Source organism: Hoplias malabaricus, chromosome 3 (genome assembly GCF_029633855.1).
Source record: "Hoplias malabaricus isolate fHopMal1 chromosome 3, fHopMal1.hap1, whole genome shotgun sequence".
NCBI lineage: Eukaryota > Metazoa > Chordata > Actinopteri > Characiformes > Erythrinidae > Hoplias > Hoplias malabaricus.
Window position 1 is genome coordinate 62,949,549 of NC_089802.1, and position 72,089 is coordinate 63,021,637.

Consider the following 72,089-nt stretch of genomic DNA (forward strand, 5'->3'; position numbering starts at 1 on the left):
ACTTGAATCTCACTGCACAAACATGTACTCTCTGAATCATTTCTGTTAGATAACATGTGTTCACACCAAAAACACCAAACCCTTGTGGCATTTCTTTTCATTACTTCAAGCTAAACATACAGATTATTCTGTCAGACAGCATGGCACAATAAGTTTAAAAATATCCTTTCTTATAAAACTATAATGCATAAACACTCTGGATTCAAAAGGAGACTAACCAGCCCCTTAAAATATATAAACTTTTATGAAAGAACATCTGTATCAATGATTAAAAGAAAAGTAAAAATCAACATGTACCTTCCATAATTTTCTGGTCTGTTTTCTGATCTGAGAAGGTGCGTAACTTGCAAAGAGCAGACACTGTTTTTCGAAACTTGTGCACCATACAGTCCTTTAGCAAAGAAAAAAGTTAGAGAAAAATTAAATTCCACATGAACACAAGCAATAAAATACATAAAAACAGCAGACCTGCAGACTCACATGGAGAAAGTTAATGACCCGGTCATCAAACTTGGCTTGCCGTCGAATGTAGTCTAGAGTTTCACGGTGATATGTGCTTCCAAAGTGCTTCTCAATGTCTTGGTCTTCAAATGTGCGAAACTTACAGAATGCACACGTGAAAGCCAGTCTAAATAATGATAAAACAGCAACACATTGTACTTGACAGAAAGAGATGCATGTTTTAAATGACAAAGGAAAAGAGGTTATTGATTTCACATAGTGCTGGGAGATATTAGTGCAAATCAATATTTTATTTTATTAAATGCACATTTGACCACAATTACGAATAATGAACGATTATTTTGTTTTTGACGCTCATATTTCAGTTACGAGTCCTGTACTGTAAATCTGCTCCAGTATTACAGCTGGGATTTTTTTATTCTAATGTTGCCGGGAGTTTTTCCTCTCTTGTTTTCTGAGCACTGTTTATATTCGGTGTGTGATTGTACTTTGGTCGCTGAAACAGTTTTTTCTCAGCATTTACATTTGACTTCTTTTTGTTCAGTGTTATATGAATTATAGTAAAATCCTAGCACATCCACATCACAGACACTGTTTTTCTTTGGTACAAGCTGCTCGTGTTGCTCGGTCTGCCTCTGCATTTAGGTTGCTTCCATGTGGCAGATAGGTAAAGCTTGGTAGCATGGTTTTAAAGTGACAGTACATGAACACAGTGGGGACAAAAATTGTTATTGTTACAAAAGAAAATTTGATATAACATCAAATAGAAGTTCTGAAAGTCAATTTCGACTAGTTAATTAATTGCCCAGCCCTATTTTCACATATATTCACCTGTTCATAGTTTAAAAAAAAATTAATAAATAAAAAACAAATCTGCAAACAAATCTTTATTCTACCATGTTAAAAACATCTTTGGTACAATATCCCTCTCAGAACTGTGAGTTCATTGGACAATTACAACTAACAGCAGGAGTATGCAGTCAACCAAGTCATATGATAAATATCAGCAGAAACTTCTAACTCTAAAGAAATGTCACTAAAAAAGTGACACTACTATTCTCCATTCTCTTATTTTGACTCTATCCTAAGTAAATAGGTCAATCCAAAAGGAAAAATAGATAAAATGACACAAACACAGGAGAGAGAAAAGAAAAAATGAATGTAGTTGGCAGCCCGAAGGTCTGATTTTGTGTGAATTACTCACTAGTGTGTGTTTGTGTGTTCACTACAATGGATGGATTAAAATGAGTGGCAATTTCTTCACAATGATTAATAAAAGGTGATTCTTCTTCATTAGGACTCAGCCAATTCATAACAAAAGACTGTTTGAGTATTTAGCAAACTGAAACCATTTCTAACTAACTGTCCCACTAGGGTCCATCCAGTATTACCTGTGCTTGTCTCCATATTTCTCACGATTTTTCTCCCGTCTGCGTCTTCGCTTCTCTCTGACACGAACCTTCTCAACCTCAACTAAGAAGAAATGCATACAAACTTTCAAATTAAATATTCCTAAACAAAAGTAGGACACCATTTATAAACTATATAGTGTACTCAACATTTAAATAACTGTTGCACATGAGGCATGGTAAGCAACCCAGTTCTTAAATGAAGGATCTGTACTTGACTACTAGCATAAGCAGGAGAATATGGCTCATTTGTAAATACATACCATCTTGTGTGCTAAGGTGATTTCCATCAGACGTAATATGACTCTGCTTTTAATAAAAAGAAAGCGATTTATTATTACACAATATGTATTGGGCCTGTTGAAATAAACACAGAACTACATAAAAGGGAACTCTAACACCTTATACGCACATAAAACAAGCACAATAATAAATATGGCGTCTCACCTGTGTGAAATTCAGAGCTGTGACAAAAGGAATATTAAAATTAATATGGTAACAATTTTTACAGAGATAAGCAATAAATAAAACATATATAAAGAATAAACAAAAGTATTACTGCATTGAGTATTAACATTGAGAGTATTACACATTCATCTCTTCCAAAAATACCTTCACCAAATCCTGTTTTTGGGATAGTTCTGACAACCCTCGGCTTCTTGACAAACGCGTTTGGAGACACTGGAGCCATCATCTTGCGCTTGGTCCCACGGAACACTGGTATTGCCACACAGGAGTGAACATTCTGAGTGCTTACCGCACCCCGCAGCCCACAAAACTGATACAGAAAAGAATAATAGATCAAGCTTTGGTGTGTATGTGTCAAACATATGCAAGCAGCAACAGCAAAGAGTGACAAACTTACCCCTCTAATTTTAGCTCTGCATTCTGTTGCTGTATCCCCTCCTCTCTGTCCATGCAGGTGTTCAAAATGCACAGACATTGCCCTGCCACGAGACCCAATGGGTGCTGGCCTTGTATATGTGGTGGCAAATGATGTGGGAGACACTGAGAGATCATTATAGGAGGAGTATCGGCTTCCTCTCCTCCGCCCACTGTCTGATAGAGGTGACCTGGACCTTCTTGAAGATTCACGATAAGGCATTCGCCAGCTTAACGGCATATCATCTGTCCAGGCAGTAGAGCGTGTGTGACCATATTCTCCACATTCATGTTCATTATTTGAGGGCTCAAGATCAAAAGATTCATAGGCACTATATCTGGTGAAAATTTACAAGGAAAACTGATTATAAAAAAAGATTTAATCCAGAACTCAGACACATTTAGAATAAGTCTCTCACCCATTAGAGCTGTCTGTCTCGAAGGTTTCAAAGGACTCTGAAGATCCAAATGGAAACAACCTAAACTCTTGCCAACTAAAGTTCTGCTCTAAGAGAAGGAAAAGGGAGGGAAATAAACGGCAGGTATATCAACCGTAAGACTGACCTTTAAAAAAAGATGTCCAAAGGGACATGTAATGCCACAGAAGAACAGTTTTTGGTTCCCTAAAAGGACTTGCAAAATTATTCACTCCAATATCCACATACGGTGGTGGTGGGGGGGTTGTTAACGACTACTGACGTGCAGACTGACCAATTAAATGTTTACAGAGAAGGTTATCGACCAATAACGGTAGCTCTACAGTCAGACCGTCCAATCAGAAAATTTACACGCCCCTTTCTCACTCAAGCGAACCAATCAGAGTAGGGGAGGGCGGGACTAGTTTGTGAACGAAACGCTTCTCGAAATTCTATGTAAGCTCCAGAAAAACAAAATCCCGGACGTTTGTGAAATTCCGCCTGGACATTTTTTTTAGGTCTAAAAAAGAGGACGTCTGGTCACCCTAACATACGGTATTTAGTAGCAATCCATGGCCAAGTCTGAGGGCCTTTTAAACAAGGCAACACAAAAGCTCAGTTCTCAAGAAACCTTAACATTGATCACATTTAATTTCTATTATTATGAAAAGCTTTGTTGTAACCACTAAAATGTTCATTAGAAACTCGCATCTCCGTTCCTTAGAGAACTAAAATGGTTCCTCAATAGCATTCATCTCAAACACTGTATTGTAGCACCATATTTCTTAAAAGTGTTAAAGTTAGCCCCATTAACTGTTCCCTGTTTGGGAGGGAAATGTTTTTACCTGCATTCTCAGATGCTGACATCAATGGCCGATCTTCAGCTGCAAAACTAAGCGCCAAAGCATTACTGAGCATTCAAAATATTACAATTCATCAAAAAAAAAAAAAAAAAAGCCTGGGATCAAAACATGGTTTTAGATATTTTTAAACCACAAAGTACTTACTTTGAGCCACAGGACTCTTCTAATGTTCTTGGAGCACATTCAGAGAATAGTCCTCTTGAATCTCCAGATGACATTGTCCTAAACCTCGGCTTGAAAGTGGGGAAACGTAACTAAAAAATGCGCTGATTCAGACTCTCTTTCTCAAAAGAATAGGTCCCAAAGTGTTTCACGGTCTAGTCATTATTAACGAAGGACTGGTAGGACAACATCGATGAAACTAGAAAACGAGCAGGCACGATCATCACCCAAACAGTGTCTGGAGTAGAACTCGGCTAAACTTAAGACCGCGTTCAATCAAACGTGAAAAACTTAGTAAATTTTGAGCTTAGTCTACCACAAAGGGACTATTTTTTTCTTTCCTTTTTTCCCACACACCTGGGTTAAATGTCGGAGGGGTCTCTGATCAGTTGGTGACTTATATCAGGTGTGTTCCAGAAGAAAGCAAAAGAATCTAGAGCGGAGATCCAGATTCTGACCCTACGATACCAGCACCTAATATTTAATGTGGTTCATGCGCAGTTTCCCCAGTAATTTTCACTTAACCCTCGTCCTTGAGTGGAAACATTATAGGACTTTTTAAATACTGAAACGTGTCGTATAATATTAACTGTTGTTTTTTTGTCAACGATCCGTGTACATTTTATTAACGTGTTTCTTGGACTGAATGAAAAACGGCTCGTATATATCTTCAAAACAAATATACAGTTCGTTATTTTGATTGGGAAGTGTGGGCGCGCTTAAAGCACTCTTGCACCTCATTGGTCAGTCTGAGTGATCACCTGTTTTTAGCGGCTCAGGGGCTCTCGGCTGTATAATAAAAGTCCCAAACTGTTAGAGGTCAGGGGCTTCGTGACACAAGTGTTTTCAGTTTGTGTGAGATTAAAGACTTGTAGGTGTATTGGGTTTTTGTATTAGAATTTAACATGGTGGGATATTTTATTGGAATATTAAATCGTCAATAAATTACGCTTCGTGAAATTAAATAAGCATTATTATTATTATTATTATTATTATTATTATTATTATTATTATTATCCAGGCAAGTAAAGTATAAACAATAACAAATACATTGACTTTAAACTATGTGTTTGCATAAAATATAACAAATCATATTGCACAAGCAGGAACAATTAAAACAAAAAGAAAATACAGATAAAAAAAAATAATGACCAAAATAAATTAAAATAAAACTGATATCATATTCAATCTTTTAATAAATGTGTCTACAAACCACTGATGCTTCCAGACTCGCATCCTTCAAATTATTCACTTCATAAATTTCATATGCTATAAGGCAGATAGTAATGCTGGAAATGTCCTCTTTCCATTGGAGTAGTGTAATTTATATAAATATGAAGACAATGAATGGAGGAGAAGCTGGCTTCAAATATAAAGTGGCTAAATGAAATGCAGAAATATAAAAGGGAATATGGAAATTAATAATCTGTACAAAAATGTGATCCAAAAGGTATAAATCATGCATCAAAGGGCTGGTTCTCAGGATTATGAATTGATGGGGTATTATTCAGTCAAGTGTTCAGATTTCTATTTTCTATTATAGGAAGTTCGTCATTTGTGCTATGTATAAACCTGGCATCACCGAATTCCTGAAGTTATCCTGAAACTAACAAACTCTCATTTATCTACAAATGTGCTATCAAATATTATCCACTTTATTTATAAATTACCACATGAAAACTAAAAAAGAAATGGGGCTCTAATAGGCAAACACACTTCAACCCAGGTTGAAGACCATGGCCAGGGGCACCATAAGTTTTAATCTGACACATCCTTCAAGGTACTGGAGTGTTTTTGAACGTTTAGAGATTTATGACCATAAATGTGCAGAGCCTAATATTGCCCAATAAGGCCTGTCATTATCAAAACACAAGCCATTTAATGTTTATTTGTATTTATTCAATAAATATAGTATTTTTACATAAAGGACACTTTGGAGATGCCCAAAAAGACACATAGAGATGCCATGTGATTATGATTTCAGACTTGAGTAAATCCATATACATAAAATTATACACTCAAATCTTTTTTCTGGTAAAGGTTTACATATAGGAATCAACATCTGAGTCAGATGAAGGACCTCAGACGATGCCTTCACAGTGATAGAAGAATGATTGTGAGCATCTAAATTATTTGTCATTTAGCAGTAAATTGAAAGCATATGGAAACATTCTTATCGTCAAAAAACACCATGAGTCAGAGGACCTAAGACCTTTGTGCTGTTTTAGTTGTAGTTTGGACACATTTTGCCCGCATCTTATGCCTTACAAATGTGATGCCTCTGACTAAATACAGCTTTAATTTCCCTCACTTTAGTTCCTGTGGAAAGGAAAAATAAAAATCTTCTCTGGATCAACATGTCAGATAATTTAGAAGTGATTAAAAAGTACTTGATAAAATTTGGATACATTTTATTTATATAAGGGCACTGCAGGTAGTGTCGTTTCCAGCTCCAGGGTCCTGGGGTTGTGGGTTCAAGCCCCGCTCCAGTAACTGTCTGTGAGGAGTTTGATGTGTTCCAATTTCTCCCTTCTCCTTTCAGTCAAAGAATCAAATGAATAAAATGTACACGGACTGTCAAGCATTACATAAACGTTTCTCTCTACAGATATGTCTCTCTATTAGCCACATGACATCCAGGCTGTTAGAAGAGAAGAGGAAGATACAAGGAATGAACATTTTTTTAGTAAAGGAAAACGACTTAGGCTACATGTTGAGTACTGTAGTTATTTTCTGACAACGTTAAGAGAAACGTTGACACTGAAATACACACCCCAATGTTCACCCCAAGATGGCGCCAGTGCATTACAATTCTGTGAAGATGACTGATACTATGCGACGAAATGGAGCGACATATAAATAGCAGGCTGTTCCTTCCAAGCCTGCAATAGTATTGAAAGAGAAATTCAAAACCCTGAGAGGGTACTTGGACTTAAATTGAGGATAGGACTTTTACTGCTGTATGCCCATTCAAATATACAAAAATACAGTGCCTTAATACAGCCATCGAGTATTTTAGAAGGTATACCATACTTTAGTAATTAATATTGTTCAGAATCCACAATGTAATTAAAAAATATTCAAATGAAGAAGGAGATATTTAACAGAACATTGCAAAGAGTGCAAGCACTTATAATATAAACTTTATCCCACACTCTTTCAACAGGAAATATAATAGGGCAACAGGAAGTGTGGCTTACAGCTCCAAGGCCCTGAAATCATGCATTTGTTCCTGAAATGGACACTTAACAAGTTAAGGTCAGTGTGAAGAATTTTAATTTTACGTTTAATTAAATAGTGGCCTTGAAGGTCAATGCTGAAAGATGAGATAAACAGGAGATATTAAACACCCAGTCAGTAACACTTTCTGAATCAAAGATAAAAAAAAAAGGTTGGAATATCAGTGTTGCCATGGCAGCAGACATGATGGCCTGTACTTTGTCAAAAATCACAAGCACAGGTTTTTCAAACTGACCACTTGCATTTCAAAATATTTTTATTAAGTTTTCTTAATTCAATTAACTGTTCATTCATATTTTCAAGAATAAAGTCTTTGTGTAGTGGAATTGGATGAGGACAGGCCTGTTCACACTCGTGTTATATCTGGCCTTGATATTAATAGTTAGATGGAGGATGATTTCACAAATGTTTTCACATAAATGGTAATAGTAGTAGGTAAAGAAAATATACCACAACAACAAGAATTACAAAATTGGTCTAGACCTCGGTCTCCCAGAAATCCAGGCAGACTACTGATTGTTCACTGGAGCTATTTTACCTGAATACTTCTGAGCAAGTGCGGCACGGTCATGCAACACATGGTGTCACTGTAACACAGATCCAGGGTTCTTGAGTTGTGGGTTCAAACCTCACTTCTGGTCACTCCAGGTGTTTCATCTCACAGTCCAAAAATGCATGTTAGTTGGTGGAAAGGTTATTCAAAATTGTCTACAGGCAAGAGCGTGTTCTGAAAGGGAGTGTGTTGTGGCCTGTGATAGACTGTCACCCCATCCAGGGTGTGTTTCTTCATTGCAACCCACTGAGTCCGGGTAAGCTCCAGACCCACACTGAACAGGATGAAGGGTTACAGTAAATGAATGAATGCTATTGGATGATCTATTTTTTATGTTTAAATCAATAAAAAGAGCAGCTGAAAACTTCCATTTTCATTAAAAACAGGGCCATTTAAAGGATATTTATTGAGCTTTAGGTACATACACTACATGGCCTAAAGTTTGTGGACATCTGTTCATAGATTTCTATAGAAATCTTCATAGGGAGTTTCACCTCTATGATTTCAGTTATTGACAGGATGTTTTTATGACCTTTTATGACCTTTATAACCTTCTGGTTGAGGGAGATAATTTGTCCTGACAGTAATAAAATGAAGGAGTGGTCACTGTAAAAACAATTGTTATTTTATTTAAATTAATAAAAAAACATTAATATTTAAAATTACTTTTTACAGAGCTTCTGAATGAAAGCATGATGCCCTGAAGCACACGTGCAGCTGCACACATGTGTCACAAGGTTTTTTATGGAGAGGAAACAGGCTGTTTGAACATCTGTGTGACTTTAACATAGGGGAATTCACTTCAATCTTTGAATATGTAGTGTACATTTAAGTGAGCCTTTGATAATATTACTTTCTGGTGGTATTTGAGGCAGCTTTATTGCAACAATCAAGTCCCTGGAAAAGACGCCTTGTTGGTACGACAGGGTCACAGATCATTTTCTTGAAAAGGAACGGGGGGTTGAATTTACGTATAAATAAACCGACACATTTTATGATGTAGGCCGAAATTGAGCTTCCCCTCCTTGAAAGACCAGCATCCGCCACTGGTGGGAACACACCCTGGAGATTCTGTTTGTATTATCCCACATAGAACATAAACAACATTTTATCCTGCTCCTGTAAACTTACATTTAACGACCAGCTTTTGTGTCAACTGTTTATTCCTTTGTAGCTGACTTCTCAAGGAATATTAAGAAGCCCAGTTTACTGTCCAGTCTTCCATGGTTCTGCAGTTTTACAGCAGTGAGAGGATGGGGACACTCTTAGTTCCATTAGAAGTGGAGACATGCCCTTGGCAGCAAAGACTTTTTACATCGAGGAGAAGCTCAGCCACCGGCACATCTCTGTGATAACAGGAGTGGATGATTGACTTTATGATGGAGCATGGAGAGTGGGCGATATGGCTCTAAAATAATATCATGATATTATTGGCTGCCTTGCGCCCAATGATTTCAGGTAGGCTGAATAGATAATGAATGAATGAATGAATGAATGTATTAAATGGTTTTTTTATTAAAATGTTTTATTTTATTATAAATGTAATTTCAATCATTCAGAGACACTTTCCACCGTACTTCACTGTGTCTAATCGACTCATGTAAAGAACGTATGCCAAATTGTGGCTAATCGCATGATGTCAATAGGTAAACATGTTAGAATATCACGATATCATGATATTTACTTTTTTAAATCATTTTAAAAATGATGACGATATTATTGCGAACAATATATGGCACAGCCCTAATGGAGAGCACTGGAAACTGCTCTGGAAAATACCAGAAATAACTGAAAACATAATACCACCACAACAAACATTTAGTGCATATAAACAGAAGAAGAAATTTCCTTTATTGGAAAAAATCACCTTTATTGATCCCCTTAAGGAATTTAGTTCTCTGCATTTGACCCATCCATGGCAGTGAACACACAAACAAACACTAGTGAGCAAGTCTTCACAAACACTATGGGCAGTGAACATACACACAACCAGAGCAGGTGGCTGCCAAACACCTCAGCGCCCGGGGAGCAGTTTGGGGGTTAGGTGACTTGCCCAAATTAAACCATTGACCCTCCGTCCTCAAGCTCTCTTCTCTAACCTCAAAGCCACAGCTTCCCCCCAAAAGTCAAGAGTCTTAATAATGCAGTAAATGAACAAATGTTGACTCATCATTAGGAAAATTGGAGGCGGCGAGTCTTGAGCTGAACCTCCTGAAGACCTTATCTTTCCAGTTATTCATTATACTGGAAGCGCCATGTCACTTCATCTCAGAGCTGGCCTTTATATAGCTGCTTTACTTGCCAAAGGGTCTGCACTTGAAGTGTAGTAATTTAACGAACACCAGGATGTGATGGAAGATTGGAACGTTTTAATAACAAACTGCCATTTCTGCCTCAAACATAAAACCTTTGGAAATATTGGAAAAGTATTAGAAAAGCTTGTGGATGTGCAATCATTGACAGTGACTTCTGGAGGTTGTATGAAATCAGGTTCTTTACGATTACCGAGTACCACATGACGTGGAGTTACATTGGCGGGAGTAAATAGAGCATTTAGCACATTCCAGACACAAATGGTGTAAAGAAACCCAACACACAAGCAAAAGATATGTATGTTGTAGCCACATTGTAAAGACAATACAATATATGTCTACATTGCAGTCCTGTCTTCATGGCAGATCCTCTTGATTATGATAACTCCATGAGAGCCTTTGAGCATGGTATAAAAGCCAGCCCTAGTAGCCTTAATGGCCCTCTATTTCTTAGCAAAGTTCACAAGTAGACAGCTTAAAGAGTTGGTTCAATTTTATGGGGAGGAGCTGGACAAAGCTGTGTATGTGAAGGCTGTTGTGGCAGATCTTTCCACCAAGTTAAGAGAATGGTAAAGAGCAGGGATTGTACATGGAACACAAAGCAGAAAAAGAGTGCAGTAAGCTAAATGACAAGACTCAAGTCACCTTTAATTACTATTCTTACAATACAACATATCTCCCTCACAAGAGAAAAAAAAGATAAAAAAAAATATATATATATATATATATTTTATTCAAAATTATTTTGAAGCATTTCTACTAGTTTTCATTCATCTTCTATAACAACTTCATCTTCATCAGGTGTGCTGTAGATCCAGATCCTAGTTGCAAACATTATGTGCTAGTCAGCAACACACCCTCGACAAGACATCATACTCATAAAAGTGGATAAGACTGCTCAGCTATTCCACCTATTAATATGTTATGGACAATGGGAAGGGCCCAGAGGAAAGCCAAGCAAACATGGGACGTCTAAGTTACAATGGGTATTTATTAATTTATTATTTTATTAAGAGAAAATAAATAATACAAGACAGAGTTTGTATTAAGAATGTGCAGTTTATTGGACCAAAACACTACTGTAGCAATAAGGATAGATTTTCACAAAGCGATGTAATGGGTTTTTCATATTTAATCAAATATTTGATCTTTTTCCCATTTTGAAATCCGTAGAAATTTGTTACCAGGTTCTATAGTTTTTCATTTCCAGAGGGTCAATCTACAGGAAATTTAAGCATAAATGTAGTTGTTTCAATGTTTCTTGCAGCATTCAGCAATGACATAAGAAAACACACTGGGCCCGGTTTCCCAAAAACACCATAGTGTTAACATCTTATCAGGAAAGTGTTCAGTGTGATGCTCATTCAACCATTTAAGAACCTTCTTTGTTCTAACATGCTTTAGGGAAACCCAGCCCAGGCCTTTATTGTGCATAGAGAGGAGCTGAATGAGTAATAGCATGCAAATAACAGTATACTTGATTTTCAAAGTGATACTTCAGTTGATTCCCTCTCCTTCCCTGATGTGGTTTACTAAAAGGAGTTAGTGGTCTTGTGCAATGTTGGGCAATATGTTTTATATCTGTTTTGTGATAACACCTTAACACTAATCTTCAGTTTTATTGAAAATGAGCATTATACAGTATAATGCCAACTAAATAAAACACAAATTTTGCAAGGTGATATTTTTCAACCTTCGTTTATTTAATTAAAATTATCTTTTGTCCTTTAAGCTTAGTATCCAGTGTCTGGCGGTTAACTACATTAATCATAACTTAATGACTGTTTTTAGATTATTTGAAAAAACTTAAATATATACAACATAATAAGCTCCAGAAATCTGCTTTCTGTGTTAATATTTAAAATTACACACTGCAATAAATCATCGCTGTCCTATTAAAAACATGTCAACTTGTGTCAACTGTTAGTTTACTACATCATTTGAACCAATAGAAATGCTCCAGAATTATTTGGAATAAAACCATTTTATATAGGTTTTTTCCTTCTCCTGTAAAAGTACTATTTTGGGAGATGGAAAATTTTAATTGGACAGCGACAATATTCAAAAAATATCATGATATCGAAATGTATCAACACTGGCCAGCACTAGTCTAAACTTTTAGGTGGCTTTCAGATATCTATATTCTGCCTATAGTTACTTTCTATAAAATCCATCCTGTCTAACACTAACAAAAAAGTGTCTAATTCTAACAATCTTCAATAACAAAAACAGAGACATGGAAACTATTAATAATCAGGAGTTCTGATACATTAAGGCATCTGATGTGAAAGTATTACATCACTGACATAGTTATTATATTTAAAGGGGTGTCAACTCAGCAGTAAATATTAAACTCTGAATTACGGCAAAAAATATGTAACTTTATCCTTTAGCCAACACTGGATTTGAATGTGTGTGTGTGTGTGTATCTGGGGTGTGTGGGCTGTTTGTCCATTCTGTCCACTTCTAAACAAAATGTGATGGACATAGCAAACTTTATACTTTTTAATCAAATTACCCTAGCAAATAGAATGTTTAATTTATATTATTATATAAGGCATTTACTGCAGTTGTGGTTTAGTGGTAGAAATACTACCAAGTTAGCTCACTAAAGTTAACATTAGTTTGTTTCCATGTAGTCCCATCTCCCAAATCAAATTAAACAAAAAACAAAACAAAAAAAGTGCAAGAATGTCTCAAATGAATCAACCAGCAATTGTTTTTTATTTGAAAGTTCATAGTAAATTCATGCAGTCTACAGCTAAGAGCATAAACAGAATTAAAGAAATAAGTTGACAACCCCTTTAAAATACCATTTTACGTAGTTGAAAATAATTTTGGGTGTTCGGATATGAAGTGAATGCAGCCTAACAGGTTTTACTAGTTTAAAGCAAATCTGATTAACAGGACAACACAAATGTACAAAGTGGCACAGAAAGAAACGGAGCTACCAAAAATGAATGACAGATGCAAATCCCAAAAAAAAATAATTACTTAACAATGGTGGGCACCTGGAACAACGGTTTGAGTAGATATTAAATGGGAAATTGATAAGGAAAGTATTTTATATCCAGTGTTACAACCTAAATAACTTTAAAAAGACTGGAGAATTTTGTCAATTTCTTCAATCTTCCTCAAGAAAGGATTGCATAGGCCCTCTTGCATTTCAAACACTACGTGTGGTGTCCATCAAACACCAGGTCACTGAAAATTACGTGTTTATAAAGCAAAGAATTTATAAAGCACATGTATTTGCATTCCGATTAATAGGAATGGTACAGTGTTTAGCAACAGAAACTCTGTTGAATTTTCATACAACTCTACTGGCTAACTATTGTGGCAGTAGAAGAATAAATATTAGGAGGTTTTTAAAGCAGCATGCTTTTATACATAAATAACTGTCAAATCAGGTTATCAAGCACAACATAGCTTCCCTGGTTTGGGACTTACATTTTATGAATCAATACAATCATAACTGCACCACAGTGTGGGATGTAATGTGCGGACATTGCCTAACGAATACAAAAAGGGAATACAAAAAATAAAATGACAGGATAGATAAATAGAGGAATTAGTAAGTCTGTGCAGCAAAATGCTGCTGAGAGTCAAGAAAACACAAATATTTTAGCACTGTGGAAAGAAACTCTACTGAATTATCTAAAAAAAATACACAAACAAGGAAACATACACAAATAAAACAATTTACATGAAGATATTGCGGGTTGGAAACATATGAGTAATTTCCTCGCTCCCTGGTATCTTTCCATCTTTCAAAATTTATATTTTTTAAAGAACCAACATCTTGTACCAAATCAATAAGCATATTCAGTCAAACAAATATTTCTTACTGGCAAATTTGTTCAGCTGAATTAAAAAACGGCAGCATTAAACCTAATTAAATAAATATGCTTATTAACTCTAAAATAATAAAGCATATTTCCATTTGGGTACTAGACCACATTATCTGACCAGCTGACAAAACCATATGAAAAATAAAACAAAACAAACAAAAAAAACCTTTATGCAAAGTACTGTGCCCTCTTTTTTTTAGTCCCCATGTTAATAACAAGAGACTGGGCAAAAGAGGATTAAGGAGGTGGTTAAATCATTCTGTTATCCACACTTACATTCCATTAGCAAAGGTAGCATTTGTTTCCTGATTTATGCTCTCTTTGACCTCAATGGGCAAGGAGTCAAACAGGTGGTCTTCTACGATGAGACAGTTTCGCCGCAGGAGTCGGCACTGGCCGAGCTGAGCTGGAAGGCGGTCCAGGCAGTTTCCCTTCAATTCCAGATGTGTTAGCTGCACCAACTGGCTGATTTTCTCTGGCAAATTAGAGATACAGTTGTGCCCAAGACACAGGGTACGAAGCTTTGTGCATTTGAACAGCTGCTTGGGCACCACCTCCACTTTGTTTCCTGTGATCGCAAAATGCTGGAGGTTCTGGAGGAATCCTATCTCTAATGGAATCACCACAACGGAGTTGTGACTTAAGTCCAAGTATCTTAGCTTAAGCAGATTAAACAAAGGGAGGGGCAAGGACTCTAATTTGTTGTGTGAAAGATATAAGGACTCAAGGTTCTTTACATGGCTTATAGACAAGGGAATGGTAATTATATTATTGTGCCACAGTTTGAGACACGTAAGCCTTTTGAGGTGTTGAAAGCTGATGACCTCCTCAATGGTGCGGATATTGTTGGACTTCAGGTCTAACTCCTGTAGGTTGGTCAAACTAAAAATGGCATGCGGTATCCTTTCCAGTTCACAATTATGCAGCTCGAGATCTGAAAGGTTTGTCATCTTTTTCAAGCTATTCAAAACCAGCAGCTTTGTACCATCATTGTGTACCACAAGTTTGATGAGGTGAGGAGCTAAATCTGTTATGTTCGTCGGGATCTTGGTAAGGTTGCTCTTCAAATGTAGAACTTTCAGGTGCCTCAAGTCCCTGAGGGATTCTAAACCTATCATTTTGTTATTTTCAGAGTTCAGGTTTCCTACCAAGTAGAGCTCCCTCAGGTTCTTTAACAAGTAAACCCACGTGGGGATCTCTGCAACGTCCGTGAACTTGACATGAAGGCACCGTAGGTGGTCTCGGAGGAAGCTGAATGCTGTCTGCTCAACTTTGGCAGGGCAATGATAAAAATGCAACTCCTGGAGGTTGATCATCTGGGAAATTTTGGCTGTTATCCGTGCTTCAGGGATTAGCTCCAGTTTTAAAATCTCCAGGTCAGTGAGCTCAAACACAGCATCAGGAACACCTGAGAGCATAAACAGATGGAGCTCTAACTTGTCCTGCGAATTGCGAGTCACATGCTGCCGTAGTTTTTCAAATGTCCACTCATGATTCAGGCTAATTTCTCGCAGCTTGTTCTCACTGACCTCCGAGAGAAAGACACCAAATCGTTTTGAGTACAGCTGATCATACTGATCGACCATGTGCAAGAGGAAAGCAAAGTCGTTCTTTACATCAGGAATATCACTAAAGCTGCTCTCTTCTCTTACTTTCTCAAAGGAGTACTCCTTGAGGGGCCGCCTGAACAGCCAGAAAAGTGTGTGAATGCACACCAGTCCATAAATACATATAAGAGCAATGTAGCTAATAAGCAGCTTTTTCAACATGAAAGCCATGTTATGAGTGCAACTGAATTTGGTGTAACCAGTTAAATGCTTAATTTTTGGTTCACACTCATGGTCGAAATCAATGGAGGCAACAAATGTCGAGGTGTAACACAGAATCAGAATGAACTTAAATGTCTTTATCACTGTTTGTGTCACATAAAGTTTGTAAATCAAGTCACTGTCCTCAACATGTACCCGAAACTTCCTCACTTTCTCAAAAAGGGCCTTGGCCTGCTCACCATCCTTCTTATCCAGTATCGTCATACTTGGGACTTCAATTACAGGTTTCTCTGCAGAGAACTTTAAGCTGGACTTTGCGAGCATTGGTGTGGATTGGTTTGGACTTCCTTCTTCGCTGCTGGTGGAAAAATGCTTTGGTAACGATGGAGCTCCTGTCAGTCTTTGTTTGTTCTCTTCTGAATCTTCACAAGCTGTTTCAGACAATGCTTTTGTGGTCCAAGGGGACTCAAAACATTTCCCCAAAATGGAAACAAAATGCTCTATCTTTGAACTCGTCTTTGGGTACTTGAACCAAAAGTTGCTGCTGACCATGAGCACAATAGTGTGAATAAGAGCAAGATATGGAAAGTATTTTGAATACCAAGGGAGGGCAACATGGTAGCACATCTGGTTAACAAAGACATACTGCTGAAAGTCCAAGTTTGTTTTCACCCCTGTCGGCTGAGGCTGTCCAGCAGTGGCTGGGTCAGGGAAGGGCACAGCTGTTTCAGCTCTGTCAGTGCTTGCAGACACAGCTGCTGAAGTTACTGGATTTCCTCCTGTCCAAATGCCAGAAGTTGTTTCTGGTGGCTTTTGTGTTGTGAAGGAGTCCAGAACAGGCAAGCAAACTACCTGGTCTTTGGTCAACTGCATTGTTCCAGCAAATATTGCCACCATGAGCATGACAATGCCCAAATAATCCATAAAAACATCCCACCATGGTTTCAGTATTCGATAGGTTGGCTGGATATCGTTCAGAGAGGCAACTTCTGTGAGGGTAAACATTCCTAAGGGCAAGAAGAAAAAGAACAATTTATTAGCATAATGTATTATCATAGTCACTGATTAACTTTAAAATGTGTTTGGTAATTGTGCATATGCATATATTAACGTGTACAAATATGTCTTAAGGCATTTTTGTGTAACTTAGGATTGTTATTCAAAATTCAATCATTCTCTCACTCACTTGTCATTTTATGGTGACTGTGGTGTAGTATGACAAATGACCATTGTCATTTTATTTTAAAATATTAACCTAAAATCTAAGAATTAATACCCCACATTCACGATCGCCAACATCGAAATCACCATCCTTAAATGTTCTAAATCAAAACTCACACATATTATCCCAAAACAGAACAAATCCATGCACATGATTCTGCAGTGCTTTTACCTCGATGTAACTCATAATAAATGCAGTGATGAATAAATTCTTCTCATTTCATTATTTCTTGAGTAAAATGACAATTGTCATGTTTAATAATACACAACACTTACCATAAAATGACACAATAGTCGAAAAATATTTTAATTTTTAATTACATTTATATGTTACCAATACAGATAATCTGAAATTATCGGTTGTTAGTGCTAATAACTGTAAAGCAAAGCCTTCAGTGGTCAGTAGCTGAAAATCAGTTAATTAAATAAGGCCTTTATTTAGGCCTATTTGCTCTGTGTGACTTGCTGATCTAGTCAAGCTAATAATTAATATTTAGTTAACAGTTATTAGCTGTACTTGCTGTAACAAGGATAACAGCTTGTATTAAGTAAAGATTGATCTTACACAATGCAACGATTTTAGGCTTCCTCTAGAGGCCACTAAAGATTTTGGTTTCAAACCTTGGTCTCCACAATCACCACTAAACTGTTTGGTGCAAATCAAAGCAATCCTTAAAGCAAGCCTGTATTTCAAATATGGAAGCTGATGCTAACAGCAGTATTGACACAGAAGGCAAAAAGTGAAAAATGTAATGTTTCCAGATGAATACAATACTTTAACACAAATTCTTATTTTGGCAGCTGTGGTTTTCAAGTAATATATTTTACACGTGAAAATTATGCACATACATAATCATAGCAGACAGGGGCTTGCTATGCAGTTTATGCAATAATTCTTTATTTATTGCCTATTACTGTATTCTATGACCAACACCCAGCTGCCCAGCCCACTACTCCAACTGTAATGATTACAAATGGTTACAATGAAATGGTCGCAAAGGAAAAAACAGGCTAACAGATCTCTGGCTAATGTCAGTTACCATGAGAGGATTTTCCTTCTTCCAAGTGCTTGACCATTAGACCAGCAGAAACATATTACATGCATCTTCTAGGTTACATTTTCAGTATGATAATAGATAAAAGAACAACAGTGCTGCAGTGGTGGACCATGGCCAAAACTAAGATTTTTCTCAAATACAGAGTTACAGGAATTACTGTGACATTCTTTCATATTCTGCAAAGGCACTTGCGCAAGCAGTGCATTTTTAACACCCAGGTCTTCAATATTAAAACCACAAGAAACGTGTGAACAATGGCTGTGCCTCTTATGTAAAACCCACTGAATCGTAAGGTTAATATATAATTTTTCTTTGTCTGAACAGGTAAATGTACAATATATGTTCAAAATATTTACTGGAGAAAGTATAATTAAATGTCTGATTTGTGATCCAAGTTATAATAATCACTGTAGATTTGATGAACAAAAACTCTGCATACCTGTCTTGATGGGTCCTGCAGATTTTCCACTTACTAAACTCTACTGAAGTATATGTTGAGACTTGCTTTACCTTAGGGGCCTCATTCTTTCCCTTCGCTGCACTAACTGTTCAAGTCATAACTTTGTTCTGTGCTTCCTTGTCTTGCAGATCCTATTCTCAAGCCTTATCCTTCCTTTGAAATGACTGTTAAGTAGGCTTTGATATTAGCATAGCCACTGTAAAGACAGGGAGCAGTATCCCAGATAACAGACAACCCTAGAGACATGGGAATATTTTGAATTAAATTACAGTTGTTAATTGGCAAATGCTACATAAGCATCACAATGCAAAAAAAGTTTTGGCCAAGAGGACAACCTAGCAAGTTCAGCACATATAACAGAATGGTGTGTGTGTGTGTGTGAGTGTGCCACCAGAGAATTTTAATTGAAGAGGGGGTTAGACAGCAATTGTCCCCTAATGCTGCATTAACCAATATGTAATTTACTTAAATTACATTGATTACTACACATAAGGCATGTTATCTACACTGTATAAATAACAGCAATTAGAATCCCCATCGAGGTATCATCATTAATACTGTAATAGATTAATTAAAGACAGAACTGTGTCCTCGGTGACAGGGTGAAGGACATTTTTCAACAAAATCCTCCAAATATAAAACAAAGGAAAAATAATTCCGTTTGGAAACAAAGCGCAGTCTGACTCATATCTGGAGGCATCATCACCTCTCTGTCACTAGACTGCTAATAAAAGCCAAAGCCTTTAAAGTTTATTTAAAAAACAAAGGCTATCATAAAAATCTTGATAGAAATACAGAACAAAACAGCTTCTCAGACAGTGTAAAATTCAGTTACGTCATTCTGAGACAAGCAAAGCAGGCTTTGGAATGTGGCTTTAGAGACTCGTCTGATTTCCTATGTTTTACCACTGTTTGCACAACACTGAAACTCGTTATTGTTCCCCATCTACTGCGAGACACATAGTGGGCATAAACTGACCGAAAAGAAAGGTCAAAAAAGCTTGTTAAAATTGTGATGGAATGCTCCAAATGCCTTTAATACTGTGACATACATTGTTGCACTGAAAGACATTTCAGCAAAAAGGCTGCACAGGAATAAAAGAAGCATTCTTATAGGACATTAGTAAACACCAAGTGCTACTATTAAACTATAATAGTGATATTTAGTGAGATATGAATACAATTTAAGTCATGCTTAAATTGTAAAAAAAAAAGTCATGTCGCCAATATTTAAAAGAGCATTCCACATTAAATTGAATTGTAATTTAAAATGGTTTTCATAGTTTATAGTTTAGTTTATCAATTCTCCCTCACTACAGCATGCATAAAACAGTGAGAACATAAGACATGTACAATGCCCAGGACATTTTGGAGGGCCTTGTGTGAACAAGCAAAATGCTAAGATGATTAAAACTGGCACGTTTCTGTATTTTTATTTTTCATAGGAGTGTATTTTTCTACAAAAAACAAAGAACAACAATCAGAAATCTCCCGTGCTTGGCCAAATTGGTGTAAATGCACAACCTGGCCAGAAAAGCAGAGTTGTGTCTTTAAAGGTTAGGTTTTAATAAGTTTTGTACCTAGTAAATAAAAGATGTATACTATTCAAGCACAGGCTATTCATTAATGGAAATTTTTATAGCAGGCATGCACGCAAGAACACATACATCGTTGTCCTGTTCATCTAATATGATAGAGTCATTACAAATTAAGTAAACTTAATTTGCAGCAAAAGTGGGAAAAAACACCTTTAAATTCTACTCATAATCTAAACTGTATGCCTTTATTGTTTTTTTAGACCAGAAAATCTCACACTTCCATCTTACTGTACTCACTGTTATCAACATAATGGTAATTTCTTGATTTCTTGACCCTTTCACCATTCAAAAGAGAGGCACATACATTTTCAGTTGTAAGAATACATTCAAATGCCTTTCCCCAAGCACAAAACCTCACATTCATTAATATGTAGCACTTACTGGATCCCAGATTGTACCTGTTGTATTAGTGAATACTTATGCCTACACAGAGAGCTGTAATATGCCTGTGGTCAGTGTACCCAGATCAGTCATGTGAAAAATGACGTCATTCTTTCCAAGGCTGGCAGTTTCAGAAGAAATGGAGACCCAAAGAGCATGACTTTAAAGTGCGTACAGTTACAGGCATCTGTTTTCACTTAAGAGTAAGTGAACTTTTAGAACAGGCCCTTTTCATAAGTGGCTTCATATGACGAGGTTTGTTAAGCTTAGAAACAATCCCACCAGGCAGAAAAATCACAGAAGTCTGTTAGATGCTGCACTATATGGCGAAAAGTATTCACTCACTCATCAAAATCAATGAATTCAGGTGTTCCAATTATTTCCATGGCCACAGGCATATAAAACCAAGCACCTAGGCATGCAGACTGCTTCTACAAACATTTGCAAAAGAATGGGTCGCTCTCAGAAGCTCAGTAGTGATTTTCACTGTGGTACTGTAGCAGAATGTCCAGTTGTGAAATGTCTTCGCTACTAAATATTCCAGTGTACTGTCAGTGGTATTATAACAAATTGGAAGCGATTGGGAACAACAGCAACTCAGCTACAATGTTGTACGCCACATAAAATGACAAAGAGTGGTCAGCGGATGTTGAGGCACATAGTGCAGAGTTCGTCAACTTTCTGCAGAGTCAATCACTTCAGTCCTCCAAACTGCATGTGACCTTCAGTTTAGCTCAAGAACAGTTCATTGAGATAAATGAAATGGGTTTGCAATTCAAGCGTGGGATGCAGTTGCGTAAAGCACACTTTCACCGGACTCTAGAACAGTGAAGACATGTTCTCTGGAGTAACGAATTACACTTCTCCATCTGATGGAGGAGTCTTGTTTTGCAGTTGTCAGGAGAACTTGTCTGACTGCTTATCTGTGCCCAGTGTAAAGCTTGGTGGAGAAGGGTTATGATGTGGGCTTGTTTTTCAGAAGCTAGGCTTGGCCCTTTAGTTCCAGTGAATTAACTCTTAATGCTTCAGCATACCAAGAGATTTTGGACAACTTCATGCTCCCAAATTTGTGGGAACAGTTTGGGGAAGGCTCCTTCCTGCTCCAACATGACTGTGCACCAGTGCACAAAGCAAGGTCCATAAAGACATGGATGAGTGAGTTTGGTGTGAAAGAACTTGGCTGACCTGCACAAAGTCCTGACCTCAACACGACAGAATACCTTTCGGATGAATACAAGAGACTGGGAGCCAGGCCGTCTTGTCCAACATCAGTGTTTGACCTCACGAATGCGCTTCTGGAAGAATTGTCAAAAATTCTGATAAACACATTCCTAAACCTTGTGGAAAGTATTCCCAGAAAAGTTGAGGCTGCTATAGCTGCAAAGGGTGGGCCAACGTCATACAAAAACCTATGGATTAAGAATGGGATGTCACCCAAGGCAGATGAGCGAAAACATTTGGCAATGTATTGTATTTCTAACACACATGTAGAAGATGCCTCTACAGGATCTCATCTGAGTTGTTATACATTTGTTTATTACATTTATTCATAAATATTAGAACATAAAATTTAGCTTTAGCTTATAATATTAAAAAATACTAATGTCATTTTGGCCACTTTAGGAAAGAATCAACTTTTTGTCTTCTATTTCAATGCAGCGCATATGAAATACTTATTTTCCATTTTATATTTCTTCATCTATTCAAGGCCATGTATGCAAATATTAAATATCCTATTAAATTCTATTCTCTCTTCTACCTGTTGCACAGCTGGAAGGGCAAAGGCTTGCAAATGCTTCATCTATCATACATAAAGTCAGCCATGGTATTGTTTTTAACTGCTCATTGCTCAGTGCCATTGGATAGTACAACATGCTCAGATTCATTTTTTTTTTTTTGTTTTGTTTTGTCAGTATTTTGGCAATTTTTCTCGCAAATTGTTACACATTGCCAATTCTAACCACAAGTTTTTTCCCCACTCCCTCATGATGTTACAATCCCTGTGAGCTTGAGGGCTAACATATGCTTTCTGAAAGACACATCACCATTTACTTTCAAAACAACTGCAAAAGCAAAGCCACTTCATAGTATTAAAACACCAGAAGAGATTAACAACTGCCCAGATCTATCGCATTAGTGAAGAGTGACAAGGGGGAGAAGGATGGCCATCCCATTCACCCCGAGAGCTAGGTTAATTGTGCTTTTTGACTCTTCTCACTGCATGGTACCTAACTGTACTCGCTTTTAGGTCCATGGTACTTGGTTGGTTTTCTACCACAATAGCTCTGCACCCCCCCCCCCCCCACCACCACCACCACCACCACCATATGAGATATACATATCATGTTTAGTCCCTACATTGTTAGCTTGGAAGCACAAGTCAGGAGGTACTAAGAAAGAGTCCTACACCAAACCAAATTTGCAGAACAGAACAGCTAAATCAGCAGATTAGAACTAAGTAAAATAGTGTAGGTACCCTGCAGTGGAAAAGTCCCAAGTTCTTCAATGGTCAGGACCCCAACAGAGCAGGTATGATTTGGGTGGTAGATCATTCTCAGTGTTGCAGTGACACTGACATGGTGGTGCTGTGTGAGTGGCTGTTGTTCTGGTTTGAGTGGATCATACACAGCAGTGCCATTCAAGTTTTAAACACTGTCCACTCACTCTCCACTCTGTAAGACACTCCTACCTCGTTGGTCCACCTTGTAGATGTAAAGTCAGAGAAAGTAGCTCATCTGTTGCTGTACAGTTTGTGTTGCTCATCCTTTAGTCCTTCATCAGTGGACACAGGACATCATCCACAGGATGCTGTTGGCTGGATTTTTTTTTCTTTTGTTAGTGGACTATTCTCAGTCCAGCAGTAACAGTGAGGGGTTTAAAAACTCAAGCAGCCCTGCTTTGATTGATTCACTCTTGTCAGTGTAATACACAGTAACACCAGCACCACTACCTCAGTGTCACTGCAGCATTGAATCCATCACCCAAATCACACCTGCCCTGTGGGGGTCCTGACCTTTGAAGAAAAGGGTGGTAGGAAGCAAGCACCTTATGCAGACCAATAGATGGATAATCTGTAATTGACAGTGAGTATAGAAATAGTGAGGTGGTCATAAAGCTATTGATTTGTGCATATATACTTAAACAAATCATATCAAATCGCAGACTTGTAATGTGTTCTTCCCAATCCTATTCACTTCCCTGTGTATACGTATAACAATCATCTAGTTGATACATTCATACCTATTTTACCTCTATTTCTCATTTTGAAATTGTGACTATCCACTGACTGTTCAACTTTTTTCTTTTATCCTTATCAAAATAAGAAGCACAATCACAATATTTGGCCATACCATAAATCTACAGTTACCAACTTTGCTGATCCTAGTTACATCCACACTGTTAAAAAAACTGATGAATTTCTAAATGGAGCAACACATGGGTGGAGGGCTGTTACCACACTGTAGCTGACAATTCACACGTCATTACATTACCGTTCACACCTCATTACATTAAGGATGTCAGACACACTGCAGACTTAATAAGAGAACAAGTCAAATCAGCCATAAATTTATCTACCACAAACAGGACAATAACAAGTAATTCAACTCATCTCACCATTTCATGCAGGGGTGTCAAACCAAATCCACAGAGGGCAAAAGCGACATTCAACCTGTTTTTAATCAATGGATCTAATCAACAAATCTTGACTTTCAGTAGTGTGGAGCTTCTGTTTGGTTAAAATAAAAACCCTGCACCCACACTGGCCAATGGTGGATTTGGTTTGACACTCCTGATTTAATGCATGAAAGGATGACTGAAGTACAAGCAAAATCTCATTATCCCTAGCAGCCTTGTGTAATGTCTTCAACCGGTTGATAGTGTCAGGTACTATGATGCTGTAACCACACTTGGGTAATGCAGCACCAACATAGAGAAAGATACTTTCATGGTCAGCCTTGCTTAACCTCAGTTTATTCCCTTTTTTTAACTAGGTCACAAGCTGTATATGGCGCACTGATTTGCTGAGAATAACAGAGCAGTTGTAACTGGCACATACGGTAGCCAATCACAGCTTTTCATGTACACACAAGCTGATTAAATCAGCTTTGAGCCCACTATAAATGTCCCAATGGGGAATGCAGACACTCAGAAGCGGAAGCTGATTTGTCGGGACAGCCCTTAGCACAAACCCCCCCCCCCCACACACACACACACACAAACAATGTAGGTCAGAAGAATGTGGTATGTGACTCTGATGAGTCAACTGCTATAGAGCCCTTCAAAAATAGGCACAAAATGCCCATGAACATGCATTTTTTTTTAAATACGACTTGAATAAATCCATACTTCTTAAAATGTAATGCATACAAGCACACCTCTAAAGTAAACATCCTCCAACAATCCCAATGTATGATAATAATACTTTACTACACCAAACCCTCAGCTCAGACTCCAACAAGCTGTAACCGGAAATGTTTAGGTGGTGCTGCAAGCTTCTGGAGAGAAAAAGATTTCTGGAAATATTCAGACTGAAGCTGATGTCAACTGTGTGAGGAAAACCCAACAGAATGATTAAAATATGCTGTATACTGATCACATTTAGTGAATAAAGGCTATTTACAGTACCTGACCAGGCTGAAAGATTCCATACTGAAACTGCAATTTTCTAGTTTGCAAAACGTTCCACATAAATAATAGTCTACATATTTTAAGTGGTAAAATATTTACTTAACAAAATATAGGGCTTATTAATATTCTGTAGATCAGTTAAACAAATTATAAACAACACTATAAGCATGCATGTGCTTAGTAACAACTGACTGACACAGTACAATCATCAGCCACTCTCTGATTATTAAACTTTTCCCCAATTTCATTCAGCCCAACTGCCTTGTCCCACTGTTTGACCACCTGTATTTCAATAAAAACTTTGTAGAAACCATACTGAAAGGCGCTGAGGCACTCTTTGTAGCAAGGTCGGCTTCACCATGCATACCTACCATGGCTTTAGGACCTCAGACATGTTCATACATGATACACTGTGAGATTTTACATGGTGGGAGCATATGGTGCAGTGGGGGTTCCTTAAGTGCAATAAAATGAAATACTTACTGCATCATATGACATGACCATCCACTATCTCATTTTCCAGAGTCAAGCAAGGCTCTCCAGCTTAAAGACATGCATCCACCTGCTCTGGTCAGTAGCCTTATAATCACCCAGAGACTCACTGAGTGACCAGAGGACTCCCCAGTTCTCTTCAGGTCGTAGTGAGCTGAGAGCTGTCGTTACTGGACTGACAGGCAACTTGAAAGCTACCGTAGGCGACATAAATGTGACGAATACAATATGAATTTCCTCTTGAAGAGATGGCTGATGGTTAAACACGCAGTTAACACTGACCGCATTTCGCCGCTCAGTCCTCCACGATGTCCTCGGTAGTTTAAGGTTTGGGAAAAGAATACAAACCGACAGCTGCTTGTTTTGATCAAAAATGTGGTTATTTTAATTTATATTCAGCCCTACACTAGCCAACAACCGTCTGTGTTTTCCTGCTGTGTCTCAGTATCGTGAGCACGGCAGCACTAACCAGTCTGTACCAGTTTTCCCCCGCACTTCACCTCATCCAGCCCCCCGCTTCCACAGTGACGAGGATTCATACATCTAAGTTACCGGAAAATACACCTACCTCAGTCCAGTGTGGTAATTTTTACAAGATCAAATCCTCCCCCATAGCTCAATGAGCATCAGACAACGAGGAAAGACAGAGCTGGATCTCTCAAAGCATTTCACATTATTGTCAGAAGCAGGAAGTGTGTAAGGGTCAGTGCTTAAGTTTCTCAGGAAAAAAGCAGGGAGAGATACGACTGGGGCTTTTATGTAATAACGGCTGACTACTGAAAGAATACAGTGGCAACAAAGTATGTTTGGATGAGAGATATTTGAGAATATTTACCAATATATGGAATATGCTAGTTTAAAAATACCACGTGAACCTGGTATAAAGGCAATACGTGGGCATAACTTACCTCAGCACATACCAACCACCGCAGAATTTGCCTCAGCCCCCTGCGTGTAAAATGTCTCAGCTTGGGGCTAGTTAGCCATATGGCTCCAAGAAGATTAAGGCCAATTTTCTCTGTTGGCCAAGCAAGCTAAATGTTAGCCAGGCTCCCACTGTAGAAAACACAAATATAACCAACGGGAGGAGAACCATGCAGAACATGTCTTTGTTTGAAGTTGTAAGTGTGAAGTTGAGTTGTGTAAACAGCTGAGAACAGACTCATGTTTATTAAAAGTGGAAATAAAAATATATAAAAAAAAGTAAAGTAAAAGTAAAGTAAAGTAAAGTAAAGGAAAGTAAAGTATTATTCATATCTACACATGAACATGCTTAAGTATGCAAATAATAAGGTGAGGGTCAGGGGTCATGTATATATATATATATATATATATATATATATATATATATATATATATATATATATATATATATATATATATGGTAATAATGCCAACAATTTGAAAAATGAATGCCATTTCCTTTTTATTTCAAGTGCTGCCACCTCATTTGTGCCTCTGAAATACTATATGTCAGTTTGATTACATGACCTAATCTAATTAATTCATTAGATATTAGCAAGGCAGATTGGGGAGCTTACAGTAGCCCAATTAATTAATCTTACTAACAATGAATAGTTAAACTGTAGCATTTTATTTCAACTGTTCGATTTTTGTAAAATATGTCAGAATATGCTCATCCAATATTTAATCTGAAATCAAAGGACATCTGAAATGTATCCCCCATACCTGAATTAACAGCCTGTACCATTTATGGAATGCTTTAAATTGGATGTTGGAACATTGTTGTGTGGATTTGATTGTTTTAGGTCAGGTACTGATGGTAAATTAGTTCTGGATTAGATATGGTCACTCATTCCAGAGATACTAGACATTGGGTGTATTTTATATTTATCTATGTTTCCATTTAGGCGGACAAGCGGTTTCAGACAATAAATGAATGAATGAATAATATGACAACATCATGACAACATTTTTTTCTATACTAATCAATAATTAAACTTTTGTAGCATTGTCACTGTTTTAAAAGTAAATCCTTCTAAAATGTCGAGTAAATACAACTAATGTTTTTAATATTAATGCATTAATTATATTATCATTATATATTCAAATATTTTTCTAAACATCATACATGCTTACATATTTAAATGTAAATTTTTATTATGCTCTTCCTCATTAGCTAAATAAACAGATTTCATGTCTGGCAGGAGTCTTTCTTTCACCTTTATGTCCTTGCTTATGTTGCTGTTAGCTGATGTTAATCGTCTAGCTATTTAGCAACTTAAACTGAACTCAAAATCAATGTGCCCAGCATTTCCAGTTACAAACACTTTGGTATTATTTAGCATGCAGCACAGTATGGTGGCCTCTACAATATATCAGGAATCATTTTTGTTTATTGTTCCCTATATGCTAAATTAGCTTGTAGGCTAAAGCTCCAGACACTCCACTGCTGACAGCAGTTATCCACAAATTGTTTACTACTAATCAGTGTGCAGCACTATATTTCCACTCTTGGTCGTGACAGCGCATGTTGACCAGTCATTTTTAACCACATTGATTTTATCACATTCAGGAGATAACAGAATGCTACAAGCATATCACTCATAACTGGCAATTGCGAAAGGATCTGACAAGATGTTTAAGGGTCAGTGTGGGAACACGCTTTTGGTTTGTGTATATGTTTTCCTTGTGGCTTGCATTTAATGCATTTAAGTGAAACTATCATTAATTCATTATCTGTAAACACTTATCCAGTTCAGGGTCACGGTGGGTCCAGAGCACACACACACACGAAACCGGAGCACCTGGAGGAAACGGAGAACACACCAACTCCTCACAGACAGTCACCCGGAGCGGGAGTCGAACCCACAACCTCCAGGTCCCTCACTTACTTCAAAGTATAGAGCTAATATGCTGATCTGTTTTCTTATGCTGTGTGTACTTCTCGCATTTGTACATAGTCATATAAAATCAAGTACTAATTTTAGCAATTGCTCTCAGTTCCTAAATGGCAGGCATTTGAAAAGCATTCTTTGGGATTGGCTCCAAGCCTTAATAGAAGTCCTCTCGCGAAGATGGATTAGCATAGTAGTAGAAATTTCACTTCACATTAACAGGAATTTGTCTTTATGTTTTAATGTTAAAAATGGGTCTGAATAAATATCTAAGATATTCAAAGCAAGTTTTCCCCTTAATAAAAGAAATATTTAAGTATTAACTTTGAACAAAACAGCATACAAATACTCATCTACACTAACAAAGAACAATCACTTTTTAATATTTTCCATCCCTTGGTAAAGCATGTTGTCATTTGAATATTTTAGCCGACATGTCGCAGTATAGAGTAGATCATGATGGTGGATGGTGCTGTGTGACCACTGAACTGAAAGATACACAAAAGATAGCAGAAAAATAAAGGCCTCAGGCTCATGGTGTTAGGCGTTTGAGTAGAACAATGTCTGACAAGGTAAATCTCACATTCCAGCTCTAAATCTGCACTGCCAGTAAAGCTGTGGGTGCATAGGGAGACTTCTTGGCATCCGAGTCCTCGTCTGTTCAGTAAGAATGGGCAGGTTTGAGCCAGTTCTAACTAGATGAAATAAAATGGTCTAGCGGTGGTGTCTTGTCTCTGGGGAAATGAGATGTGCGTGTGTCCGTGTTTTCTAAGGCAACACAAAGAGGTTTGGCAAGAACGTTAGGAACATCTTCTAGGCACAATGTGCAGTTAATGTTTAAACTTGAGGACTTACAGAGCCTTATGGCTGGTAATCTTTACACAGTTAAGCTTGATGTGAAGTAGCTTATGAAAACTGAAGTATATTGTAATTCTAAGCACTCAACACTCATTTTCAAAAGTTAAAAAATAAAGAATATTAAAAAATAAGTTAGGTTAAAGCTTAGTGGGTTTTACAAATAATAATTTGCTAAGTTTAACATATTGGAAAACATAAAAAATATGAAAACATTTTCATTGTTCCTCAAATTATTTGTAGTTTCCATTTTTCTTTTTTGTTTTTTTTGTTTGTAAAATACAAGAAAATAAAAGTATCTTATTTAAAAAGTGCCAGTTGTTTTTCGTTGTTTTCAAAAACATTGAAACAGAACATGAGTGGTGCAGCAGGTAGTGTCGCAGTCACACAGCCCCAGGCACCTGGAGGTTCTGGGTTCAAGTCCCACTCTGGGTGTGAGTTTGTGAGTGAATGTGTTTGTTTATGTGTTGCCCTGTGAAGGGTGTGTTCCTGCCTTGTGCCCAATAATTTCAGTTAGGTTCTGGACCCACCACGATCCTGAACTGGATAAGTGGTTACAGACAATGAATAATGAATGAATGAATTATTCTCAATGCAGAGTTCAAAAGCCAGCATCAATGCAAAGACATGGGTGACATCTGTTAAGGCACCATTAATACTAAACAATGTATATAGGATTTGGAGCCTCAGGATGATGTTCTCTTGCTTAGACAATGCCAAGCCATGTTTTGCCACTGTATTACAACAGCAGGGCTCAATTGTACAGAGTAAAAAAATGGCCTGCCTGCAGTACTAAAAGTCATCTGACAACATTAAGCACTTATTATTGTTTGATTACATCACGTCTCTCTAAAATCCCAATATACATTTCCATATCTACAGCGCCTTCACACATATGTCAGTCACCCATGCCATGGTCACTATAGCGCTCCCCTGTACTATAGCAGTTGTTGACTTTGCCTTTCACTGATAACAGTCTGGATGCTCTGGTTCATCATTGGCACAGAGAACTCATTATCCATTTGATTCCACTCATGAAATGTGTGCTCATTTGACCACAGCACACACATCCACTGTCTTTTGGACCATATAACTGAAGTTATGTAATAACATAATTTTGGGAGTGGAACTATGCCAGAACTCCTCCCCTCTGCCCTATACATACTCTGAGTGTTCTGGCTTCATATGCATTCATAAAGCCACCCTGAACTCCTCCCCAATGTCTTCTGAGTTCACCTCCCTGTTTCAGCCCTTATGGGCATGGTCTGTACTAGCAAACTGATGTATGGTTTTCTACCTGGGTAATAGAATTTCTGGTTGTATCCCTTAATGCAGCAATGGACTGTGTTAAGTGACAACAATGTCCTGTACTCCCAAGCTCATGTGCTTATATATATTACAGGAGCATTTCTCATGCAAGTTCTAAGGTCTTTGCAATCTTGTGTTGAGAAATGTTCCTTGTGAATCGTTTGACAAATCTCTCGCAATATTTAGCAAATGTGGTGAGCCACGGCCTACTGTTACTTGCAGAGACTGAACCTTTTTTTGGATGATCATTTATAACTTTTATATTCATCTTTCATTCATTCACTCATTGTCTGTAACCACATATCACACTTCAGGACACCTCCCACAGTCCAAAAACACACGTGGGTAGATGGATTGGCAGCTCAAATGTCACCATAGGTGTGAGTGATTGTGTGAATGTGTGTTGCCCTGTGAAGGACTGGAGCCCACTCCAGGGTGTTATTCCCAGTGATTCCAGGTAGGCTCCAGACCTGAATGTATGAATGATAAAATAGGCAGATGTTTGTTTTCTGTAGGGAAAATGTATTCGTTTTCACTTGGAACATCGATAAAGTTACCAGCTGACCAAAGTTTTGCGTAAGTGCAGGGGGCTGTTCCACAAATCGGGATTTTGTGTTTTAACCAGATTTCAGCCCAAAGTCAAGTTTGTTCAATCGAAAAATAACTGAGGGATATTTCAGCTGGACAGTTATGGAAGCAAATCTGTCTCATCAGACTTTGAAATATTCCCACTTTTGAATTTGTAGCACTGAATTTTTTTGCACTGAAAATATACATCTGAATATAACTGCTCTTGAACAAAACTCATGAATTTTCAAGAACACGTTTTCGCTGTTATTATTCAATGTTAATAAATTCAGATAAAAAAATCAAGCTCAAAAAAATTTACACAATATATTTCGATGTTGCTCAAATTCGGTAGAGGAAATCCAGATACCAAACTACGAGTTAAAAAGTTAAAATTCAGATACACATCCGGGACACCAAGAATGAGCAATCGATTCATTTGGATTTTCTGTTTCACCTTAAATGCTGCACTAGTCGCATTCTGTCGCCGCTAGATGGCGAAATACGAACACAACTTCCGTACCGTGGAAAAACTACAGGTTAGCTTCCTTCTGCGGATATTATCTCTTTATTTTCAAAGTGTTTTCAGATTTTTGAGTGTTTTCGTAGTTTGGTATCTGAATTATATCCGAAATATATTGTTTTAATTTTTTTTTTTAGCTTGATTTGTTTAATCTGAATTTATTATATATTTATAATTTGAATTTATTATAGAATTTATAATATTTAATTACGTCTAAAAAGTGGGTATTTTTATGTATGAAATGTGACTACAAAGCTTTTTTTTCTTTTTTTTCTTATTTAAAAAATAGAAAGCTAGGAAATAAAAAGCATATCTACCATTAGCTCACATGTCTTCCAGTCTGAAATTGAAAGCATTTCTCTTCCTGTCTGAAGGTTAAGTGCAGGTCATGTCTAACAACTTCAGTAAGAGCCACATCCTCAAGTGCAAACACACTGACCTCCTGGGCCATCTGGCAATTTTTAAACTGAACTTTAAACAGTGCAGTGCTGGATTTGTAAATATATCTTTTATGCCCAAAATACATTTTCATACCACATTTCTTCTGGAAGGAATTAATAAACACTTTGCCAACTTCGCTGCAGTAGCAGCTTTTCTTTTAAAAGCTTTAATATAGAATAATGTTTTGGTGTGTATTTTAATGGCATTCAGCTGCAACAACATTAGTGAAATCAGAATGTTGTGTGATTAGTTCTGGATGACAAGCTCAAAGAATGTCAATCAAACATGACTAAATGATGAAGCATTTATTAACATCTTGGTTGCATGCCAGTGCAGTAAATTTACTGTCTCCTTACGTAATGTAATCTCCTTATGTATGCCCATTCTGTATACATTCCATCTCTTATTAATAATTCTGTTAGCAAGCCAAAACACTTTTCACTACTCATTCAGCTTCAGACAGCCTAGAACTTTGTGAAGTTTTTGATTTTTTAATGGCAAGATTACTAAAATCTACCATCAGCTCCTCTCATCTTCTTCCTCACCTGAGCATAGTTTTCACTTAAACCCAGCTCATTAACCCCTGGCTAATTTCTCTCCCATTGATCCAGCCTTTATATCAGAGCTTATAGTTAAATCCAATGCTTGTACCTGTCTCCTCGATGCTGCTCCAAGCTCCAGCTCAAGCTTTAATTGATCTCCTACAAGCTACTGACTCTGATGCACTCGGTATCCTTCTTCTCTTAGATTTGAGTACAGCATTTGACACTGTTAATTACAGCATACTCATCTCCCGTCTCACAGCTATTGGAATAACTGACACAGCACTTTCCTAGTTCATTTCCTATTTTACCAATAGATCTTGTTTTGTTTCTCTTGGTACACACAAATCTTTCCCTAACACTGCTACACAGTGTCCCCAAGGTTCAGTCCTAGGCCCTATACTATTCATCCTCTATTTGCTGCCACTTGGTCAGATCATCCACAGCCATGGTCTTAATTGCCATTGTTATGGCACTCAAATATACGTGAGCACCAAAAATACCTCCACTCTTCCCCCTGTGCACTTATTTTCTTGCTTTTGGGATTTGAGACGCTGGATGCACACCAACTTTTTGAAACTCAACACAGAAAAAACTGAAGTCTTGCTCATTGTCAAAAATTCAAGTCAAAGATTTCTGATACTATCCTTAACTTTGAGGGTGTGGCTGTAAATACTTCTCCAGTTGTTTGCAATTTAAGTGTACCAAAGCATCACTTATCCATCTACGTAATACAGCTCGCCTTCATCCCCTGCTCTCTGTTAAGGATGGTGAAATTCTAGTCCATGGTCCATCCATCTCCTCCCATTTAGCCTACTCTAATTCTCTCTTCATTGGCCTTCCTTTTAACACCATGCACTCCCTTCAGTGTTCAGAAATCTGCTGCTAGAGTTCTCTTTTATTTAAAAAAAAATCAGCTCATATCACCCGTTCTTCATCAGCCCCACTGGCTTCCCGTCTCGCTCCGTATTCTGTTTAAAGTTCTCCTTCTCACTTACAAAGCTCTGCACGGTCTAGCGCCAGCCTACCATTCTATACTTTTACACCCCTACTGTCCTACAAGATCACTGAGGTCCTCTGAGAGTGTTTTTTTGTCAGTACCCAAATTCAAATTAGTTACTGCTGGTGGTAGATCAGCTATGGCACCCGAGCTCTGGAATTCTTTAAGAGTCCCACTCCAGGTGACTGTCTATGAGGAGTTTGGTGTGTTCTCCCTTTGTCCGCGTGGGTTTCCTCCGGGTGCTCCGGTTTCCTCCCACGGTCCAAAAACACACGTTGGTAGGTGGATTGGCACAATAAAAATGTCCGTAGGTGTGACTCTGTGAGTGTGTGTGTGTGTGTTGCCCTGTCAAGGACTGGCACCCCCTCCAGGGTGTGTTCCCACCTTGTGCCTAATGATTCCAGGTAGGCTCTGGAACCACCGCGACCCTGAACTGGATAAGCGCTTACAGACAATGAGTGAGAGTGAGTGAGTAATTGCATTCTGCCACCACTAGCTGTTCAAATATGAACATGACGTGGAAAAAACGACACGATTGGCTTAATTCCTAGGTCCTTGTCTTTTTTATCGTCAAAATGTCTCAGCAATCTGAAAGTCGGTTTGGAGACATAGTACAAAAATTATAAAAATCCTGAGGAGGAATACATTTTATTGTGGAATTCTTTAGCAATGGCCCTGTGAACATAGCATTCGAGATAAAATAATGTGTGGGGAAACTGCATGCTCACAGGGCCATTACCAAAAAACAAACAAACAAAAAAAATCCACTTTAAAACTTATTCATCTTCAGGATTTGATAGTCTGTTATACTGTATCTTAAATGTGACTTTCAGATTTTTGAGGCACGTTGAAAACGGTGCAAACTGATAATTTCCCAAGAAATAAGCCACACATGCAATTTCCCCACAATGGAACCAACGACTTTTCAGCCCTAAGCCTCGTCACATACGCTATGTTTACAGAGCCATTAAAAATTCCACTGTTCAAATTCGTTCATTTTCAGGATTTTTGTAATCTGTTATATTATCTTCAACGGTTCAGACTGTTGAGACATTTAAATAAAAAGAGATAATGGCCTAGAAATGAACGCACACGTGTAGTTTTTCCGTGGTATGGAACTCATGTTCATACGTTGCCATCTAGTGGCGACACGAGACAATTACTGCATCATTTAATATGGAACAGTAAATCTGAATAAACTAAGGTTTCAAATTAACGTGTCCTCTCACGTCTTACATTGAACAAAAGGCCAAATAATTGTCTGACTGCTAATTATAACCTTGAAATGGGCTGAAACGTGCTAGATACTTTACTTAATTTTCTTAGGTATCGATGGGAGATGGAGCAAAGACATGAATGTGCTAGTGTGCTAATACAGTCCAAAAGTTTTAGACCAAGGGTTTCTAACCAGACAGATACACATGCGATTCCAGTTCAGTTATTACCTTCAAACTATTTGCATACAGGGGCGGCACGGTGGTGCAGCAGGTAGTGTCGCAGTCACACAGCTCCAGGAACCTGGAGGTTGTGGGTTTGGTTCCCGCTCCGGGTGACTGTCTGTGAGGAGTTGCTCCGTGTGCTCAGGTTTCCTCCCACAGTCCAAAAACACACGTTAGATTGGCGACTCCAAAGTGTGTGTGTGTGTGTTGCCCTGTGAAGGACTGGCGCCCCCTCCAGGGTGTATTCCCACCTTGCGCCCAATGATTCCAGGTAGGCTCTGGACCCACCTGAATTGAATAAGTGGTTACAGATAATGAATGAATGAAGATATTTGCATACAATCTATTTCTATGAGACGTGTTCCTGCTTTTTTGCACTGTGTCCCTGTGGATGAGATTACTCCAATCTTAGACTACTTAAAATAATGAAGTGATAATTCTATGGTCAGTAGTTTTTTTAAGATATAATTTCAAATTCAAATAAATAAATATTCCACTGTGATTTTATGTGAGTGTCCACTTCTAACCATTTAAAACCTCAAAATCTCTGCTTAAAGAAACCCCTAGCTGCTCGAGATGAGAGTGGGTACCTGAGCTTTCCCTGACGTAAACAAGGACTACTAACCAATTAAATGTTTACAGAGAAGGTTATCGATCAATAACAGTAGCTCTACAGTCAGACCGTCCAATCAGAAGATTTTAGGCTACTTCACCACGCCCCCTTCTCACTCAAGCGAACCAATCAGAGTAGGGGAGGGCGGGACTAGTTTGTGAACGAAGCGCTTCTCGATGTTCTCTGTAAGCTCTAGAAAAACAAAATCCCGGACGTCTGTGAAATTCCGCCCGGACATTTTTTTAAGTCTAAAAAAGGGGACATTGTCCACCAGTGACGTCACGGTTGCGTTCAAGAACTTCCGTAGCGAGCTCGGTTTTTCTGTCAATTTAATAAAATAGTTTTAAAGCAACTTAAGCATGCTATTTTCATTTTAATTAATACTTATATATGTCAGTAACTAAAATAATGTGAAATATTCATGGAGGTCCATTAAGTGGTGCTTAGCCTTGGCTCATGGACTGTTACAATAAATTAAAGCCGTATATGCCTCGCAGTCAGGGGCTGCACTGACGCAGTTAATCGTTATGTTGTGGGAATGCATTAAATAAATAATTCTATTCACTTCACTGACTGCTTCTTTCACAGCTCACTCTATGGCGCACAGACTGAGTCTGTTTGTCTATATATTATAATAAATAATAACAGCGTTTCTCTAAATTTTCTGCCTATATTCTAGGAATTATACGAACATTTTTACTTAGAATTATTCCGAGATTATATTAATCTTTTTTTTTATTTCTCAATGCCGTGGCCCTAAAACTCCGTCGTAGGAGGAAAGACTGTAAATACATGTGGTGAAATGTGACACATTTACCGGACTAGTTTACCGTGTTTAGTTCACGATTGAAGGTCAGTAGGGAACTCCCGCCCTTTTTCCTCCCGGCCAATCAGAAGTGTCTAACAGCAACACTTCCGCTTTGAGGTGTTGCTTCACTTTTTGGACTCAGACCTGAACGTGACTCCGACGTAGAAAGACACGAATAGGAAAATTTATACTTTACTTTTATTTATATTTTGCTCAACTTTATTCCTTCAGTTTAACGCGTTTTAGTATCCTCACAATGGAAAGTGAAATAAGTTCCACAACTGAAGAAGTGAAACACGTTCAGGATCCAGAGGAGAAACTGCAGAACATTGGAGAAGCAGACACAGACCGTCAGGCCTCGGAGTGTAGGTCCTTTGATGTGGATGACATTCTGGATTTGGCCGGAGGAGCGAAGGACGCTATCGCCAGACACCGAGCCTCTAGCCCAGAGACCGAGGCAAGAGAAGCAGGCGAAACAACCGGAACAAAACAATGTAATGCATCGTCTGTATGTAAGTAGACACCAGCAGGTTTATTCTGTAGTGTAATGTAAGTGTCTGTTAATAACGACACAATTGAAACTTTTTTCAGTGTACAAACTTTACCAGAACAGTCATTACTCCAGACTAGTTCCTGCAAAGGCTTTACCAATCATTTCAAACATTCTAACACAATTTGTTTGCAAATACTGTCAGAAATGTGCCACACTATTCTTTGCATTTTTGTGCACAGTTTCTGAGCTCTTGCGCAATTAACTCACGAGTTCTTGTTTCACTGGGCCTCTGCCTCGCTGAAATATTATGTTCTTCCTCATATTTTCAGTTTTAGATCAAACTGATACAGGCATTCAGACTGCATCTGTAAAGTTCTGAATTGGACATTGTGGGGTAGGCCTCAATTTGGATCATAGCTTAACATTCTCACCAACACAATACTGTAGTAGTACCACATTTAAGAGCTACCCTTAAATACTGTAAATCTGAAGTAGGCAATTTTGTAGAAACCAGAAGGCATAAACTGAAAATAATCCCATCTCCTCCCTTCAGCTCTCCTTTCAGAGCCTCTCCCCATGGACTCATGGACTGCCTGAATACAGCTGGATGAGTCCATGGGGGAGCACTGGAGAGAGGAGTGCAGTGTCTTTTTTTGAAGTTTTAGCTTTCTTTACTTTGTTTAGCTGTGCAAGGTTTTTGTAAGTATTGATTTAGCAATCTTGTTCATTCTTGCGTAACTACCTTGTTAGTCTGAGCATACTGCAGATGACATGCATATTGGCAGGTTGTGAATGATGTAGACTGGCAAGTAGGTTATATAGTCATTTAATTTGGCCTGAAAGAAATGGTTGGATATTTTTTCCCCACATATTATCAGATGATGCATATCAGCTTTTATTCATTAAACTTTATAGTCATATTGGGAGCTGCCTATAAAACCCATTTGTGGTGACATTCCCACCACAACAAACTGGCAGTCTGTCACTACACAAAAAATGTAACCTAAGGCCAGAAACATTATGTGATGGCATCCATAGCAAAAACAAAGGCCTTGAAATGTTATAGAACATAACTGCAGTTTGAATTGCAATTATTTCATGTAAATACTACAGCCCCATCTTTGGGATATTTTTTTAATAGAGTAGTGCTTGTTTATAACATTGAATGCTATTCTTTAACAGTTTAGAATTGACTTAGAATTGAGTTTACTGCAATCGTGTGGCTGAAGGTTAAATCTATGCTCAGCCACTGAAATCAATGGGCTTGTTCTCAGGCCTAATCTTGGACTAGATTGCACTTCTAATAGTAAATTACCATTGCAGTTTATTTTAGTCATTTTTTAGCCCATGTCCCAGTGTCTTGAAAACTGGGTCTAAAGGAAATATGTACCGTAAAGCCAGGCTCAGACAGGATTACTGACCGTTTCCCTGTAAGCCCTTATATCAGTAAAAGATTTAGACTCTCAGTTATATCTGGAAAGTAGTGTTGTCATGATACCAAAATTATGACTTTTGATACGATACCTGCCTCAATATCTCAATACCGATACTGAGACAATACCATCGCAAAAGCCTAAAACGTCAGGAAAAGTAATGTACTTTCTCTACAAGCTCAGGGCAGTCGGCAAAAACGTTGATATATGCTTGTTAAGTGTGACGCCACACGTGACGTTTCACCATTTCTGGGTCCAATCACACCTTCGACCCTGTCTCATACATCCATAAGACTTGTTTACTGTTTGAATAAAGCCAAATGCCTCAATCAATTTTGTGTTGTCAATGCAGAAAAAGAAATTAATTCAACATAAAAGGAAGCAAACATGTGTTTGGCAGCACTTTTTGCACATTCACATCTCATTCTGATCGGTGTGAGCTGCCGTGCAGCTCTCTGGAGTTTCTGGAGCAGATGAGCCGTGGTGAGAGCTGTCTCTCCCTCTCGTGGTCAGTCCCGGTGTTCTGACGAGTCGTGCTACAGGTGATTCTCTACTATAAAACGTAGCTAAGGTTTGTACAGAAAGTCACTAGTGCAAGTCGGTTTTTGTTTTTTTAAGTAACTTGCTAGAAGGTCTGAAAAGTTGCTAAAACTAGCAGCAAAATTAGTAAAGGAGGGAGAGGAGGCATAGCGCTGCTGCTATTTGAAGCAGTTAAGTATTTTTTGCCTGTTTTATTGTAAAAGTTAAACAAAACAGCTGTGAAGATTTACTTGTCAGAAAGGCATTAACACTCAGATTTATCTCATGTATTTGTGTCTTATGTGGAAGGATAGGATGATTTTCAGTTTTGTAAAATACAAAACAGAAACTCAAAGGCTTGTGCGTAACAGGAATGCCACCACACATGAATAAGAGATTATGATAAGTTATCACAACTTTTGACACATTTTTGTGAGTGTGTAGTAAAACACTAATGTTAAACCCAGCTTAGCCGTGTAGGGCGAATGGTGTTTTAGCAGTAATGACGCACGTAAATGAAGCAATGCAAGAACTTTGTCCCAGGAGAACTTCTGCTCCCAGCACGCTGACCCTTTGAACCCTTGCATCTCATTCTCTTTGCCTTTTACAACATCATCATACATCAACAAAGGTTATGTTTATATCACCAGGCTGAAGTGACTCAAATCATATTTTTGCCAAATCAATTTTGCCTTAATGTGGCTTAAGTCTGATCTTTTCAGGGCTTTGTGGAAGTCACTTTTTTATGTGGTCCTAAATTGGATACATATATAATTAGTGGATATGCGACATGAATGTGAACGGTCAGTTTGGATTTCATGCGTCTTTTTGCTTGTATGCATGTGCCTAGAATTTCCTCTTATTCAGCACTGGCAGTGCAGCAAAACAACTATGAAAGAGAGGCTTGAGCTGCATTCCAAATAGTGCCAAACTCCCTACAGAGTGCACTTCACAGATTATACAAACTGCTATGCCCTGACAGGACTCGAGTTCGATTGGAAGGTGTGAAGCTTATATTTTAAGTGAACATACAATGAAACGGTTATTTTATGATCTGCTGCTAGGTGGATTGCACAAGGTGGATCTTGGCACAGATTCTGTATTATTTATCTATTTATTTTGTCCTCTTTCTCTCTCCTCACGTTCTTGCCCCAATAAGGTTAGGGTTAGCAGTTTGCTGTCAGCAAAACCTGATAATTATGAGCTACCAAAATATCAATTTTTTTTCCTCCATTAAAAAAGAGAGTCACGTGAGGTGACGTGCCTATTTTTATTGGTCAATAAAGTTGATTTATTTCAGTAATTCTATTCAAAAAATGAAACTTGTATATAATACTCATTCATTACACACAGACTGATATTTCTTTTAATTTGATGATTATAACCGACAACCAATGAAAACCCCAAATTCAGTATCTCAGAAAATCCGAATATTGTGAAAAGGTTCAATATTGAAGACACCCGGAGTTCACAGAGCTCTGTGTCCAAGCACATCCAGTGCCTGGTTTAAGGACCATGGCATCCCTTGTCTTAATTTTTCCGCAAACTCACCTGACCTTAACACCATAGTAAATCTATAGGGTATTGTGAAGAGGAAGATGCAATACGCCAGGCCCAACAATGCAGAAGAGCTGAAGGCCACTATCAGAGCAACCTGGGCTCTCATATAACACCTGAGCAGTGCCACAGACTGATCGACTCTGCCATGCCACATTGCTGCAGTAATTCAGGCAAAAACAGTCCCAACTAAGTATTGAGTGCTGTACATGTTCATACTTTTCAGTTGGTCAGCATTTCTAAAATCCTTTTTTGCATTGGTATTAAGTAATATTCCAATTTTCTGAGATACTGAACTTGAGGTTTTCATTAGTTGTATATTTGTACACTTCAAATATATCAGTCTCTGTGTAATGAATGGGTAAATTATACAAGTTTCACTTTTTGAATGGAGTTCATGATATTCTAATTTCATGACCGGCATCTGTATGTGTGCCATTTCAGAGACAGATTAGTTCACAATAAAGACAGGTGCAAGCCATCGGAACTGATGAATGAGGCTTATGTGAACATAGACGTCTAGGATGTCTTTAGGGCAAGGAATAACGGGCAAACTGCAAGAGCCTGTTTTACAGTGCCCTCTAGTGGAGACATCAGACGTATCTTTTGTCTTACTTCAGTCATGTGTACTCTTAAAAAAAAAACAATCAACTCTAAAATGAACACTAACATATGCATTAAAAATAATATTGGCTGGAATTTTTTATACAATGAAACCTTTGAGAACAAGGCATAAATGTTTGTCCAATGTTCAGATTTTTTTATAGCTCATTTTAACAGGGAATAAATCTGTTCAGGCTTCCTTTGCATTCTAGCTGAAGTTTTATTACAATTTAAAACACACTAAGCGTATCTGGGTTTCTTCTTTTCTCAGTATAAATAAATAAGTATAACTTTAATATAGACCAGTTCAGCAAGTAATATGAAGTTTTTTTTCATGCACTAATGCCCACTGATGACAATATTCATCAGAACGTCACAGCTGTTAGCAGTTTGACTTGTTATCCATTTTATGTGTCTGCAGTAGTTTTGGATTTGGATACAAAATGCCCTGATTTCAGGATGTCTTCCGAAACATAGATAGTTTATTGCAGCACAACCTGGCATGTGTATGTGTGTGTGTGGAGGGGGGCACTCAGCTGACCTAAGCAGCCCTGCAGTCTGCTTAAGAACTTTACCCTTCACTCTCTCCAGTCTGTCCATCCGGCCGGCCGCCTGCCTCTGCTCCCCTGACCCACCCCCAGGTCATTCTGCATGAGTGATTAATTCTGAATTACTGTGGAACGTTAAAGAAATGGATGCGGAACACTGGAAACAGCTAGGTATTTTTGTTCTGTTTTCTGTGCTTAAGTCATTAAGGTAATTAAAACGGAAAGTTGCTGTAATCACAAAGTAATTAGTTTATTTAACAATTTGTGTTGAGAGTCTTTTGAGGAGCAATAATCGTCTGGTTACTGTCAGTAACTGTGTTTTTGACTTGCGATGACACAGCAGATTGCAATGCCAAGCATTTAACTGCTTGCAGCGTATGACTCGCCTTACAACTTCATGTCTGAAAGCATCACTAGCTGCACGGTAGAGTAGCTGTATTTGTTGTTTGTTTTTGTTTTAATGTTATTTATGGTCATCTGTAATATGCCACCATTGCTGGCTCAGTTGAAAATGTGACTACTCACCACCAGCTGATTCCTGGGAGCACCTAGAGTGACATTTCCTACTTTAAATTCTGGAAAACCCCTTCTGATGACGTATCTTTATAGTAGGAGTGAATTTTGAAAGGCTATGATCACTATGGGAAGGATATATGAGGACAGGCTATTTTCACTAGCTGTCTTGCTAGTTAATGCCATTGGGCTAATGTAAAAGGAAACCAGAAGATAGTGTTACTGCTAGAAATACCCCACAGTCAGTCATGCAGCTTGGCCAACATATTTCATTAATGTCATTACGAATTACAGCATGGTTTAAATAAATGACATAACTCCTCAGATAAGTGGACCACAAGGACGTGATTTTACCTGGCTAGGTTTGACACCTGCTTATCCAAAATTTCTTATGGAGTCAAGAGTACAGAAAGGGCATGAATCCTTCATTGATGCAGTAACAGCTCATCTGGAAAGTCTTTACACTATTAAATAATTTCTGCATGTATTTACATCCAGCCACAAGAAAATTGTAAGTCAATTCCACCAGAATTGGTTGATTTTCCTGCTGTAATGCTTAACTGACATGTTGAATCAGGTGTTTTTGAGTTGATATAAATATTGAACTGTTTTTCTAATGCCAAGTATTTGTTTATCTACTATTTTTTGCTCAGAACATTTCAAATGAGATTAATTTGCCATATTGCAGTGGTTTCTAACCCTGGATTGGAGAAACGTCTGTCAGTTACACTTGTGAAAATTATGGAATCATTACATTTAGAAGGGTTTTAATTTGTAGCATATAAACAAATCACAGATTTGAGACAATTTTTTAGGCTAATAACTGAACATTCTGAATTCATGAAACATCATTTGAATCAATTATATTGTTCCAGATTATTCCATCCAGATTTACGATGATGTATCAGCTCATGACATGGCCAGCAAACACCCCAGATCCCAATAATACTAAATAAATATTCCATAACAAATATTTGTTCTGCAAAGCTGATTTGAGAAAGCTGTTTACAAAGTGTGGAAGCCTCTCAAAAATGTCAGATTTTCAGATATTTTTAATTTCATGCCTGAACATTAAGTGATTCTTGATTTTTATTAATTTATTTATTTATTTTAATTTATTTTTATTTGTTTCCCCCTAACGTGATGTGGGACAAGTATATATTATTCATAATTGAATTGAATTTTTTGAGAATTTTCAAATATTAAATCACACTGCTAAAAAATCAAGCATAAGACTAGCTTTAGCTGGTTTTAGGTGTCTTGAGCTGGATTTTGATTGTCAAGGTGGTTGGAAAGCTGGTCATTTAGTCAAAACATACCCTATACTGGTAGGCTAACTGGTTAACCAGCTCTTGACCAGCATAGCGTATGTTGCATTTGGTTTTGGTCATGCTTGGTGGTGCTGGTCATTCTGGTCATCCATCTTGCTCATGCTGGTCAACAAGCCTGGTCATGGGGTCAACCAGCATGGCCCAGCTTGGTCATACTGGTTGTCTAGCTTGGTCAGGTTGGTCATGCTTTTAGTTCAGCTAATCCATCAAATTTAGATGCAAACATACCCAAAGCTGGTTAAGATATAAGCTGGTCATGCTGTTTCTTTCAGCAGGGCGGATGAGACAATATTTTTTGTGCTACACAAAAAAAAAAACTGGGTGAACATTTAAGTGTAGTAATGTCAATATTTTTGCCAGGTTTCAAAGCATATTTTTCCTGTTCCCAAAACACCAAAACAGTTATCAACTAATTATTTTGATGTAGGTGTGTTTGAGCAGGGACATTGTGCGGAACAAGGGTGTTCCTTGGGCTCCATTGTCATAATGAAGTGCTGAAAATCAATTTAGGCTGGTGACTCTATTTTTTTAATAACATTTTGAGCTCAAGAATTCGAGAATGAATACAATATTAGCAAAAAATATTCACTGAGCAAAATAAACCTGCAGAGATTAACGTGTAGCTGAACGACAAATCTACAAACAGGGGACTCTTACTATAGGGGCTTTTATTTTGATTGAGCTCTGCGTGTGAGTAAGGAAAGTGCAGCAGGTTACTCATGTTCGGGGGTGAAATGGACTCCATACAGGGTGAGCGGATTAAACAGCATTTAACGAGCCAAACTATCTTAATCTGCCGTCTGTTACATGTGTTGATATTAACGCGGTGTTTACGAAGTACTTCCAAGATAAGCGTTTACTTTCAAAGCTTAAAAACGTAGTTTTTTGGCGTACGTGATCCGGGGCCTTTAGCTGCTAACTAGACCAACATAACTGTATTCTCAGGATTTACTGTTAAATTATTGTTAGGTAAAGGTTATTTGGATTAAAGTTTTATTTATGAGTTTCATTAAATTAGGAGTTACATTGGAGTTAGGTTATAGTCATAAAATGGACAAAAACTAATCCGAGATAATACTACTACTAATAATAATGATAATAATAATAATAATAAAACGTCGTTTAAAGAAATATTTTGTTTTTAGTGGTGGGTAGTTGAGAGTTTTAGAATTTCACAGCTATGTCTTAATTTCGGTAATCAACATATTAAAGAAGCTTAACCATATGTTAGAAGGCAGAGGGCTTTTTACAATTTAGGGTCATTTCACTGAGCTACAGGCCTAGATAATATTCAAGTTTTTTTTTGTTTCATCTGAAGTCTTAAGTTTTAAGATACACGTTCAAACTCCCTCTACTCTTTTTGTTCTGTTTGCTGCAATTTGTACAGTTCAGTAGCACTGTCAGAATTATCGTTTTAATATAGTTATTTTTGAGATGCTTCCTGCTTCCTTCATGGGGAGAGTATGAAACACTGATGTATTGTTACAGAAAAGCAAATCTAGAGAGCAGATCAGCGATCTGCTGCTGATATTTCTAACACCGGGCATTGTGGTAAGCCATCTTGCTGACTGAGGTTCCTTTTTAAAAACACAGAACAAGATCACTCCTATCAAACCTCAGTAAAACCTCAGGATATCTTTGAAGGTTTGCAGAAATATTACAAAGTACAGTACTTTTTGTGTATACATTTTTTTTTGTCTTAGGTCTTGGGTCCTCCAAAACAAGATTAGGCACCACCTGACTTGAAAACTAGGCATTTGTTGCCTTTTGAAACTGTATGTGTTTTGTTATCCAGCCTGATGTTACTCATTGTTTTTATATTTGTATTACAGCACTAATGTCACTCTTTGCCTTCTCTCTCTGTCTCTTTCTCTCTCTCTCTCTCTCTCTCTCTCTCTCTCTCTCTCTCTCTCTCTCTCTCTCTCTTCAGTGTGTGACTTGGTGTACTGGCGTGACCTGCAGAAGACCGGAGTGGTGTTTGGCGCGAGCCTGTTGCTACTACTGTCTCTGACCGTGTGCAGCATTGTGAGTGTGTTGGCATACATCTCCCTCGCTCTGCTGTCCGTCACCGTCTCCTTCAGAATATACAAGGGCATTGTGCAGGCTGTGCAAAAATCAGAGGATGGACACCCATTCAAGTGAGGAAAACATTAAACATTTTACACACACAATGTTGTTTTCATGGGTGGCATAGTGGCACAACAGGTAGTGTCACTGTCTCACAGCTCCAGGTTCCTGGCATTGTGAGTTCAAGTCCTTCTCCAGGTGATTGTCTGTGAAGAGTTTGGTGTTGTCCCTGTGTCCGTCTGGGTTTCCTCCCACAGTCCAAAAACATTTTTGCAAATGGATTGGCTACTCAAGTGTCCATAGGTGTGAGATTGTGTCGCTTACTGATGGACTGGTGCCCCTTACAGGGTGTTCTGCGGCCTTGCGCCCAGTGATTCTGGGTATGCTCTGGACCCACCGCGACCATGAACTGGATAAGTGGTTATAGCCAATGAATGAATTTCATTTTCATTAAGCCATTTATTGTGAAGCTTATGTTGCTGTATTTTATGCCTGATTTTAAGATGGTAATTCATTTAAGGTTGATAATTAAAAGGTTCCTTTGTAATGAGCTAAAGAATACAAGTCTAATCAGAAGGTGGTGTTCTTTTATTTCTTCATGCTTGAAAGTCTTTTGAAATTTTATTATTATTATTATTTGGTCTTGCAGGACGTACCTGGGTCAGGACATCTCTATTTCAGCAGACCTTGTACATAAATACAGCGAGCAGGCTCTGGTGAGCTTTAACGCTGGACTGAAAGAACTGCGGCGTCTCTTCCTGGTGGAGGACCTGGTGGATTCTCTAAAGGTTAGTTCAGCACACAGTTCAGTAAACATTTACTGAAAGAGTTCCAGAGGGAGATTGTGCATGTGCAGAAAAACAGGAAACAGTGTTACATATTTCATAATGTAGTACAACATTTTCTCACATTCCAAGTTGTTTCTGTGCCTGAAATTGGATAGATTGTATGAATGATGAACTTTTTAAATTGTTACTCTCATGATGTGTTTTGTGCTTGAAATGTTTGTAAGGGTAAAATGAACAGATAAACAGATAGCGAAAATTTATATTATTCTTTTGGCAAATGTCACAGTAGTTATCTACAATTTGTTTTGAAGTAATGTGATCTTAAATCACTTTATGAAACATTGTAAAAGCCATACATTAATATGTAATTGGGATGACCAGTCAGTGAAGCATCAAGTGAGAATGAATTAAAATCAAAAGGATAGCACACAGTTATCAGTGTAAAACATTGACTGGGCTAAAATTGGGGTATGAGGGAGGGGCATTGTCTGAACTTGGGGGGGGGGGGGGTGGCATTGCCTTTTGTGCACTCCACTATTGAACAATAGAATATACGTTTATAAACATTTTAAGAGATGTCTTCACAAATAAATGTGTGCATCATGTGAAAGCTGCCTATATAAGTGTTAAATGTTTCTATATTTGTGGCGAAGATTATTTACTTATTTAGCTATAACTCTCAGCTCTATTATTGCTCTGGTTACTTCAGCTGCATTTTTTTGTGTTTTTCTTATCCTTAACATAAACCCTTATTGGCAGGCAGTTAGCTTAAATGTAAGAGAAATATGTCACTAACCAGAACATTGTGATTAATAATGTTCTCCCTTTAGCAAAGCTCTCTCACTACCCAAGGTGCTTCTGCTCTGCTGGCAACACTTGCTGCTCTCACACTGAGCATCATTTGGCACAATGGCCTAAAATACTCCAAGTATAAAACATTAATCCTTGTATGAACTCAAAAATATTCACAATTATTTGTCAAAAAAACCTAATACACTGTTAACACACTGAAAACGGGGGGTAGTTCTTTAGTAGTTGGATGTACTTATTTAGTAGTACATTTCTATAAACCCAAGGAATGAAGGATAGAGACATTGACAGAACAGTGTGCACATGTAGTGTTTGTTAAAGGTTTGAAACAAACCTGGTAAATACCTCAATTGTAGCAGCTGTTAAACAAAATTTAATATGCAATTTAATATTTCAGTAAGTTTATTTATAAATGTAGTTTGATTCCGGTGTGGATGGTTCTAAAATGTAGAAGTTTAATATAAAATATGAGTACACAGTTCCTTGCATCTATTCGTGTCACTGTATAAACCAGTGTAAACTAAACTGTGTTGGTAAGACACTGTAACACTCTGTTCTGACTCAGTGAATGTTATGTTCCTCCAAGATTTTCTCGGCCATGTTCCAAAGAGAGTAGGGGGGTGAGTGTGAGAGAGAAAGGAGACAGGGCCGTGTAAGGAGCTTTGGGAGACAGCATAGAATTACACACACATATATATTCAGGCCATTCTCTAGGCCAAAAATTCCACCCAGCTTGTAGTGAGCTGAGTGACAGGTCCATTTGGTAAAGGTGTGTGTGTGTGTCTGTGTGGAGATATATTAGAAGTCTTTATGTAAAATAAATGCCATTTATATAATTATCCCTTTTGTAAAAGTCCAAAATATTTAAGTATCCTGTTGCTATTTAGCAGGTCCAGCTTGAGGTTATTTTCTGGTCTTGGACGATTCTGGATCACAAAGGCCACTCCAAATCATCCTGGAGCTTAATATCCCTGTAATCAGGACTTGACATTGAGTTCAAGCTTGTGCAACTGGTTCAGAGCATCCAATTACATTGCATGATTCTCTATGGACGTTCAGCTGTGCTCACACAGCTTGTATAAAGTACTTAATGGGTGTCATTTTAGCTAAAAATCACTGTGTAAGAGGAATTCTCTGCTGTAATGTTTTTTCCCTTGGTCAAGGTCAGAATGTTTCAACTTGATATTAGCTTGATCTGAACTCTGAAATCACTTGTTGTTTTTTTTTGCAGTTTGCGGTGTTGATGTGGATCCTTACGTATGTTGGTGCTTTATTCAATGGCCTAACGCTCATTATTTTCGGTAAGAAGTGAATATCACATACAAATTGTCTCTATAAACTTATCCAGTTCAGGGTCTGACAGTCTGTGGTAAACCACTGGATGAAATGCAGGAACACACCCCGGACAGTACCCTATTCCACCACACGCGCTCGCATTCCCTCACACTTATTGACAGTTTAGCATGGCCAATTAGCCTACCATTTTGAGTTATTGGACAGGAGCACTCAAAGGAAACCCACACAGGCACAGGGAGAACAGGCCAAACTCCTCACAGTCAGTCAGTCTTTCCCCCAATGTGGGGCTTGAACACACAACCCCAGGATACTGGAGCTGTGTGTCAGTGGCACTAACGGTTGGGCTTCCATATCACCCAAATTGATATAGTTTCCTCTAAAAATAAGAGGAAATCATATTAACTTAATTGAGTTAATTAGAATTTATTTGCATATGTGATATTTTTTATAACAACATCTGTACAAGAGCACTAAAGGATTAGCCACTGAGCGCCTTTCCATATGGGAGGGGCATGTATAAAAACAACTGATTATCTGCCTTCAATTCTATCTCTTTGTTGCTTATGAGTAGTGTTGTCACGATACTTGCCTAAATATCTCGATACCGGTACTGAAATCATACCATGGCAAAAACAGCAATTGCTGGAAATACCTCCTCCTTAAAAGTCTGCAGCTTCTCATTCAGAATGTGCAGTGGCTTTTAATAGTGGGAAAGAAGCATTTTCAAACTTGTGTTCAATATCAGATTGTATATTTAACCTATTTAATGCTAAACTCGGACCGGAGCAAATAATATCCTGATAGACTTCTCAAGCCACTTATTGTTTGTATTTGCCACGTGAGAATATTCTTGTGGAATAATATCTGAGCCTTTCTGTAATATTCTATTCAATGTTTGTTGTTAACATAATTACAGTCTTAATATTCTGCTATTTTTGGCTTGTCATTTGAGACTTTGTGATTTTAATCTTGACATTTTTGCAAGTGCAGTATCAGCAAATCTGTTTCTACCACACCCGGTCTCAAGGATGTTTGACATTCATCAGACCAGGCTTGGTAGATTTTGATTGATAGTTTGATTGGACTGTCCAGTTTTATTAGCCTGTGCCCACTGCAGGCTCAGCTTTCTGTTTTTTGCTAACAGAAATGGAACCCATTGTGGTCTTCTGCTGTTTTAGCCCATTCACATCAAGGTTCAATATGTTGTGCATTCTGAGATGCCTTTCTTCTCAACACGGAGTGGTTATTTTGCATCAATTCTGAATATACACCTGAGGCAGTTGTGCGTGAAAATCCCATCTCAGGACACTTTTACTTTCTCCTCCATTCTGATATTTGATGTAAACCTTACTCAGAGCTGCTGCCTCATATCTGCATAATGTCATCCTTTGCAGTGTTGACACTGGCTGATTAGATAATTGCATGAATGCATAGACCTACAGGTATTCCTAATGAAGTACTCCGTAAGTGTTTATTTAACAGCGTTTCTGCTTGCTGATTAATTACAGCAGTACGTGAACTGGAAAGCGTTGAGTGAGGTTTTAATCAAAGTTGCAAGACTCTAACTGAAGAATCTTGTTTCATTTTAGCTCATGTGGCAGTATTCACCTGGCCTGTAATCTATGAGAAACACCAGGTAAGCCTTTTTAAACTAATGACATTTACAATATATTAAAGCCAGTTAATCTTAACATTTTTTTTTCTTTATATATATATATATATATATATATATATATATATATATATATATATATATATAATTTTTTTATTTTTTTTTATTTTTGCGATCCTTTCTAAAAATGTAAATAAAAGCCAAAAAATGTTATTTTAAAGGTATGAAGAAAGTATTTTTAGTGTTGTCACTTACAAGCTAAAATGTGTATTGTCAGTATTAAAAAGAATGATATCGGATGCCTGCATCACATTCAAACAGTTGGGACTGAGGCGAAATAAGGACTAAAAATGTTATACAAGTAACACTGTTCTACAAAGTTAAAATGGTAAATTAAATGGTCACAGTTAAGGTCATCAAGACTTGAGTATAAAGGGAGCATCCACAGAATGCTTATCCTCTGAATGTAGGGATGGATCATGGTTCACCACTGTGTGCCAAACTTTGTCTTTGAACTGACTGACAATTCTCTCACAATGTTTCTCAGCACAAGATTGAAAAGAATGTAGGTCATTCACAGTCTCCCTAATATCATGAAAAATTTCAGGGAATCGGGAAATCACTGCATAAAGGACAAGAGCCCATGTTTGGTCAGATGAGTCCAGGCTTCAGTTTGATAATTGGAAATTGCATTCCTGAATGATTGAAGTGTAATATTAAAAAAAAGGGATGTCCAAGTGATGTCCTAAGTAGTAAACAAGCTCAGCTTTTTTGAGTGTGTTGCAGGAAGCAATTTAAAAATGTGTTGATATTTAACAATTAAAATTAAATTTGGCATTTAAAAATACTGAAAATCTTTTCACTTTTTAAATAAAGTTAAAGTGAATTTACAAACAGCACAGTTTTTATTGCATTTTAGAAAGTATTTCAACTCACTGCAGTTTCTCTCGGCTCTGACCATGCAGTAGCACTTTGTAGTTCTCCAGTTACAGACTGTAATCCATCTGTGACTCTGTGTACTCGGTTTGCCTTCATTCACCTTGTTCTTCAATGGTCAAGACCACCAGAGAGCAGGTATTACTTGGCTCGTGGATCATTGTCAGTGCTGCACTGACACTGACGTGGCCGTGGTGTTTGTTTGTGTTGTGTTGGTACAAGTGTATCAGACACAACAGGTATCCAAGAGTTTTTAAACTCTTCAGTGTTACTGCTGAGTCCACCAACCAAATGTATCCAGCCAGCAGCGTCTTGTGGGCGGTATCCTATGACCACTGATTTAAGGACTAGAGGTTGACCAACACAAACTCTGCAGCAACAGAGAAGCAACTGTGTCTTAATAGAGTGGACATTGAGCTGACACAGTGTTTAGAAACTTGACCTGTGTCTGTCTTGTGATTGTACCGTTGTCACTGTCGTGCTGAGAATGATTCACCACCCAGATAATATAAAAAATGTATGCAAAGCAAAACAGGGACAAAAGCCTGTAATTGGACAGTGGCAGTGAGTGTAGAAACTAGAAGATGGTCATAATTACATGGATTATTGGTGTTTGTGTGCATATTTTTATCATCCGTTGAGCTCATTGTTAATTTTATTATTATTATTTTTTTTTATCCCATAGGTACAGATTGACCATTACTATGGATTGGTGAACAACCAAATTAAAGATGTGGTGAAAAAGTAAGCAAACTTAAGCATTCTTGCTTAAAGGTGATGCTCACGACTGTAATTAAATATATATAAATATATAATATATATAAATTCAGGTGTTGGAAAGCTCCCCCCTCTCTCTCTGCTCAATGTAGAAAAACAGCAAAGAGCCTTATAAACGTTGAAAATCATGTAAAGAAATGAAGCTTTATTTCTGCTTCATAGTTTGGAAAACATACTTATTGTTACTGTTTCAAATTGTTTAAGTAGGAACCCACACTAATTTTGGGAGGCTCCTAACTTCACAGTAAACACTAAGCGAAAGTGCTACAAAAATGAACAACTTGAGTTACAAATGTGTTTTTGTGGTAATTCAAAGCGTTATAGTTAGTCATTATTCTTTTCAAACATACTGTTCCACCTTAAAAGACGCAGAGCTTCTGAATATTAACAAAGCAGAGAGAACTGCACTTCTTCACAACTGTCCATTTGTGTGACAAAAAATAAATGGTGTGTTCTCACTTTGGTTTTAGGATCCAAGCTAAGATCCCTGGAGCAAAACCCAAAGCTGAGTGATGAGCCGGAGAATGACGACTGAGGGAGCAAGAGGAGTATGTTCTGGAGAAATCCGTGTTTTCAGAAAGAATCAGAGCGATGGTTAAGAGCAGTGGTTGAAGGTCATGGTCCTGGGTTACCACTGCCCAGGACATTTGAGATGTTTCCCTGTTCCAAACATACATGGTTTTATTAATAGCATCAATAAGTCTTTCTGTTGTGTTTGAGCAAGGGAAACACCACAAAATGCAGCGCAGTGGTACACCAGGACCAGGTTTGAGAGTTGCTGGTTTGAAAGGACACTTTACAGTGTTATTACAGAATAAAGCCTTAGACTTTGCAATGTAAACACGCATACTCTACCTGTCTCACAAGCTAAATCATTCTTTAGTCCCAGTAGTCAATTATCTTGCAATTATCCGCTTTAGTGAAAGCAATTTTATGTTACTATGAGGAGGGGAGGGCCGTAGACAGTGATCATTTTCTGTCCAATGAAGCCTTCTACTGAGGCCAGCTCATTTTTCCATATTCTTCCTTTCTATAGGAGGACAGCATATGTTCTTCAGTGATGGTTTTAGCTTTATTGTGTATTTGAATTCCTAGAAATGCTGGTGCTGATATTGTGGTGCAGCTTTTGAATGAGAAAATGTTTCACGACTAGTTTCCTTCCACAACAGCTTGTATGTTTCAGTTGGGCATTTTTTTTTTCCTCTGCACTCTGTGAAAGATCTGTTACGTCATTGATCCAAATTTATTTTACAATTTTTAGTCAAATGGAGGGAAAACAAACAAAAAAAGAAAAACATTGTTTGCTGTGTTGTTTTGTCACTTTTTTTTTTCATTTTCATTAAAAGCAGCTGCCTTTAGTGTCAAAGCAAAAAAGTTTACATTTGTTGCTGTCTCCACAGTGGACCGAATTTCTGACCCGGTACAAAGCTGTTATTGTAGATTTCTACCAAATTAAAGCACTGTTTTGCAGGTCATTCTAAGTGATGTATCATGAATCTTTAATGCATTTTCTGCTGGAGGCCATTTGTGGAAAACTTTGTGAAATTTACAACCAGTACAAAATAAAGCTTGTGAACAAGAGAAGATATTAGTGTTACGTGTGATTTGGTTTGAGCATACACTGGTCAATCATTTATAACTGCCACTTTGTTTCAACAATCTCTGTCCATTCTCTCAGCTCCAATGACTGCACAGAAGCACTTTTGTGTTTCTACAATTACAGAATGTGGTCCACATGTTGCTCTGCTGTGTTTGCCTACTTTAACCCTGTTCTTCAATGGTAAGGATGCCTGCAGCACAGCTTCAGAGCAGGTATGTTTCAAGTGGTGGATCAGACAGCATTGCTGCTGGAGTTTTTAACAGAATCAGTTCACTAAAAAGTCAATTTGAGAAATAAAGGGAGAAACCAAAAATAAAGTTACATTTTTTTTTACTTGTATTCTGTAATTTGGGTTAATATCTTACAAAATGTTGATGTTTGTTTAATTGTAACAGTAATCTGATTTGGATTTAGATAGGTTTACATTATATATTTTACTTTAAAAACAGGAATAACTTGAAGCACTCAGTGAAGGCATTTTAAAGGTTTATAATTTGTTGTTATATGTGCTTTATAACTATACACAGGTCATTATTGATTTAAAAGGCATTTAATAGTGGCATGTTACTTTGTTTATACTTTACAAGAAAGTATAAGAATAGCTTATTTTAGGAGCCTTATTAGATATTATTGGACTTTTATAAGTATGCTTACAGTGCATTTAATACTCAATTTACGAAAAAAAACAACAACCCTGCACTAATAAAAGTTTATAAATAGGGCTTAATTGAAAGTGTATTGTGGTCACACCCACACAGATTTTCTGTCCAGGTGAATACGAAAACGGCTTCATAATCTTGCCAGCCCAGTAGGGTATCATGGCTCTTAAGGAGGCAAAATGCATGAGAGAAACACTCCATACTCTGTAGTGCACTACGCAAGTCACGATATTACTGAAACCAGATCTTAATAATGCATTATATATTTCTAATACAGCATCATTTATACTTATTCATACGTGGGCAACTGAAATATAGTGCTATCTATATGTATATTGTGGTTTAATCACGTATATGCACTATAGGGAGTGAGGAGGTATTTTAGCCAGAGACATGTCTGTTTTTCCTGTTCACACGAGAATTCAAACATCCTCTGTTTTCAGTGACCTAAAAATCACTGTTTATGTGTGGACGGGAGGCCAAAACGCAGAAAAACTGCTGGAGCAGTGGGCCTAGGTTCAGTGACTTTGGAGTGTTACTCCAACATTGAATCTAATCTCCCAATATTCCTGCACCTATGGAAGCCCTGAAGGCACAATGGGGGAAAAAAATACACACCAAAAAATATGTAAAAACTTCTAGCATCACTTGTACAAATGTTGCCATCAAAAGCATTTATTTTCTTCCTCAATTTTGTTTTCTCTACCAGTGTTGTGAGCCGGAATGGTAATTTTCATTTATTTATTAATTTATTTTAATTGGCTAATATTAAGCACATATTGCTCCTCAGATTTGTATTTCTCTTGTTTCAATTAATCCCTGAGTGGTAAATAAATATCTGCCTTCGCCTGCTGATCAAAACTGGTAAAACAAGCTAAGTGTTAACCATTTAAACTCACCTCAAATTTGAGGAAGAAAAGAAAAAAAATATATGCTTTTGTTGACTAAAATTATGCTGTAGACAGCAAACGTTTCCATATCCTCACTGAACATCATTATATTTTCGATGTCAAAGAAATACTAATTGCATTTAATACCAAAATATTGATAATATAATCATCCATCCATCCATCCATTATCTGTAACCGCTTATCCAATTTAGGGTCGCGGGGGGTCTAGAGCCTACCTGGAATCATCGGGCGCAAGGCGGGAATACACCCTGGAGGGGACGCCAGTCCTTGATAATATAATCATGTTTGTCTAAAATTATAAACTGCTTTTTCTAAAATATATACATAAACTGTTTACAAAACTGCAATATTGGCACACTTCCTTCAGTTTGTTTTTAACCCTGTCATGCCATACATTTTACACCCTTTAAAAACTAATGAATCAGTTACTGTGACATCATCATATAGGAAGTGATCTGAAACACGAACAAGCTGCAAATATAAATGTTTTCTTACCTCCGATTCATGGTTTTGATTGTCAGACTCAATATTTCAATTCTGTTGTGTCATTAAGGAAAATTTGCTTAGGAAAATTAAACAATAATGCTGTAAAATGTTAAGATTTACAAATAAATATACAGTTATGCCTATTTTTAACCCAAAACTTTAATTCTTTATGAATGTTTGACCATTATTAGTGAATGACTCCGTTGTAGACACTTTATGTACCCTAATGTCTACAATCTAAATTCTATTTCATGGTCAAAACTTTTAGAAATCACAAGAGTACGGAGTAAGAAGGGATTCAGACCCAGAAAAAAAAGGAAGAAGTATCTCAGAGGATACTGATTTAAGGAAATAAAGATTGTATGCATATGAGTTTATGCTGTATGTTCGTCCATGTGAGATTTTCATGTTGGCTGCAGTTTGGATAATATTTGATTGCCTGGTTTTGTTTCAGGCAACATTTGGAGGGAAAGAAACAATTGCAAAAAGCAAGATACAAATTGCACAAGGAAATAACATGAATAAAAAGAGAGGAAACTTAAAGAAAAGTAGAAAAAAAATAAGCTCCAGCAATCAGCAAAACATAATGAATCTCCAACATCCGAAGGTGCTGAACTGGTTAAAAACTGTCCTGTGAACAACAGAATCAGAAAAGCTTTACTAATCCATGAAGCCCTTATAACGGACATAAAGACAATATACCATAAATGAAGGAATGAAGGTGCTTAGGTCACAGAAATATTGGGGGGGGGAAATGCAGGAACCTTTTGAAGCCTGAACAACTTTAACAGAAAGACTGTTAACAGTTATGTAGATACAGTATATCTACTGAGAACAACGTAAAAGACTTCTTTACAACAGATAATGTGAGTGGGATAACTAAAGGAAGAATACCAACATTATTATATTGTGACTTTCTAAATACCCATAGATGCAGAGAAGGTTCCTTGTAGACACAATGAGAAACCTCCACAGGTTTCTAGCCCAGAACATTATGAGGATCTTATAATTTCTGGGTTGTGCACCCTTTCCTCTCTTATCCTGAGACATACAGATGCAGACCCCAAGAGAATCTAAGCTTTCTGTCAGAAAAAGCTTAACCACCTGAAGCGTACTAGTCAAGTAGAGCACTTTGGGTCATCTCATCTGCAGGCAATACTACCTACAGGTGTTCTTTTATGTAGGTGGTAGCCAAGAACCGACCTGCTTCAGCACAATATCCACATTAAAGCACAAACACCCAGTAGTTATATGCGAACATACTGAATTATGTGTAAACAACATAACTAGAGGTTTCCATGATACAGTTTTTAGTGATGGTCCTTATACCCAGTACAAGAAGAAATCCCATTTTTTTTTGCACTGAATCAAGGCAGTGAGTTGGAATTTATTTATTTATTAAAGTCCAAACATGGCAAAGGAGCACCAGATGGTATTGGAGCAACCTTGAAGAGGACAACTGATATGCTAATAAGCCATGGCCAGGACATCTGAGATGCACGTTAGCTTTTTCAAGGCCTTTTTGGAGACCAACTCATCTATCTAACTGTTCTGTGTCAATGTTGAAACCTCCCAGGAACCATAAGAGTACATCAGATGGTAACTTTTGCTCCAGCAGAGAAAATAACTTGATGTCAGCTGTATGTGCTCAACACAAAAGCAGTTCTATTGTGAGTGTTGGAACACAGAATTTCAGCTTTGTCAGGGAGGTGCCAGCTGCTGTTCAACAGAGGTCCACACATTCCCAAACTGGAAAAGGGTTGTGGGTTCCAATCAAACCGACATTTTTTGACATTCTTTTTGGAGATTATGGATGCCACATTCTCGTGGCTAAAGCGAAAATGGGGCAACCAGCTTGTTATAAGCACACAGAACAAAAGTCAACATCTGCACATGTCATGTGTGCCTCGCACATCCTTGAAGGCACTGTTAATACCAAACAATATATACAGGTTTTGGAGCAACATGCTGCCATCCACATGACATCTTTTTCAGGGGAGGCTTTATTTCAGTAGGTCAATCCATATTCTGCATGGATTACAGCATGGCTCATTAGTAAAAGACTCCAGTTGCTGAACTAGTCCATACCAGTCACCCACTGAAAACAACTAGTTCTTTATGAAATGAAAAACACTACAATGGAGACCCTGAGCTATTAAGCCGCTGAAATATAATGAACAAAAATATAAACGCATCACTTTTATTTTGCTCTAATACTATGTACACAACATGTCTTTATGTCTTAAATATTGTCCACAAATTTGTGTAAATCTGTATTAGTGAGCACTTCTCCTTTGCTGAGATAATCCATCCACCTCACAGGTGTGACATATCAAGCTGCTGATCAGACAGCAGGATAACTTGTTTGGGGGGGGGGGGGGGGGGGTGTCAGTATCAGGTGTGACCACTATTTGCCTCACACAGTGCAACACATCACCTTCGCATAGAGTCGATCAGGTTGTTAATTGTGGCCTGTGCAATGTTGGTCCACTCCCCTGGATACGCCGATCCAGAGCATCCCAAATATTCTCTCAATGTTCGGTGAGTATGCTGGCCATGCAAGGACTGGGATATTTTCAGCTTCCAGGAACTGTGTATAGATCCTTGCAACATGAGTTGAAGGTCGTGGATGAATGACACAACAATGGGCCATAACATCCATAACATACGTCTGCCCATACCATAACCCCACCGCCACCATGGGCCACTCAATTCATAACATTGACAGCAGCAGTCTGCCATCTGCCCTGTACAGTGGAAACCAGGATTCATCCGTGAAGAAAACACCTCTCTAACATGCCATATGCTATCAAATGTGAGCATTTGTCCACTCAGCACTCAGCACTCAACATTTGTCAGATGGACAGTTTGTGCAGACATTATTTGGTTATGCAAACCGATTGTTGCAGCAGCTGTCCAGGTGGCTGGTCTCAGACGATCTTGGAGGTACAGATGCTTGATGTGGAGATCTTGGGCTGGTGAGTTAGTGGCTAGGGGTTAGGGGTTAGTGTACTGCCAAATTCTCTGAAATGCCTTTGGAGACCGCTTATGATAGAGAAATGAACATTCAATTCAGGGGCAACAGCTCTGGTGTGCAGTCAACATGCCAATCTCACTCTCCCTCAAAACTTGCAACATCTGTGGCATTGTGCTGGGCGATAAAACTGCACATTTTAGAGTGGCCTTTTATTGTAACCAGTTTAAGGCATACCTGTGCAATTATCATGCTGTCTAATCAGTATCTTGATATGCCACACCTGTGAGGTGGCTGGATTATCTCAGCAAAGAGAATTGCTCAATAACACCTATTTAGACAAATTTGTGAACAATATTTGAGAGAAAGAGGCATTTTGTGTACGTTTGTGTCTTATTTATTTGAGGTTAGCTCATGACAAATAGGAGCAAAAACAAAAGTGTTGTGTTTAGTGTATATATTTGTTCAGTATATTACTGAAAAAAGCACAAATAGCCAAATGTTTCACTTACAATATTACAGCAATTGGTCGCCTTTTACAATGTTATTTTAATGTGCAATTATTTGTCATTGTACAACATACAACGAAATGTGTCTTCAGCATTTAATCCATTTATGGCTGTGAGGACACACCCAGAGTGGCAGGCAGCCATCTCCAGCACCCGGGGAGCGTTTGGGGATTCAGTGCCTTGCTCAAGGGCACTTCAGCCGTGGATGTCCCTGTTGGTCCTGAGGATCGAACCGGCAACCTTCCGGTACCAAGCCTGGTCTCTAAACATTAGGCCAAGGCTTCCCCCATTTTACAATGTTTACAAGGAGTTGTTAAAATAATAGTTGATGCAACACAATGCTAAACATTACCCTGTCTCATTTTCTGAAATATCTTGCTGGCATCAAATTTAAAATGGGCAATTATTTTGTAGACAAACTTTGAGTTTCAGCATTGAAAATGTTGTCTTTGTGCTATTTTTAATTAAATTTATGGGTTACATTATTTGCATCCCATTGCATTTTGTTGTTAATTAAATTTTGCCCAGCATCCCAACTTTTTTTGTTTAATAACTCCAAGAGATATGATGGACATAAAACCAAGAATAATAAGAAAGACATCCTCTTTCCTTTTTTTTTCCTTCTACACATCCCCCATCCCCCACCGTCCTGTCACTGAAATACAATACTAATTACATGTACTGCTTCACAAACTACGGTTGAAATTACAACTCAGTGAAGGGGGAGGGGTAAAGGTCAGCCAGACTAAAATGTCTAAATCCTTAAAATAGAAGCCCAGGCCTCTATTGCAGATGCATACAACAAAATCAAAGCACCATTTCTCCAGTCAAAACCAGGTCAATTCACTTCGCCTTAGAAGACTGCTCAAGGTCATTGTTTTTTCCCCTTCACTCTCTGTCCTCTCAAAATATTCTCAATGACCCCCCTCTCTCTTGGTTCTCTGGAAAGGTGACCAATCTATTTCATGCGGGATGAGAAAAAGAAAGAAAGTATCAGCGGGTTCAGCCGAGTTGCCTCAGTGAGGGAAGCTTTTATTCGGAATCACATCTACCAAGTAAGTTTTCATCGCAGCCTGCGCATGACGTTATACCAACTTTTTTTCTATCCTTTTTTCTTCCACTATTATTTTTCAATCTTTTATTTTCTTTTTTATATCTTCCCTTATTTTCTCTTTATTTTTTCCCCTTACATTCTCTTCTCTTCTCTTCATATTAATGTTGTCATTTATTTATTCAGCTATTTGGCTTGTGGGTATTGTTATTGTAGTGTGTGTGTGTGTAGGCTCTAACCTTTCGGGACAGTCTCCTGAAGGTCAAGTTTTGATCAAATTACTGTGTGTGTGTGTGTGTGTGTTATATTAAAAGGATATCTCCTGTGTGGCCTGCATGCTAAGAAGTGTGTTTCATCTTAAATAGTGTGTGTGTGTGTGTGTGTGTGTGTGTGTGTGTGTGTGAGAGAGAGAGAGAGAGAGAGAGATATGGGGGTCGAGAGAGACTAGAAAAATGTCACCTGAACCCTGCAGCATTTATTATTATTTTTTTTTGTTGGTATTTCCAAACTTATCTTAAATTTTTTGTCTTAGATATTAATTGTGTTTTCTGATATGGTGATGCTGAGACACCCCATTGCTCAGAGAACAGCAGCTGCATTGCTTGATCTGTATTGTGTGTCTTTACTCAGTAACTGCTTCTGGACAGATCCACGTTTTTCAGACCCTCAAGACTGGATTGTCTTCTAACAACTGAAGGATGGACAGAAATTGTCAACCCTGTCTTACATGATTGATACATGTCTCTTGAAAAATTAGGAACTTGTACTTTAATGGCCACAATATTAATGTTAAGTAAGGCTTAGTTCTGTCTTATACATTGACAAATTTTTCATTAACATTTGATATAAATATCAGAAGAATATTACTGAGAGAAACCCGTGAGCAAAAACCCATTCCGCTATTTAGAAAACCTCAAACAACGAAATAAAGCATACTAAGTGAACCCTGGTAGAAAAACATGTGAAAAAAATTGTGAATAGGGTTTGAAATATTTCTCCTGGGTGAGTAACCATGGGTACAGTGACCATGGCATAGGAGGGGATGATATTATTAGGTAAGTAATAGTGGAATAATTAATCAGTGGTTCCCAAACTGAAAGAGTTCATCAAGACAGATGAATGAGGCATGTTTGAAAACTGCTAGCACAAAAAGTAAGGAAAATTGTGTTTGGTAGATTATTTCTTTGTTGTAACAATGCTTCTTGGCAATAAATCATATACTGTTAAAAGCTGGTTAATTTCCCTTTTAAATGGGAAATGAAAAACATTTGTAAGGAATATGCATTCGTGGGATGAGCAGTAGAGCTGAGTATGTGGCTTGCGGCCATGACAAATTTGCCAAATCTTATCTGCCAATGGCAAACTTTTTTTTGTGTGTGTGTGATGGTGTGGGGCGGCATCCCCCTCACTGGAAAAACAAGGCTTGTCAGACAAACTCAATGCAGAGAGATATCGAGATGAAATTATGCTGCCAATGGCAATCCCATATCTCCACAGTCTGGGACCAAACTCTATCCTCCAAGATGACAACGCTTGCCCCCACAGAGCGGTGTTTATCAGAGACTACCTCCAGAATTTGGGAGTGGAGAGGATGGAATGGCCTGTCAGCTCCTGAACACTTGTGGGATTAGTTTGGGTGTGCTATTTGTGCCACAGTGACCAACACAACCACGTTGACTGACTTGTGAGAAATGCTTATTGAAGAATGGGATGCCACCCCACAGCAGTGTGTGACCAGGCTGGTGACCAGCATGATGAGGAAGTGCCGGGCCATTGTGACTGTGTATGGTTCTTCCACACGCTACTGAGGCTCCTGTTTGTTAAATGAATAAATTGTTAAATTGCCAATACATCTTGTTTCTTCAAACATCAATCACCCTGTCCACCAAATGAGAAAATGGCAGAATAAGCTGTTTGGCTTTGGCAGAGAGGATTTGGCAAATTTTTCATGGTCGAAACCTACATACTCAGCTCTACTGCTCATCCCACAAATGCATGTTCCTTACAAATGTGGCAGCATTTAAAAAAGGAAATTAACAGGCTTTCCAACGGTATAAGATTTATTGCCAAGGAGTATTATAACAAAGAAATAATCTACCAAACACAATCTGTTAGGATAGTTAAAATCACTTACTGCACCAATTCTTGAGCCAGAACTGGAGTGGAAAGAGCGTGCTGAACGCCTCGTTTCTTTGTTGGTAGGCAGGCATTGAGCCAGAGACAATGATCCTGGTGTCAGTCCTCTTAATCTTCTGAAGTGTGCAATATTGCTCCTTTTGGACCCGGCTGCATCGGTCAGAGATGTCATTCATTCTCATTTGGAGAATGTGTCACGTAGCACAGTGACAGTTTTAAATTTCTACCTGAATAAACTTCAAATTTATCTAAATTTAGAAAACATTCATAGTATAAAAACAAAAAACTGTACACATAAAATCTGTGCGTATATATAGTTCACTTTTTATTTTTAATCTGAATAGTGGGATCTGCATGTGGATTTAACATCCATCATCATAGTACCACTTTTCCCGCAATCTGAAAAAATGTACATTTGACTATGGGTTTATTATTTTTTAAATTGATTTATTTATTCATTTTTTATAATGGGACGTTTTGCTTTCAATCATTCAGTAAAGACCTCCTTCAATATCCCTGCGAGCGTCTTTCTTGTGTGACTGTTATACATTACTCATGTTTATAGCACATAGTCAAAATTCCCCTTATCATTTATGTAATGCACTGTTATGGTTAGGTTTTACGAGTGAATCAACTTACGAATTTTCAGAGATATGAGGCGTCGCTCTGTCGATTTTTGGCTTTATGATGCGAGCCAAGATCTCAATTATGAGTGAGCGAGCGAGCACCACTGGCCATTAGGTAGCCCAGCGAGCATTCAGTTCACTTGGTTATCTTGCCTCATGGATGTCGTAAGGCTTGTTTTAGGGGGCTATACCTTTTCTTATTTAAAAACTTGCAGCTCTTTGGGGGGTGGGGCAAAAACAAGCTTGGTCACAGAACGAATTAATCTCATAAGTCAAGGTATTACTTTAGTTGTTGGATTTTCAAGCATGTCAAAGTTCACAGATATTGTAGGATCCTTGTATTTTAACGCAAATGTGCAAAATCACTACTCAAAATAGTTCTGTAGGCAGTGCTGCCTTAGAGGCAGAATGAATGTAATTGGTTACTTGCAAACGGGCAGGGATGTATGTGATTGGTTAAAGCGCTTTGGGTGGAGATTTTTAAATTCCGTTTTTTTACTTTATCTTCTCTACACTAGGAGTGAAATATCTTATTATTTACTCTACTATATTAAGGAAATCTATCATCCCTTTTGTCTTATGTATGCATAAATCCACGACATGACTGCAGTTCACCACACTGCATCTATGAGAGACACAGCTGCGCTGCTCCTAGGAGACAGACGGACACTCTAAAAAAGGTGAAACGTTATTTTCCTACACTTAAAACCAAGTAATAACAAAGGCAACACTGTTATTTTCTCAATTTGTGTGTGTAAATGAGACTGCACATAATCACTTATTTCAGAACCATATTTCATTCATTCTTTCATTCATTTGCAAAATTATTTTTACAGTTCAGTATTTGTCTGATTTAGACTGACATTACTGAAAATTGAAATTTTCTATTCCTTCATATTACATGGCTTGCAGCCATAATAAGTCATTGTACTTTTAATTTTGATACTTAAGTACATTTGAAGACAAATACTTCTGTACGTTTACTCAAGCTGATTTTAAAATGAGGACTTCTAATTGTACTGAAGTAATGTTTTGATTTGAGTTAACTCAAGTAAGTTAATGTACTGCACCCACATTTGCATTTGAGTTAATGAACTTAAAAAAAGTTGAAGTTTTTTGTTCTGCTAACATATTAGGGTTAACAGTTCATGGTGTTGTAAATTTTCTATGAATTTTTAAATATCACAAGAGCATTAGTGAGTTCAGGTTCTTGTGTTGGATGGTGTGTGTGTTTTGTTTTGTATGTGGATGAAAATTTGGGCCTGTTGTCACCGTTCACTAATCTGACTCGTTTCATAAATGGTCAAACTTTTTCCCCCTTACACCACTTGAGGGCGCCGTTGCACTAAAAATGGTTCTCGTGTACTGTGGTGAGACCACTGCGATCTGTTCCACAGGAACCTACAGAGGCCGCCCAACATCATCAAAGACCACAAGAAATACTTAAATATATTGGCCGTCAATGAGTTTCAGGCTCGTTTTTTGCACATGTTGTGTAAGTACTATTAACTAGTTACTGACTGTAGTCTGTCTGTTGCTGTGCACTTCAACAACCCCCTACAACACTGTCCAGCATTAGAAAAGGACCAACATATAACCATGTGTTATCTTTGTAGTGGGCTATTCACAGCACAGTAACTTATTTTGCTATGTTCTTAGTATATCTAACATAGTGCTGTTGCTTGTCACCTTTTTTACACAACGTCCACTTAATGTTTACTCTGTTAGACACATCTACCTTTTTGCTCCTTGCATGTGTGCAAAATCACTACTCAAATTAGTTTTGAAAGCAGTGTTGCCTTGAAAGATGGAGGAACATAATTGATTACCAGCTAACAGACTTGCATGAATGTGATTGGTTAAAAATGAAATGGGCGGAGATTTGACATATCACACTGCTCGGCTTCAATATTTTCCTAGTTTCTGCCTCAGAGGAAGCAGAGCATTTATTGCATAACATTCTGTATGTCCTTCAGATGCAGCAGTCATAACTTAATTTTCCAGAAATGTACTTCTTCAGGAGCTGTCTCTAAGGTAGCAGAGCATTATAACATTCCTCTGAGGCAGCAAGGTACTTTATCCAAAACACTTAGAAGTTTGCAGAACTTCCAACAAGTTACGAAACAGAACCACACCAACAGTAACAAAAAAAAAGTTATATTGCATATTTATTGTTCCTCAGGGGCGGCACGGTGGTGCAGCAGGTAGTGTCACAGTCACACAGCTCCTGGAGGTTGTGGGTTCGGTTCCCGCTCCAGGTGACTGTCTGTGAGGAGTTGGTGTGTTCTCCCTGTGTCCGCGTGGGTTTCCTCCGGGTGCTCCGGTTTTCTCCCACAGTCCAAAAACACACGACTTAAAAGTGTCCGAGTGTGTGAGTGAATGTGTGTGTGTCTGTGTTGCCCTGTGAAGGACTGGCGCCCCCTCCAGGGTGTAATCCTGCCTTGCGGCCAATGATTCCATGTAGGCTCTGGACCCCCCGCGACTCTGAATTGGATAAGCGGTTACAGATAATGAATGAATGAATTGTTCCTCAGTTATTTCTGTCAGTCAGAGCAGAAAAAACATGAGGGTCTAGGTGGTGTATTACTGGTTTATGGCAATACATTTAAATATCTTCCCAATCTGTTTTAACCAATCACATTCATCCCTGCCTGCTGGCTGGTATCCAACGTTACGTTCCTTCTGCCTCAAAGGCAGCGCTGCCTCCAGAACCATTTTCAGTAGTGATTTTGCACACATGCTTGTTCCCCCTCTTTATTTAAAGTTTGAGATTATAGATTAATTTTCTCCACACACAATTTCAGTCATTTTCTACATCAGTCCTACATCGCTTGTCAGTTTCTGAACACAGGATACGGAAACAGCTATGTCTGATATTTTTGCACCAGCACCACACACAAATGCTATTACCATGTCAGCTTCACTGCTGTGCTGAGAATTGTCCACCACCCGAATAATATATGGTCAGAGCTGGTCCTGTGGTGGTCCCTTTCCAATAATGGGTTGGAGAGAGAGGGGGCCTGTTAAACTGTGAAGCAACAGATGGGCAGATGTCTGTTACTGTTACCTTAGAATATACAGTGGGTATAAAGCTTCCACACACCTCTGTAAAAATGCCAGTTTTTTTGTAAACAAAACAAAACAAAAATAAAAAACAAAAACATTCATTCATCGTCTGTAACTGTATTCAGTTCAGGGTCGCGGCGGGTCCAGAGCCTACCCGGAATCACTGTGAACAAGGCGGTCTCAAATTGCCTGCTCTCGTCTTGTCTGTGAAGCTAAGCAGGGCTGGGCTTGTTCAGCTTTTCAATGGGAGACTACCTTGTGTTAAAATTGACTCCCTACATTCAGTCACCTCAGTTTCATGAGGTGTGTAGCTGGAGTCGGGTCCACACAGTCGACATCAACAGCACAGTAAGCAAGCCACTAGCCACCAGTCAACGACAATATAGATGGGCTCTCCAGATCAGCAGACCCAGCTGTTAACATCTGTGATAGCAAGCAGCTAACAGCCAAACAGCGATAAAGGAACAAGGATATCCTCACAGATAGCAACAAATCAAACAAAATGACTGAATAAAGGAAAACACGAGTGAGGCATAGGGAGAAGCAGCTGACTGAGGTGACAAATTGAGAGATGCCAGCACGCTCTATCCAGCGCTGATGTCAGACAGATGAGAAATCAAAGGGATGCAATTGTGGAAATGTTTCAGGCAGGAAATAGGTACATAATCAAAGCATTAGATATACCATGGAACACAATAAACACATGGCACAACAATGATATTATCAAGAATGAACATTCCTCCAAAACTGATGAAAACACATGATGAATCCTGGTCTGGAAGGCTGCCAAGAAGTCTAAAGTAATATTAAAAGAGCTGCAGGAATTTCTGGGAAATACTGTGTAGTATATGGGATGAAAATGTCCTGTATTTTTATGCTTGGGTTTTGGGGCAGTGTGGCAAAATGGAAGCCTTTTCTTACAAAGAAAAACATTTAAGCCTGGCTACATTTTGCAAAAACTTGCATCAAGTCTGCCAGAAGCGTGTGGGAAAATGTGTTCTGGTCTGATGAGAGCAAGGATTGGGGCTGTTTTTCTTCAGCCTTAACTGGGGCTTTAGTCAAGATGGAGGGAATTATGAGGTTCCAAATATCCATAAATTTTGGCACAAAACTTTCAAGCCTCTGCTAAAATGCTGAAGATGTGAAGAAATTTCACCTTTCAGCACAACAATGACACAAAGATTCCTTCCACATCAACAAAGGGATGGCTTCACCAGAAGAAGGTCCAAGTTTAGGAATGGCCCAGAGAGAACCCAGAACTACGTTCAAATGAAAATCTGTGGAACCACCTAGCGGTAGCTCATTCACCCACTGGTCACGTTTGTGGATGGACAACTGCATTTGCGTGTGGATCGGGTGAAATGCAAATGGAAAGCCTCAAATCCAGAAACCCATGAGAGGGAACGAACAAAAACATGTCACAGAAAACAGGCAAATCTACAAATTAGGATTCAACACTGTATAAATACATTTAAAATTTGGACTGTGGCTTTACAAATACGTGCAATGAAAATGTAAAGAAATGCATTCATTTTTGCATACAGTTTATGATACATCTATGAAAAACAAAAACATTATTCAGTAGTCATGAATTGATCTGTATTTGTACATCTGTATTTACAGACCAGACCTATTCGTAAATATTGAAAAATATTTGTGATTTGTGTAATTGGTGGAATATGATTTACACACGTTTCAAGTATCATGAGAGTAATCTTTCACCATAAGAAAATACCCAGTTCCAGGGACCAGGTACCAAATTTGTTTTAATGGAAAAGTGAAAGAGCAGAGCCTAGTCAAGTTGAGATGGGACCATGCATTGGAAAAGCGCAACATGAATAACCAGAACTGAACTTCCAATAAAATTACAAAAGATCGCATATGTTTAGGTGGCTGAATGCAATCAAATCCTATTGACCTTTCAACATCTCCAAAAACAAGAAATTGTTAATGCAGTAAAAGTGGACAAACTCCATTATAGTACCCTTGATTCAAGAACGTTTACAATTTCTTTGGTAATGTAGAGCACAAGGCACTGCTATATATATCCTGTACTTGATAAAATGGGAAGAGAGTAAGTGGTCACCATGTGCTGTTACCTTTTATATTGTGAACAAAAGAGAAAGGAGTAGCCGGTGTTGGAGTCAGAAAAAGAGAGAGAGTAAGAGGCTGATAGAGATAGAAAGATAGACAGAGAACAGCAGGAGTCTGGCTGCAAAAATGGAGGTGTCGAGAGATGAAAAAATAGAGGGTTGAAGGATGCAGTCAAAGTAGAGCAGTTAGTGCACACCAGTCAGAGTGAAAAAGGTCAGCAGAGTGGTCAGAGTAAAATGTTCAGAGGTGTGCAGACAGTGGTCAGTAGTGAGGGGTCAGAGCAAAGTGGATTGTGCAGAAAGGTCAGGGCAGAAAGGTAAGTACAGAGTGGTCAGTGTGGACAGTGCAGAAAGACCAATGTGGACAGGGCAGAATGGTAATAGCAGAGCGGCCAGGGCAGAATGATCAGAGTGGAGCACTCAGTGGTCAGTGCAAAGTGGTTAGTGTAGAGTAGTCAATGTAGGGTGTTCAGAGTCGAGCTGTACGAGAGAACAGTGCCGAGGGTTCAGAGCAGAGTGGTCATCAGTGGAGCAGTCAGAGGGGTTAGAGCAGAGTGATCATCAGTGGAGTAGTCAGAGGGTTCAGAGCAGATTGGTCATCAGTGGAAAAGTCAGAGTGGTCAGTGCAGAGTGGAGCAGTCAGTGCAGATAGTACAGAGTGGTCAGAACTGAACAGTTGAAGTCGATAAGTTAAACGAACAGAAGTTACTACACTCTCTTTTGATGTCATGAGAGAATCAAGCAGTCAACACCAATCCTAGGTATTTCTGCTCAGAACACTGTAGCCAAAATGTCTTATGTCATAAACCTAAGGATCCAATCCCATCAAACTGCAGGGTGTGGCTTTTGAGCTGCAGGCAAAAGTCAGAGGGGTGCATGGTAAAAGAGGAATACAGAGGCATCTATATGCATAGATCTGGAAGAAGGCTAAACTGTAGAGTTACAGCATCAGTGTTTTTTTCTTCTTTTGGAAATAACCTCTAAGGTTTTTGATAAACAGAGAGGAGTTTTTAGGGGCTCTTAAAACCAACCTGACAATGGACTGTAAACTAGTAAAACTGAGTTCTCTGGCATGATGGATCACCCTTCAATACCTTTGAACATCAGTTGCTATCCTTAATAATGCTTGAATGCAGTCAAATTCTCAAACAAATGTTCTATTAAACGTATAGACACTTATAATGTAGCAAAGAGACAATGTATTACCTTAATAGACGCAATGTTGCATGAGCAGGTGTTCACAACCTTTATATATTTTTAATAATGTTCATGCTTTTTAAATTATTATATTAAAAAAGCACAGAAAAGGATATGGAAGAAATGAAACCACGAACAGTGAAAACAGTGAACAGTAAACAGTGTTATTAATTTGTAATGCAAGTGTAATATTCTTAAGTATAAATAAATGTTTTATATATACACTAGAATTTGGAATGAAGACAGGCTTTTGTATTCACAGGTGCATTGAGGAAAGCTACAGTCTGGGAACAATGGCCCTGCTCTCTTTGCTCTCCTGCTCCCAGTATAGACAATCTATTGAAGGTTATGGAAAGCAGAGGTATGTCAGAGGATCCAAGTGAATGAGAAATTATGTAAGGATGAAAAAGTTCAGAGAAGAAGAAAGGAGGAAGACCATTCAGTGCTTTGAATGTGACAGCAAGATGTTTGAACAGAATAGAGCCGGTAGCCAACGTAACAGAAAAAGTACGTGGGTTAGTGGATGCCTGCTCATCCAACATTTCTTTTAACCTCAAGGGTATTAATAGGCAGTTTGCCCCCGCCCTTTGTTGCATGAACACCTCCTTCTCTTCTGGGAAAGCTTTACACTAGATGCTGGAACATTCTGAAAGTATGTGATGGCATTCATCCACAAGAGCAATAAAGAGGTCATGGGCTGATATTGAAAGATTAATTTTGGATCAGAAGAAAAGCATACTCCAACTCAACCCAAACATATTGATGGTGCGCCAAGAGAATACAGTTCCCGTGCTCCACACACCAAAGCTGTGCCATCTTGCAAACACTTGGCATTGAGCCTGGTGACCTTAAGGTCACTTGTATCTGCTCCAGTGTGTTCCATTTATTTCATGTTTTCTATAGAGATTATCCAAGCTGTGTCTCTACAACTGTGTATCTAGGGTCCACCTTAAAGCACTGAAATTCACTTATTAAAAAGTTTTTTGTATGTTTATGTTTTTTTAAACAATTTTGGTAAATTTAGTGTATGTGCAGATTTTAAGTTACTAAATTAATTGAAGGATATTACACAATCAAGAGATAAACAAGAAGACCATATGATCATCCAAAGCTAAATGAATAGTGATAAATGCATCGGACAGACATTTCTTTTCCCATTACATGAGCCAAGAGAGCAACAAAGATAAGTGATTTTGTGAAAGTGGAAGAATGCTGTTAATAATATGAGCAAGGAATGAGTAGGAGAGCATAGGATCAAAAATAATTTCAAGATTGTAAACTGCATTTGAAGGATTACAATGTGATGTGTGTGAGAAAAAAAAAAAAAAAAAAACAAACAAAAAAAAAAAACATTTACCCTAGACCATACCAACACAATATTAGGTTTATCAGAATATAGCTTGAGGAAATTTGATGCCACTGAGGGTTTAATACTATGAAAGCAATTTATTAGGGAGGCAGGTGGAGCAGTATCTGTGGGTTGAGCGGTGAGATAGATGTGTGTGTCTTTGGCATAAAGATGAAACTGTAGCCTGGTTTCCTGAATGATATCACCCGAAGGGAACATGTATATGACAAATAGAAGTGGGCCTAAAACAGAGCCCTGTGGAACTCCTTGGGAAACTGGAGAAGGGGGAGATTCATATTTACCATTGGACACATACTGATGTATATCCATAAGGTAGAGACTATAGCAGGCTCGATCACGTATTTCCAGTAAGGAATGAAGACAAGAAAGTAGGATGCTATCAGGAACACTGTGACCAAGGTGGAGTAAAATATTAATAAAATCAGAATCAGCAGAATAGCAAATGTCATTGACTTTTCAAAGAAGGGCAGCTGCTATGAAATAGTGAGAGTGAAAACCTGAGTGGATGGACTCATGCAAGTAATCATTAAACATACAGTATGTGTCGGTTATAGGGACCCTGCTAACTTTTTAAAGTTTTGAAAGGAAAGAAAAAGGCCTTTGACTGCGAAGAGCAGCAGAGTGAAAGTGTGTTTGTGTGTTGAAGTAGAAAGGTGAGAAGATAAGTTACACCATTATCTTGGCCAAACACACACACACACACACACTCTCTCTCTCTCTCTCTCTCTCTCTCTCAGACACACACACACACACACACACACACACACACACACATACACATACAAAGGCAACATCCATCAGAGCAGGCTTTGCCCTTCATTTAACATTGCTCCTGGCCTGTGCAGGTAATATATTTGTTTGTAGATTAGAACTTAAATCAATAACCTTTAGGTCTCAGAGCGCTGCTCAGGTAATGGAAACTGACAGGCTGGGAATTAGAATTTGATAATGACAACTCGATATTTCCTCACACACACGCCCCTGATGTGCATGTGTGTGTGTGTGTATGTGTGCTCCCCCCAGCCTCCTCCAGGCATTCCAGGTTTTCCTGTAAATCTGTTTCTCAAAAACATCCTCAACCCTGAGAGTGAAACCACTGTAACCAGTAAGATTTGTAAACTGGAGTCTACTGGAGACTCCTCTCTTGTGTGGCTGTAAGAGTTTTACAAACACTGTAGTAGGAAATACGTGTGATTTCTGTGAGATTAAACAGATAATTCACTGTTTAACAAGAGTACACGTCCTGCAACTCTTTAACATGAGTTATACTTCTAGGACTTAATTAGAGAAAAATAGACCTGAAAAAAAATTAATTCCTCATCTGCAAACACACACCACACTAGATTTAAGCTACATTTTGGATTACTTCTGTGAGGCATTCAGCCATGAGAGCATTTGTGAGGTCTGGTATTGATGT

At 38.1% G+C, this 72,089-nt stretch overlaps 3 protein-coding genes across 7 annotated transcripts in view; 1 reads left to right on the forward strand and 2 right to left on the reverse strand.

Moving 5' to 3' along the window:
• Window positions 1–4,820, reverse strand: part of znf326 (zinc finger protein 326) — a 6,829-nt gene extending 2,009 nt beyond the window's left edge. The window contains exons 1-10 of one of the 3 annotated variants that reach the window (XM_066665375.1): window positions 4,177–4,820; window positions 4,015–4,061; window positions 3,173–3,260; window positions 2,737–3,091; window positions 2,484–2,649; window positions 2,319–2,335; window positions 2,135–2,177; window positions 1,854–1,935; window positions 481–628; window positions 298–391 (exon numbers count right to left, since the gene is read on the reverse strand). In XM_066665375.1, coding sequence (XP_066521472.1) covers window positions 298–391; window positions 481–628; window positions 1,854–1,935; window positions 2,135–2,177; window positions 2,319–2,335; window positions 2,484–2,649; window positions 2,737–3,091; window positions 3,173–3,260; window positions 4,015–4,061; window positions 4,177–4,250 — 1,114 coding nt within the window. In that variant the 5' untranslated portion in view covers window positions 4,251–4,820. Of the gene's footprint in view, window positions 1–297; window positions 392–480; window positions 629–1,853; window positions 1,936–2,134; window positions 2,181–2,318; window positions 2,336–2,483; window positions 2,650–2,736; window positions 3,092–3,172; window positions 3,261–4,014; window positions 4,062–4,176 lie in introns of all 3 variants that reach the window. The other 2 variants (XM_066665374.1, XM_066665376.1) reach the window with 2 other exon arrangements.
• A 6,304-nt stretch (window positions 4,821–11,124) lies between these two features.
• On the reverse strand, window positions 11,125–26,443 carry lrrc8db (leucine rich repeat containing 8 VRAC subunit Db). Of its 2 annotated transcripts, none has more exons than XM_066665891.1 (2): window positions 26,327–26,443; window positions 11,125–16,926 (listed from the first exon to the last, which is right to left on the reverse strand). In XM_066665891.1, exon 2 carries the CDS (start codon window positions 16,922–16,924, stop codon window positions 14,423–14,425), a length of 2,502 nt encoding a protein of 833 aa, XP_066521988.1. In that variant the 5' UTR covers window positions 16,925–16,926; window positions 26,327–26,443; the 3' UTR covers window positions 11,125–14,422. The 2 variants fall into 2 exon arrangements, with proteins under 2 accessions (XP_066521988.1, XP_066521989.1); XM_066665892.1 differs by lacking the exon at window positions 26,327–26,443 and adding an exon at window positions 25,750–26,181.
• Window positions 26,444–36,838: 10,395 nt separating this feature from the next.
• Window positions 36,839–53,574, forward strand: rtn4a (reticulon 4a). Of its 2 annotated transcripts, none has more exons than XM_066664331.1 (7): window positions 36,839–37,224; window positions 45,640–45,847; window positions 46,426–46,564; window positions 48,606–48,675; window positions 50,260–50,306; window positions 51,904–51,962; window positions 52,466–53,574. In XM_066664331.1, exons 1-7 carry the CDS (start codon window positions 36,969–36,971, stop codon window positions 52,506–52,508), a joined length of 822 nt encoding a protein of 273 aa, XP_066520428.1. In that variant the 5' UTR covers window positions 36,839–36,968; the 3' UTR covers window positions 52,509–53,574. The 2 variants fall into 2 exon arrangements, with proteins under 2 accessions (XP_066520428.1, XP_066520429.1); XM_066664332.1 differs by lacking the exon at window positions 36,839–37,224 and adding an exon at window positions 44,391–44,459.
• Window positions 53,575–72,089: the final 18,515 nt, after the last annotated feature.

What these genes read in the sequence shown, in the direction of transcription:
- lrrc8db (XM_066665891.1), bottom strand. Translation starts at nt 16,924, where the DNA reads ATGTTTACCCTCACAGAAGTTGCCTCTCTGAACGATATCCAGCCAACC.
- rtn4a (XM_066664331.1), top strand. Translation starts at nt 36,969, where the DNA reads ATGGAAAGTGAAATAAGTTCCACAACTGAAGAAGTGAAACACGTTCAG. An exon ending in ACCTGGTGGATTCTCTAAAG is followed by an intron (nt 46,565 to 48,605) that starts GTTAGTTCAGCA and finishes TTTTTTTTGCAG; the next exon opens with TTTGCGGTGTTGATGTGGAT. An exon ending in ATTAAAGATGTGGTGAAAAA is followed by an intron (nt 51,963 to 52,465) that starts GTAAGCAAACTT and finishes CTTTGGTTTTAG; the next exon opens with GATCCAAGCTAAGATCCCTG.